The following is a 72089-nucleotide window of genomic DNA, read 5'->3' on the forward strand; positions in this document are numbered from 1 at the left end:
TAATTTCTGTTACTAAGTTATTTATAAAATTTTGTATAGATAAACCCAGTCAAAATTTTATCTTCAGTCCTTGCATCTATAGTAAATCATTAGTTCCCTTCTTATGACCTTTGTAAATTGTTTTACAACCTCTGGGAATATGCTCTAAGTAGCAGATGCCTTACTGTTATCTCAGAAACAATTAACTCTTGACACTTTAATAGCAGAGTTCTCATTGTAGTTTTGACACCAGAAAGGTCACTTCTCTATATAGGATCATTATAAGACAGTACATCACTGATCTGAAAAATTATGCTCAAAAGTGTGGGTTAATACCTAGTGATTTATATATATATATAATATATATATTATTATATATAATATATATTTATATATATATAATATTATTATATAATTTATTAATAATTTAATTATATAATATTAATAATATAATTATATAATAATATTATATAATAATTATATATATATATAATATATATACATATATTAGGAAATATATATTATAATAGAAAAAGTGAATTGGTAGCAAGAACCTTTCCTCAGATGAAATCTACTCCACCTTGCCTAAAGAAACATATCTGTCAACAATTTTACAGTCCATGGTAAAAACATCTCAGGTATGTAACCTACTAGCTCTTAGATGGCTTCTATGTGGCTCCAAACAGAAGAATATACAAACAATCTGAAAAGCGAAATTGGAATAGAGGGGAGGGGTTTAAAAAGTAGAGAGGTAGAGAAAAATATGGAAAAGGGAGGGCTGTAAAACATACATAAACAAATATGGATGTATCAACTTTTCTCTAATCAGACATAAGGCCCAGTCATCAATTCATTCATTTATCATCAATTATTTCTCAGCACATCTATATTCATATATATGTATGTACACATATATATGTACTAAAATCCAAAGAAAAACCAGCCTTGACCATGAAAGGGTACAAGGGGCCTGTCATAATGGGTAAGGTTGGAAGTATTAATATATTATACTCTCAAAAATAAAAATGCATAATTATTATTTCAGCAGGGCAGTTTGAACACAACAATCTTACATCTGATGATCAGAAGTACCATAATAAAGAATTTACCTACAGCAGTTATTTTTGTTGTAACAAGTTTTTTATTTTTTTTTTCTTTAATGCTCTCTGGCCACTTTCCTTCCCATCTGAAATGACACTATCTATAACCACACCCCCCACCATCCCCCAATTTCCCCTTAGCAGAGCCTCCTGTTTCTTCTTTTGGACAGAGCCCAACAGTAATTCCCTCAAAAATAAGGCTTCGAATTTCAGCATCAACATGGCTCCGGTGGTTTTATTTTCTCACTAAGCTTCATATGCATCATTTACTTCTTATTTTTTTAAATTCATGGTCTCTTTTATTTATAAATATATATAAATTCTTAAAATTTATGATATTATAACTTATAAAATATATACATTTAAATAAAATTTATAAATGAAAGGGTATTTATACAAAGATTTTTTTATTAATTTATATTTTAAAATGTCATGCAGTATATTGTTGTTTGAATATTCTTGGCCTAGTAAGTGAGTGTCACTTTAAAGAGATGTAGCCTTTCTTGAGTAGGTGTGTCTTTATTGGAGGAAGTGTGTCATTTTTGTGATGGGCTCTGAAGCCTCCCTTATCTGCTAGGGAGGCATTCTTCTCCTGTTTGCTTTCAGAACAAATGTAGAACTCTTAGTTCCTCTAGTGCCAGGCCTGCCTGGACACTGCCATGCTTCCTACCATGATGATAAGGGACTGAACCTCAGAACCCATAAGCCAGCCACAATACAATATTGTGATTTATAAGAGTTGCTGTAGTCATGGTGACTCTTCACTGCAGTGAAACACAAAATAAAGCACAAGTGATGCATTTCTATTATTTCTACCACTGTCTCTGTAATGATTCATCCATTATTCCATCATTTCCTCTCAAATGCATGAATTCTTATTATTTACATATTTAGTTACACAAACACACACACACACACACACACACACACACACACACACACACACATGAGTATATCCCCTTGAATCCATTTAAAGTTTTTTGTTTGCATGTTTTAAGGCTGAATGCTTGGCAATGGATAAACTGTCTTGACATTTAGATACCTCACTGAGGACTATATTTATCTACAGTCATAGATTGTATTCTTATAATCATAAACCACTGAGTTTTGGGGACCTAGGTTTGATGCAAAGTTAGGATGACAATGGAATCATAAGTTACCTGTTAGTTCATTTGAAAATAAAGTAAAAGTGGCTTATACAGGTGTTCTATGTTGGGAAAGTCAACTAGTTTAATCTTAGGAAATGTAGCATTGTTATGTGATGATGTTGCATGTTTGTGTGATTGTCATCTCTGTTTCCAGATTTTGTTCTTTGTTAAAATCTTGCCCCAAGAAATGTACTGAGCCTGGCCTGTAACAAAGATATACAAGTGTTGGGAGACTCAGTTTTGATTATTTTCCATGAGAGGGTATTTACTTATCAGAATATGCATGCTGGTTTCTATGGTCTGCATTTTCTGAAGGGAATATGAGAAAATAACTGTGTGGTACAAATTTTAAAAACTGACAAGTTTAGTTTTTATATATGTAGTGTGATTGCATTTATTGTAATTCTGTGGAGGGAATAAATTAAATAAAACCTCCTCAAAGAACACTTATTTGCTTTAGGCAGCTACTATCAAATTATGTTTTTTCTTTGAAATCATATTGCCACTATGAAAGTAGATATTGCTGTGTAAGCCACTCTTAAAATTAGTTAGGACCTGGAGAGACGACAATTAATAGCATTGACTCCTCTGGCAGTAGATTCAGATTCACACCCAGCACACTCAGTGGGGCTAATAGCCGTATAACTCAAGTTTCAGGGGTTTCATGGTCCTCTCTAATGCAATGAAATGACCTCTGGGCAACTGTCACACATGGAGCATAGACATACATGCAGGAAGCATATCCATACACATAAAATAAAAATAAATTCATTTGGAAAACTTAAGTAGTTAAGATAATAATAATGATAATACAGATAATAATTCCTGTATTCACATCTGTTGGGTTTGATGATTTCTTCATAAATATCCCCCAGACTCTGTCCAGAAACCAAGAAGAGGCAAGGGGTATGTACTTTTACTTCTTACTTCTCTAGAATCTTGAGCCAATGTAAGACTCTTTCGTTTACAAATGGGCTAGTTTTAGTTATTTTGTTACATCAACCCAAAAGAACAAATACCTTACACAAGTTATTGAAAACAATATTGCACTGTGTTAAAGTGCAATATACATAAGGTAGTTATAACATATTTATACCTATTTAAAATGAATACAAACCTAGATAATTATATCAACATACTGACATATGAAATGTTAGTATTCAACACTCAATAATATCGACATTAAATTTCAAAGTAGAATTTTGTATATATGTGCAAGCCCCATACTTTGCAATATAAGCCTCATAGACAATTTTATGATGCTGTTTTAGCACCCTAAGTCAAATATTATTATAAGAATAAAACACAATATCTGTCATTTTCTCATTTCCTAAAGTTACATTTAATTTTATTTTCTTTACTATTATACTTATTGGTAATTTGTAAAAGCCTACCTGTTCACATAATTCAGTTTTTCAATAAATCCTCTATCAGACTAAATTTACTTTATAGCCATTTTTAAAAATTCAGTCTGATTTAGTCTGATTTTATTTTATTCTTCCAAGTCAGACATATATAATTTTGTTACAGATCTTGAGCTTTTCCCACAGTATTACATTTGATAATATAATGTAGTTAAAAGATAATTTAAGATCTTATTTTTTATTCATTCAACTAGGTCACACCTTCTTCAATATGACCTTACCTTCTAATAGTATAATCCCTTTTGCCAAGCATACAAACATAGGGAGCTACAGGGGCAAAAACTATTCAAATCACATTCCACTCCCTGGCTCCCACAAACTTGTATTCATAACATAATACACGAAGCATTTAGTCCAGCATCAAACATTTCCATTGCCTATCATAGGCTTAGCACTATTTAAAAGGTCAAGGATCAGTCTCTTTTGAGATTCATGCAATCTTTTGCTCTGTAAATCAAAATAAAAAAGCAGGTCATATTCCTTCACCATCATAAAATATATATTACCAATCTAAACTCTCACTGTGAGAAAAAACTGCATAAAACAGACCTCAAAATGCAGCTGTGCAAACTCCAAATTCTTCAGCTACATGTCTGATGTTCAACTCATTTCATCTTTGTTGACTATAAAACCATTTTCTGTCTTGGGCTCTTTTTACTCTCCTTAGCAGCTTTTCTTCACTTTGGTATTCCATAAATCTCATTTCTCAAATGCCTTGGAGTTCCAAGGCAACTTCAGTTTCACAGCTTCTGTTTCAATAAGTGGGATCCATACATGATCCTTTGAGTTTCTTCAAAGGACTTGGTCTCTTCTCTAGCTCTGTCCTATGTGTCACCATAGGCTCTGGATGGCTCTACTGCACTTCAGCTGGGTGAGGTTTATGTATCACTAAGTTACACTGTCAGCTGTCTCTGAAACACAGCTTTTATGCTCTCAGAAAGCATTTCCAAGAATATTTCATCTCAGTGATACACATCTCTTTGAAATTACCTTTACCTTTTTAGCTCTAGCTAGACAGAGTCAGTTGTCCCAGTAACCTTTGATCCTGAAGCCAGAGAGCTATGTGAACCATGCATCCACATTTTCCTGCTTGCTGGGCTGGAACATCCTCCCATGTTCTATTATATCTTCACAAGTTCTGTGTTTTCAGTGACTTCCTTCACTGCCTAAGCTTGTCTGTCCTGGAACTTACTCTGCACACTGACCTTGATATCAGTGAGATGCATGCTTCTGTTTTCGGGGACCTGGGGTTAAAGTCTGTGCTGGTTTGAATATGCTTGGTTAATATCATGGGAAGTGACACAACAGTGAGTGGGCAGCCTTGTCTAGTACCTGATTTTAGTGGGATTATTTCCAGTTTCTCTCTGTTAAGATTGATGTTGGCTATGGGTTTGCTGTATATTGCTTTTATTATGTTTAGCTCTAGGCCTTGGATTCCTGTTCTTTCCAGGACTTTCAACATGAAGGGGTATTGGATTTTGTCGAATACATTCTCATCATCTAGTGGGATGACCATATGGTTTGTTTCTTTGAATTTGTTTATATGGTGCATTATGTTAATGGATTTCTGTATATTAAACCATTCCTGCATCCCAGGATTGAAGCCTACTTGATCATGATGAATGATTTATTTGTTGTGTTCTTGGATTCGGTTTGCAAGGAATTTGTTGAGTATTTTTGCATCAATATTCATAAGTGAGATTAGTCTGAAGTTCTCTATTCTTATAGGGTCTTTGTGTGGTTTAAGAATAAGTGTTATTGTGGCCTCGAAAAATGAGTTAGGTAGAGTTCTATCTATCTCTATTTTGTGGAATAGTTTGGAGAGTATTGGCTTTAGGTCATCAATAAATGTCTGATAGAATTCTGCACTGAAATTATCTTGTCCTGGGCTTTTTTTTTTTTTTTTGGGTGGGGAGGTTTTGGATGACTGCTTCTATTTATTTCAGTGTTATGGGATTATTTAGATGGTTCACGTGGTCCTGGTTTAACTTTAGGATCTTGTATCTGTCTAGGAATTCATCCATTTTGTCCAGATTTTCCAGCTTTGTAGAGTATAGGCATTTGTAGTAGGATCTGATGATTTCTTGAATTTCCTCAGTTTCAGTTATTTCTCCACTTTCCTTTCTGATTTTTTTAATTTGGATACTCTCTCTTTGTCCTCTAGTTAGTCTGGCTAAGGGTTTATCAATCTTATTAATTTTCTCAAAGAACCAGCTCTTGGTTTTGTTGATTCTTTAAATGATTTTTTTTTCTATTTGGTCAATTTCTGCTCTCAGTTTAATTATTTCTTGCCATCTACTCATTTTGGGTGTATCTGCTTCCTTTTGTTTTAGAGATTTCAACTGTGCAGTCAAGTTGCTAGTGTATGCTCTCTCCAGTTTCTTTTTGGAAGCACTCAGAAGTATGAATTTTCTTCTCAGTTATGCTTTCATTTCATCCCATAGGTTAGGGTTTGTTGTGTTTTCATTTTCATTAAATTCTAGAAAATCCTTAATTTTTTTATTTGTTCTTTAACTATGCTATTGTTTAATAGAGAACTGTATAGTTGACATTTGTATGTGGATTTTTTGTTGTCTTTGTTGTTATTAAAGACAAGCCTTTGATTGACAAGACAAGAACCATGGTGATCTGATAGGATGCATGGAAGTATTTCACTCTTCTTATGTCAATTAAGGCTTGTTTTTTGACAGATTATATGGTAAATTTTGTAGAATGTGCCATGAGGTGCTGAAAACTCTGGGTATTCTTTTGTTTTAGGATGAAATGTTCGGTACAAGTCTAGTAATTCCAATTGGTTCATAATCTCTGCTTCTTTCACTGTATCCTTGTTCAGGTTTTGTTTCCATGATCGGTTCATTGTTGAGAGTGGGGTGTTGAGGTCTCCCCCTATTATTGTGTAGTATACAATGTATTCTGTGAGCTTTAGTAGGGTTTCTTTTATGACTATGGGTGCTCTTGTATTTGGCCATATCTGTTAAGGATTGTGAGTTCCTCCTTACTAATTTTTCCTGTAATGAGTAAAGTCTTCTTTCTTATCTTTTTTTTTTTTTTTTTTTTTTTTTTTTTTTTTTTTTGCTAATTTTTGGTTGAAAAATCCTTATTCGAGATTAGAATGGCTCTTATAATCTTGTTTCTTGGGGCTGTTTGCTTGGAAGTTTTTTATTCCCAACTTTTTGATCTCAGATAGTGTCTGTCTTTGTCTCTGAGATGAGTTTTCTGTATGCAGCAAAATTCTGGATTCTGTTTATGTATCTAGTCTCATAGCCTATGTCTTTTAATTAGGGTATTGAGTCCATTTATGTTAACAGATATTAAGGGATAGTGGTTGCTCTTTCCTGCTATTTTTGCTTTTAGAGGTATAATTATGCCTTTATGTCTTCTTTTGGGTTTCTTGCTTAGAAGTTTTCTTGTTTATACTAGGATGTAGTTTTCCTCCTTGTATTGGGTTTTCCCCTTATTATTCATTGTAGTGCTGGGTTTGTGGTCAGATATTGTATAAATTTAGTTTTCTCTTGGAATATCTTGGTCTCTCTATCTATGGTGATTGAGAGTTTTGCTGGGTATAACAGTTTTGGCTGACACTTGTGTTCTCTTAGGGTCTGCATGATATCTGTCCAGGATCTTCTAGCTTTCATAGTCTCTGCAGAGGAGTCCAGTGTGATTCTGAATGGTCTGCCTTTATATGTTACATGACCTTTTCACTTACTGATTTTAGTAATCTTTCTTTGCTTGGGGCACTTGGCATTTTGACTAATATGTGTTGGGAGGAATTTCTTTTCTGGTCCACTCTATTTCGAGTTCTGTATGCTTCTTTTATGCTCATGGTCATCTCTTTCTTAAGGGTAGGGAAATTTTCTTCTAAGATTTTGTTGAAGATATTTCCTGTGCCTCTTAGTTGATATGTTTTGCCCTCTTCTATTCCTATTATCCTTAGGTTTGGTCTTCTCATTTTGTCCTCAATCTCCTATACACTTTGGGTTAGGACCTTTTTGGCCTTTGCAACTTCTCTGACTATTTTGTGTATGTTTTCCTTGTTGTCTTCAGCCCCTGAGATTCTCTCTTACATCTCTCGTAGTCTGTTGGAGATGCTTGCATCTGTGACTTCTGATTTCTTTTTTAGATTTTCTACCTTCAGGGTTGTCTCTTTTAGTGTTTTCTTTATTGTTTCCATTTCCATTTTAAATTCCTCCTTCAATTCCTTCATCACTTTGGTTCTGTTTTCCTCTAATTCTTTGATTTCTTTGAGTGTTTTTTTTTTTGTTTCCTCTTTAAAAGATTCTATTTATTTATAATTTTCCTCCCGTTCTTGTTTAATGATCTCTATCATCATCTTGAGGTATGATTTCAGGTCTGAGTCTTCTTTTTCTGGAGTGTTTGACATTTCGCTGTTTGCTGTGATGGAAGGGCTGGGTTCTGATGTTGCCAGGTTGTCCTGGTTTCCATTTGGTAAGTTCTTTACTTTCTTCTTTCATCTTGTTGTCTGTGATTATACATGGTCTTGTTGTCAGTGATTGGTTCCCGTTTCTCCCATGTACTTGGCCTGTGTCCCTGGATTGCTTCTGTTTTAGGTATCAAATGGCTTGAGACTTTGTTCCGCATACAAGGGCCTTCATGGTGGACCTGAGTTTCTAGGCAGAGTTGATGCTCCCCTGGACCAACCAGAGGGCTGCACCTACAGTGTGCTAGGCCTAGCCCTCTCTGTGCCCTGGCTTCTTGACGTGTAGTCTCACGAGGCCTGTGTCCCTGGATCTCCTCTGTTCCTGGTGGCAAATGGCCTCATAAAAATGTTTTATTTTTATTACAAGTGTTCATTTTTAATACCTTAAATCCTACTATGAATGTTTCTTTCATTATTTGATGCCATGGTTTAATGTGAAATATTAATCATAGACACATGTGAATTTAAACACCTGAATCCGAGCTGGTGCTGATGCTTTGACATTTTGTGGAACTTTCATGCTGGAAATAAAGACTTGATGAATAAAATGGATCACTCTGATCAGGGTTGAAAGTTTATAACCACTTCCTACCTGTTCTCTTCCTGTTGTGTGTAGATATGATGTAACCAGCCCCATTTACTACATGTTGTCAGGCATACCTCACCTTCGGCACCCTAATTGATTCTACGTTTTAACCAAAAGAACTCTTCTCCTCCTAAAGTTTTGTGTGTGTGTGCATGTGTTTGTGTGTGTGTGTGTGTGTGTGTGTGTGTGTGTCATGTATTTAGTTATAGCAGTTAAAGTGCAACCAATGTCATTGTATACTAAAATCCCTAACTCTCCAGTGTTTGGAATGCTGACTTTTATTAAAGATTTACTAGAAAATGAATTAAGATCTACTGATTTATTTATTCTTGCAGATATGATTATTTAAAAGCAATATAAATATCTAGGACACAGCTCCAGAGACCACAAACTAGTGGCAAACAATCCAGCTCTTCACTAAACAACAATTCCTGCCATGTAGTCTATTTCTTCTATTTACTAGGAGAAATAAGAATTTTGGCATCGACACCGATAGCATGGAGTATTCATCAGGTAACTTATGACTTGAAAATACTTACTTTTGAACAAGTATACTGCATCTTAACTATAGCAAATCTCAGAGTTAACAGGTTAAAGAAACTTTTTTGTCCTCTAGAGTTCCTAGAGAATAAGCTGGTATAAAGAACACCCTTCACTTGAAAAACAGGTTCAGTAGTGAGTAAAGCAAAATTCCTGTTCAGTTTTTATTTCTGATAGCCTTAAATATCTGAAGAGATGAGGCCTCATGAGGACTCTAGGAGACAAATATTTTAAATAGCACTGAAGGTAGTTTTGTCTCCTGTGTCAAAGAATGATACAATGAAAAATTGCAATAATCGCCTGTATACTCAGTTCCTGCAGAGAGGAGTCTCAAATAGAAACTCTCAACAACTTTTAATGAACGCCGAGACTATAGTGTTGAGAGAATGGGTTTCTGTGCTTTACCAGCATTGCTGGAAAAAAGTGACTTGAAATTATGATGTCATATTTGATAAGTGTCTCTCCAGCAGGCAGCAGAGAGTTCTGAATTACTTTGAAGAGGGGACATAGAAAACAGACCTGATCTGTGAGTATGTTTGAGGATCTCTACATTTTATTTTAGAAGCTTCCATGATAGTTTTAAAATATATTTGTCCATGATTCATTGTGCTTGTACTGAACTCAAGTTTTTTGTCAAAAGCCATGGTTCTGAAACTTGAGAACCATTTTTTTTTACAATTTTTTTTTTAAATTTCTGGTTCTCAATATACAGAATTCAAACTCTTGTACAGGAATACATTTTGTGTGTTTTAAAATTTTTCAGATTACTTGAAAATATATAGAATTAGTAGAATAAATATATAAATTCTTAACCTTAAGGAAATATCAATAGAACTTTCCAAATTTGTAGTAATTTCAATGTTACCAACTTTCTATTTTGATGACTACAAAGTTGGGATTTTCCTGGGCTTATAGATACTTTCATTCTGAACTGGTTCATTTCAACTGCTGTCCTCCTTCCCAGTTGCCCCTTTATAAGCCCCAACATTATCGCTCCTCCCCTTTGCCTCTAAGAGGATGCTCCCCTTTCCACTCACCCACTCCTGCATTACCCCTGTAGCATCCCCATAAAGAAGATAGAGGGAAAGTTGACCTGAGAGGTAGAGAGTAGGTAGAAGGAGAAAAGAGGGGGTATGGGAAGAGACAGGAGAAAAGACAAGAGTGACAGAAGAAATAATATAAATATGTAGCAGTGAGGGTGCAGAATGGGCAAGACCACTAGAAAGCCTCAGACTTCAGGTAAGCAAGAGGTTCCCAGGATTTAGTATGGATTGTATTACCTGAAATACACAACAGATGGAAGATAGAACCAGAAAAGCCTACCTCCAGTAGATAGGCATGGCCCCCAAATGAAGGATATGGCTACCCACCCATCTCAACAATTTTAACCCAAAATTGTTCATGTTTAAAGGACACCACAACTATTTTTATTACCAAGGTTCATTAAATATCCAGAGAGAGGGTCAAAAAAAATTTTAAGAGCCCTCTAATGGGAATTACAGGGCTTTTGTATTCATGAAGTTGCATCAACCATGGTCACCTATACAGTGTCTACAGAAGATCAAGACAACCAAAATTCTGAAATACTTTGGGAGATGATCCTGCTCTGGGAATGAGAATTAATTTTTTGTTTGTTTTTGAAACCACATGCACATATGCATAGCACTAATTGACACAGTCAGTTTTAAAAACAGGAAGACATGTAGATTGATGTTACAATGATAAATGATTGGGCAGTGGAGAGATAGACAGAGAAAAGGTAGAAAAACAAAAGAGGTGACAGAGAGTGAAAGGAAAATCCAAGATGAAACCCGAGAAGAATGAGCTGGATCCATGTGGACTTAGTTAGCATTAGGTAGCTATGAATATTTTAAGGGATTCTATAGGTCTTTTATCTCATATATAAGGGCAGTTTGTATCTTTGTTCATTGGATATAATCATGTTGTGTAGAGGGTTTGTCGATTGAAATTTCAATATATAAACACACCATGAAAAGCAATTGTGCTTTGCAGTAGTTGAAAGGAACATGCCAGGGTGGTCCTATCCACCTGAGACAGAATCAGCAGAGAGGGCAGAGTGACCTGAACTGCCTGGGACAGGAATCCTGTGAACAGTACATCTTCTGGACCCTGAGATAGAGTCTTTGCATTGGCTCCACAATAGACCAGCATCCACAGAGTGAGACTGTTGGGGCTGACAAAACCCTGGGTCCTCCATTTTAATATTTACTCCAACAGACATGAATATGAAAGGGAGGGATTTCAGAGAGACCTGCGAATATTTCACATACAAACAAGACAGGTAGACAGATTTATATTTCATTGTACACGTCTTGAAATTTTCAAAGACAAAGGAATATTAATATTAAAAGGCATATTAAAATTATATTTTAAATATTCTTAGCCCCAAAGTGTAAAGTATTTGCCAGTTGGCTTCATTTGTTCATCCTAAAATATAATGCACACATATATGTATTAATATATAAAACAAATTAAAATTTAAGAATTAAAATGTCATTTGTTGAGAAAATAGAAAAAAATAAAAGGAAAATGGTTTCTAAATGAAAAAATACATCTAGGTATTCTGTTTTCATATAAAATATGTAAACATAATACTGTCTTCAATAACATATCAAATATTTTCTATTTTTTCCTAAATATATTTGTGTGTATACAAATTAATTTACAAAGCTTATCTATTCCAAATGTCCTGTTTCCCAGTATTATATAAGAGGGATATAGATTTTCTTGCTGTAAAAAAAATTGCTTCTGCTCTTTGACTCAACTGAACCAAAGCATAAACTTATTAATAACAGTATTAGGCTATCTATAGGAGGTAGATATCATCCACAGAAAATTTAAAAAAAAATTAGTGGAAGTGTTTTCTTATTTGTTTGCTTGTTTTATTTTGTTTGTAGTTGTCTTATTTATTGTACTTGAGATTTTCAAATAGAAAAACATGTTTCTAAATATATTTGTTTTATATATATATATATATATATATGCATATATATGCAAATTATTAAACCTCTGGGCTTATCTCCTGTATCTTTCCACACCTGATCCTGTTCCTCCATTTTCCCTTGGCCTACTCTCTCCCTCTCTGGTTCCTCTCTCCCCCTAGCTCCTTTGGTGATGCTAGAGGGGTGAGATAAGCAGAAGTGTGTAAGTGGGTGGGGGAGCATCCCCTTAGAGGAAAAGAACGAGGAATGGGATAGGAGAATTGTGCAGGGGAGAATGGTAAAGGGAAACAACATTTAAACAATAAAGTGTCACTAACAGAATAATAGTGGTGGTGACAGATATTTGAGAAAGACACTCCATTTAGGACCTAGTACTCTCCTATTTTTCTTATTACTTTAAAACTGTAGCATTGCTATATATTAAAATGACCCTTTTGCACATTAGATGTGTAGCTGTAGTTTACTTTTGCATACTGTCAGTAATATGTCTACCTGTTGGTGTTGGACCACTCTCGGTGAATGGTAAAGAATCTGTAAAATAACATATAAAACCAAGGGAGAGTCTTTTTTTTCTTACTACATCATCACACGTTCTCACTAATGATTAGTTCTGATTTTGAGCAATAGGATCTCTTAAATTTTACCCTAATGTGTATCAATAGGGTTGGAGAAAACGAAAAAGAAAAACATTGGGAGACTACAGGATTCATCATAAAACTTGCTCAATGTGGTGAAGACTGACTATGAAAAGAGCAAAATCCACAGGCAGCCAGGATGATGTGGTCTCCCAACCACCTTGTATGCTTTTAAGTGTAATCCATGTTGATTTCCATACATAAAATTCTTTGGAACACTTCTGGTCTCTTTTTAGTACCTATGACAGTCGCTATCAACACATAAGTTACTCATCTTTATTCTTACCAAGCAGAAAAAAAATCAAGTCCACAGCTCAGCAGCCCAGGAGTCATTAACTCTTGCTGTAACCAATAATCAACTGCTGAGGTTCAGCTCTTGTTGTCATTCAGTGAGATTGGGACAGTACTGATACCTCTTTCTTGTATGTGGCATTTGTGATATAGAAGTCATCAGAAACTGTTTAAATGTAAAAATGTCTCCTAGCAAGTGGCTTATTCAGAATGATTCCTATATGTCCCAGGGAAATCTTCAAACAATTCAGGCAAAGTTATACCCAAACTGACTGCAAGGAACTATGGTTAAAAAAAAAAACACACACACACACACACACACACACAATTCACTGAACATGGAGAGATTGAGCTTTAAGTTTAACCCTTATGTTCTAGTGTCTTTGGTACAGAAAGGCACCTTTCAGGCAACAGCAACAACAACAACAACAACAACAACAACAAAACAAACAAAAACCAAAAGAAAAATAATAATAATAAAAAAATGATCACCAATATGGTTATAAAACCTTTGATCCACAATCTATCCTGCCTATAAAATATCCCAGGGCAAAGTTAGCAAACAGCTTTATGGGACTAATTAATAATGTCCAATTTGAGTTAAGGCCCACTCCATGAGATAAACCCACACCTGATATTACTTATTGTCTTAGTCTGGCTTGGTATTCCTGTAGAAAACACCACGACCAAGAAGCAAGTTGGGGAAGAAAGGGTTTATTCTGCTTACTTACATTGATGTTCATTATCAAAGGAAGTCAGGACAGAAACTCACACAGGAAGTTAGAGGCAGATCTGATGCAGAGACTATAAAGGCATGCTGCTTACTGGTTCATTACCCCTGGCTTGCTCATCCTACTTTCTTATAGAATCCAGGTGTACCAGCCCAGAGATGGCAACATCCACAATGGACTGGGCTCTATCACCCTTGATCACTAGTTGACAACATTCCTTACAACTGGATATCATGGAGACATTTTCTCAATAGAGACTCTTTTCTCTGTGTTAACTCCATCTTGTGTCAAGTTGACACACCAAACTATCCAGTACACTTGGATATCCAGGAACCAAAGTCTAGATAGCCCAGTGACCTAGGGTAAAACCAACCACTATGAACTTAAAACTGATAACAAATGGTCTGAAAAAAAAAAAAAAAAAAAAAAAAAAACAGTAGCAATAAAATGACTCCTAATGATATTCTTCTGTGCTCAAAGATCAGTGCCTTATACACACATCATTGCGGAAGCTTCCTACTGCAGCATATAGTAGAAAATGCAGAGACCTTCAGCCATACATTACACAGTAAGAGAATCAATCCTTGGCACACACAGCTCTAATTGGGATGTCTCCATCTAATCTATCCCGTGAGAGCTCTGGAAACCTAATGAGAGAGGAAGCAGAGTGTAAAACTCAGAGCAAATAAAGCACATCAAAAACACAAGGTCCTCTGAGTCAACTGAGCAAAGCTCATAGCGTCTCACAGAGACTGAAGCAGCAAGCATAGGGCTTACATAGGTCTGAACCCAGTTCTCGGTGTATACATATAGGTTTCAGTTTATCTTATAGAAGTGTCGAATGTGTGGCTGAGTGGGTCTTTGATTCTTGTACTTTTTCTGGATGCTCTTTGTCTTTTGTTTGCTGTCTGTCTTCAATATGATAGTTTTCAGTTTAGCTTGTTATATTTTATTTTGTTATATTTTATTTGTAGTTGTCTCTTAGAATCTTGTTAATTTCTAAGGAGAGACAGAAATGTAGTAGATCCAGATGGTATGGATGGTGAAGAGGAATGGGGAAGGGAAAAAATTAAAAGTAATCAGTATATACTGTATGAAATAACAATGTAATTTTAATAAAGGAGAAGATAAATTTTCAGTTAGTGACATAATACACACTATTTATTATAAGAAAACACTGTTATACTCATTGAAACACTTTATATACTTAATTAATAATTTCTATCATTACTAAAGTATTAATACACTTGTTAAACTAAAAATATTCTGATTCAGTAGTCACATAGTTATGAAAATGGATCTAATAAGCCAAATACAGCCTACAACAATTTTTTATTGTGTACTTTTAATTCTTTGAAAAATGGCAAAGAACAACATAATGGACATATGTAATTATTTCTCATTCACATTCTCTTTCTGTAAGCTAAAATCTAATAGAAAACAGCCATGTTCATTTATCAATTGCCTGAGTTATTTTTTGGTCATAGTGGCAAAATGGAGTAGTTGTTACAGAAAGTATTTTACCCACAAAACTTATTAACACAGTTTAATCTGAGCTGTAGCATACATGCATTTATCATCCTTAATGTTTACCAAGTGTTAAAAGTTCTGTATCTCTGTGATTTAGAATCTCTATATAATCAGGCAACATGCAGTAGTTGGACATGTTCATCAGTGTTCATTTAATACCACTCATTATTCTACTTGACTCTAATTGTGTTCTTGGGTTGATAAGTCAAAGATTAATGGTGAACTTAGCCTAAAACAAGCCTCACAAGGATGTGAAGATAAAACAGAATAGAAGGCATAGCAGTTAAATGACTCAGTCTTTTATATCTCTTGAGATATTCTGAGGATTATAAATGTAAGAAATGTTGGTAATTGTAGAAACTGCCTCCTACAGGATTTCTAGTTCTGCCATGTCTATGCAGTAAAGCTGACTCACTCCTATGCTGAGATACATGGCAAATATGGTGAGCGGGTGTGCAATGTCAGTCACACTGAACTTCAGTTGAGTTCTGTTTAATAGAGCAGCAACCATATGCAGTATTTGCATAACCCCAGATAAAAATAAAATAGAACATAAAACCCTTAAAACTAGTGATTGTCAAAAAGAATTAGGTCTATCCCTAAACCATAATATTATCTAGTAATGGGTATAAACTATTTAAGGACTCTCTGTACAGATGTAGCCACTAAGTAATCAACATTTGCAGTGGTCAATGTGCCATAGCATGATGAGAAAACATTTTCAATGATTATATGGACAGGAGTCAACCTGTTACCTATTAGGAAAGAAACAACAGTGGCAATTCTCTCAGTAATGGCAGCATAGAGAGTATTTGAGAGAGAGAGGATCCAAAATAGGAGCTCATACCATGTATTTGTCCTGAACAGTTCTAAGTACTTACAAATTATAATGATTTCTTATTGCACTTATTTCTCATTTAGCAGTGAGATGTTATTATACCTGAGTTTATATATTTATTGAAGGGATTTGTTACTTTCTTATGTTTTGCTGTTAACTATAAGACTTATTACATTGTGCTTAGATAGAACACAAAGATTTGCTTCAATATTTTGGATTTGTAAATGATTGTTTTGTGTCCAAAAATGTGGTCTATTTTAAACAAACTTCCATATGCTGTTGCATTAAATGTGTGTTCTTTAGCATTAAAACAAAAAACAAATAGATATTCTGTAGATATCTGTTAAGCTCACTTTTAGTATAGTATTGATTCTTATGTTTTTATGTATTTGTATCCAGATGACCTGTCTTTTGAATCATACAGCAGCACTATAAGTAGAAAGTTTGCACTGCAGTAGGAACACTGTACATTTTACTTTATTAATGAGAAAACATTACACTCAGATTTATGCTATTTAGCCAAGAACACATATTTCAGATATGGAACAATCTGATATAAACCTAAGCTATCTGGCTTTAATTTTCCATCTGACACAGTTCTCCTTCTTAATCAAATTGTAGTTCAAGTAAACAAAATAAATTTCACAAAATCATAGAAATAGGAGGAAAAAATCAAAATTAAGGATGTTTGAAAAGGCCTTGTCCTGTCATTGATGCCCAACAAGGATATCTTCTGCTACATATGCAGCTGGAGCCATAAGTCCGGCCACATGTACACTTTGAATAGTGGTTTAGCACCTGGGACTCTGGTTGGTTAAAATTGTTGTTCTTATGGAGATAGACATCCCTTCAGCTCCTTCAATCTTTCTCTAACTCCACCATTCAGGAACCTGTTCTCAGTTCAGTGGTTGCCTGTGAGCAACCACCTCTGTATTTGTCATGAACTGGAAAAGCCTCTCAGGGGACAGCTATATCAGGCTCCTGTCACCATGCACTTCTTTGCATCACCAATATTGTCTGGGTTTAATGGCTGTATATTGGCTGGATCTCCAGGTTGGGAAGTCTCTGGATAGCCTTTGCTTCAATCTCTGCTTCAATCTTTATGTCTGGATTTCTTCCTGTAAATATCTCTGTTCCTCCTTCTAAGAAGAACTGAAACATCTGCATTTTGATCTTTTTTCTTGAGCTTCATGGGATCTGTGAATTGTATCTTTGGTAATCCAAGCTTTTGGGCTAATATCTACCTATCAATGAGTGCATGCCATGTGGTGTGTGTGTGTGTGTGTGTGTGTGTGTGTGTGTGTGTTTGTGTGTGTGTGTGTGTGTGTGTGTGAGAGAGAGAGAGAGAGAGAGAGAGAGAGAGAGAGAGAGAGAGAGAGAGAGAGAGAGAGAGAGAGAGAGAGAGAGAGAGATTGGGATACCTCACTCAGGATGATATTTTCTACTTCCTTCCATTTGCCTAAGAATTTCATAGTCATTGTTTTTAATAGCTGAGTACTGCTCCATTGTGTAAATGTACCACATTTTTTTTTATCCATTTCTCTGTTGAAAGACATCTTGGTGCTTCCCAACTTCTGGCTATTATAAATAACAGTTCTATGAACATAGTGGAGCATGTGTCCTTAATATATTATGAAGAATATTTGGGTATATGCCCTGGAGTAGTATAGCTGGTTCCTCAGGTAGTCCTTTGTCCAATTCTCTGAGGAACCCCAAGACTATTTTTTCTAGTGGTTGTACCACTTGCAATCCCACCAACAGTAGAGGAGTGTTCCTTTTCCTACACTTACACTCCCAGCATCTGTGTCATCTGAGTTTTTAATCTTGGAAATTCTGACTGGTGTGAGGTGAAATTTCAGGGTTGTTTGTATTTTAATATCCCTGATGACTATGGATGTTGAACATTTCTTTAAGTGATTCTCAGTCATTCAATATTCCTCAGTTGAGAATTCTTTGTTTAGCTCTGCTCTCCATTTTTAATAGGATTATTTGATTTCCTGAAGTTTATCATCATTATATCTTTATATATATTGGATAATAGCCCTTTATCAGATGTAAGATTGGCAAAGATCTTTTCCGAGTCTATTGATTGCCATATTATCCTAATGACAGTGTTTGTTTCCTTACAGATGATTTTCAATTTTATGAGGTCCCATTTGTTGATTCTTGATCTTAGAACATAGACCACTGGCATCCTGTTCAAGAATTTTTCCCCAGTGCACAAGTGTTCAAGGCTCTTCCCTGCTTCAATTAGTTTGAGTGTATTTGGTTTTATGTGGAGTTATTTAAACCACATGAACTTCAGGTTTGTACAGAGTGATAACAATGAATTTATTTTCATTCATCTACATGGTGTTAACCAGTTAGATCAGTGTCATTTGTTGAAAATGCTGTCTTTTTTCCACTGGGGAGTTTTAGCTCCTTTGTCAAAGATCAAGTATCCCTTGATGTGTGGTTTCAATTTTGGGTCTTAAATTCTGTTACATTGATTTACCTGTCTGTCTCTGTACCAATAACATTCAGTTTTTATCAAGATTGTTCTGCATTAGATTGTATGTATTTAATCTGATAGTCTCTGTTGTTTTTTTCATTGGGGAATTGAGTCCATTGATGTTAAGAAATATTAAATAATAGTGATTGTTATTTCTTGTTATTTTTGTTGTTAGAGGGAGAATTTTGTTTGTATGCTTTTTTCTTTTGTTTTTTTGCAAGAATATTATTATTATTATTATTATTATTATTATTATTATTATTATTATTATTATTATTATTATTATTATTATTATTTTGCTTTCTCTAGGGTGTAGATTCCTTCCTTGTGTTGGAGTTTTCCATTTATTATTCTTTGTAGGGCTAGATTTATTGAGAGATATTGTGAAAATTTGTTTTTTCCCTGGAATATTTTGGTTTCTTCATTTATACTAACTGAGAGTTTTGCTGGATTTAGTAACCTGGGCTGGCATTTGTGTTCTCTTAGGGTGTTCTCTTAGGGTCTGCATGATGTTTGTCCAGGATCTTCTAGCTTTCACAGCATCTGATGAGAAGTCTGGTGTAATTCTCTGTTGAGAAGTCTGCCTTTATATGTTACTTGTCCTTTTCCCTTACTAATTTTAGTATTATTTCTTTGTTTTTACCATTTTGTGTTTTGACTGTTATTTGTCAGGAGGAATTTGTTTTCTAGTCCAATCTATTTGGAGATCTGTAGGCTTCTTTTATGTTCATGGTCAACTCTTTCTTTAGTTAGTTTGGGGAAGTTTTCTATGATTTTGTTGAAGACATTCACTGGGCCTATTAGTTGGGAGTCTTCACTCTCTTCTACACCTATTTACCTTAGGTCTGGTCTTCTCAATATGTCTTGGTTTGCATGGATATTTTGGGTTAGTAGCTTTTTGATTTTTGCATTTTTTCTGACAGATGTGTCAATGCTTTCTATGTTATCTTCTGCCCCGGAGATTCTGTCTTTCATCTCTTGTATTCTGTTGGTGATGCTTGCATCTATGACTCCTGATCTCTTTCCAAGGTTTTCTATTTTCAGGGTTTGATCATTTTGTGATTTCTTTATTATTTCTATTCCTCTTTTCAATTCCTTCACATTTTTGGTTGTGTTTTCCTGTAGGTCTTTAGGTGATTTTGTGTTTCCTCTTTAAGGGCTTGTTTATGTGTGTTCTCCTCCAATTTTTAAGGGAGTTATTCAAGTGATTCTCTCGAAAACCTCCATCATTATCATGTATTGTATTCTGTTGCTAATGCTTGCATCTATGACTCCTGATCTCTTTCCTACATTTTTTATCTCTGGGGTTGTCTCTCCTTGTGATTCTTGATTGTTTCTATTTCCAATTTTGCATTTCCTCTTTAAGGGCTTCTACTTGTTTACCTGTGTTGTCCTCTATTTCTTTATGGGAGTTATTTATGTCCTTTTAAATATCCTCTAACATCATCATGTGTTTGATTTTAAATCAGAATCTTTGTTTTCTAGTGTGTTGGGGTATCCTGGACTCGCTGTTGTAGGGTTACTGTGCTCTGATGATGTCAAGTTGTCTTATTTTCTGTAGCTTAGGTTACTGGACTTGCGACTTGACAACTGCTTATCTTGGGTGTTAGCTGGTCTTTCTGATTCTGACAGTTGCTTGACTCTCCTGTAATTCTGTCAGCTTTACTGGGGGACCAACTCTCTGCCAGTGTTGTCTAGGCACAGGGAGCTATGACACAGAGGTCATTTCCAGGCATGGAATAAAACCTTTTCTTCTTTTTCCCTTTCACTCCCTTTACTGAGAACTTCCTGACTGGCTGAGCTGGCTTGGTCACATCTGCCTCTGCATTTCTCAGTCTCTGAAAGGGCCTCTCACAGGAACTGTATTTCAGGCTCCTGTAAGCAAGCTCTGGGTGACCCAGGGTGGGAATGCTAGGACACTGAGGCATCAGTGGTTGGGCAGTTGGGAGCACCATCATAGATGCAGGGGAGGGGCAGGAAGAAGGTGATAGGAGTTTTGTGCAGGGGAACCTTGGAATCAGGATAACATTTGGCATCAAGAATAGTGTATGGTTTTGGAGTTTGCAGATGAGATGGATCCCTAGGTGGGGCATTCTTTCCTTCAGTCTCTGCTTTACTTTTTGTTCCTGCATGTCCTTTTGACAGAAGAAATTCTGAATTAATATTTTTGAGGTGGGTGAGTGGCTTAACAAAGTAATTATTTTGTTTCTAAATTAACATTACAGCAACCTGGTATAACCAATCTTTCCAATAATGACAAATTCTAATACCTTAGTCTTCTTACATTCTTTTATACCACCTACACATCGTATTGTCCTACCTTAGTCATGCTGGGGTTGGTGTTGAGTTCTTACAGGAGATCAGTTTGTATGATCTTGTATCTTGTAGGTGACAATTCTGAGAAATTCTAAATATACTGTAAAAGGAGCCTTGTTATTTAAATTGCTTGTCAGCATCCTCTGAGTTCAACCTAGTCTAATTATTTTGTTTCATATATTTCCTTAGGGGCAGGTAACACTTTCCAAAGCACAGAGAATACTCCCAAGTAGGGTCAATAAAGTTTAATTCCTTGACAGCAATAGATAGAATATTCATGATTTTCTCAGGGTAATACAGAAACAAATTTGTTGGAGACTATATGGGTGAATAATTACACTAATAGCCCCTCAATAGTGAAACAGACAGAGACTCAAAGAGGAAGTAGAGGACATCAGGCAGCCGCATGTAGCTCAGCTTTGCTTTACTTTCTCAAAATAGCTCTGCTTCCATACTTACACTGTTTTCAAAGGAAATGGCTGTGCCAAGATACATTCTTTTATGAATATGTATATATACATATAAACTCTCTCTATACATACACACACATAAATCTATATCTATCTATATACATGTATACATACATACATATATATACATACATACATATATATATATATAATGTATGTATCAATAACAATTCCAGTACCAGGCAGAGGAATCTCCCATTTTAGTTGTTGGTCATGTGAGTTTCAAAACTTCCAAAATATAACACACACACACACACACACACACACACACACACACACACACATATATATATATATATATATATATATATATATATATATATATATACATGTGAGTTAATGTGTATTTATATGTGTAAGTATGTGTATATTTCTGTGTTGGTATGTTTATTTTAAAGCTTAATACTACTTTCTCATAAGAAGAAATAATGTTCTCCCCAAGGATTATAGATCAATAACAATCCCTGTCCCAGGCAGAGGAAAGAAAGCAGGGTGATAATGAAGACATTGGAGGGAGGTGAGAAAAGGGAAAAATGTTATTATACTGTATTATATCCTTAAAAAATAATACCCCCTCATAATCTATATGTACACATTATATACATATATATATATATGTATTAGACATTATACTAGATGCTGAAAGCTGTGTTACATATTAGTAGCATTGTTGAGAGTTTTATATTACAGAAATTCACATGTTAATAATAAACTAAAAATTTATATATTAATTTGTAAGTTTATTCATGAGTATATAGCTAGAATATTATATCCGAAGACTACTAATGGCCAGAAAAATTAATGTAAACAAGTTTTTATTAAAATGTGATGAACTTATTTAGTTTCATGATCTGTAGCATTTCATAAATAATCTTGCAATGTATGCTTTGTAAATGCACATTTTATGACCTAATTAAAGTAGCTTTTGTATAAAAAAACAAAACAATAACAACAAAAAGAACATCATGATTTTTTGTTCTTTCTCAAATTGTCAAAGGCTTGAGTACCAAACAATGCATTTTTTTGTCTTTAGGGAAACAACAGAAATGGCCAGGATATAGTAGCTACCATCTAAAGTAAAATCTGTTTTTTTTTTTTTTTTTTCCTTGAGTGATTAGAGACTGAAGTAACATTCTTGAACATAATAAAGGCAGTTTGTGGCAAGAACCTAGATATAGGTAACATCAACTTAAATGCCAAGAAATTCAAAGCAATTTCACTAAAATCAAGAACAGTACAAAGTTATCCACTCTCTCCATACCTATTCAATATAGAATTTGAAGTATTAGAGAACCATGGCCTTTGTAAAATGAATCAGGCAACGGTCTTTTTTTTTTCTCTAGTTTTGTGGAATGACATAAATAAGACTGTCATCACCTTTTATTTGAAATTTTTGTAGAATTTTTTTGGTAAAACTGTTTGGTCCTGATATTTCATGACTACTTCCATTTCAGTAGGAGTTATAGGTAAGTTCAAATTGACTATTTGATGCTGATTTAATTTTGGTAAGCATTATATATTGACAAAATTATGTATTGACTTTTTTTCCTTTTTGTAGATTTTCAAATTTGGTAGAGTTATGCATTTAAAGTATGTCCTTATGATTCTCTGGATTTTCTTAGTTTTTGCTGCTATGTCCCATTTTTTATCTCTAAATTTCTTACTCTGGATCTTGGTTCTCAGAAACAACTCACAGACTGTGTGAAGTTCAACAGAAAAAAAAATAAAGAATATATTTTAATTAACATAAAACTGTATCACATCCCCCTTTCCTCCCTACAGCCCCTCCTAGTCTCTCTCCTATCCCCTCACATTAATAGCCTCTTTTCCTATATTATTGTTACGTATATATGTATGTGTGTGTATATGTACCCACAAATACTTGATTACAACCTTAAAAATGTATTTGTATACTTTTATGCAAAAATGCTGAAACTTTATACATTTAACTTTTTTTTTTTTAAATAAAGTAAAAAAAAAAGGCTGGGTAAATACAATTGGGAACAGGTTGGAGCAGGAGTTGGGGGTGAGGGCGTGATCAAAATCCTATGTACACATGTTTGAAATTCCTTATAAAATTAATTTTTAAAATTAAAAAAGATTATAAATCATGTTGATAACCTCAAAGAACCAAGTGTCTATTTCATTCATGCATTTTAAAAATGTATTCATTTAAGCTTGAGATTGTTTACTTTTTACAATAAATATACACTTTGGGTAAAATTTCTTAATTTTGTTTTAGAGATTTTAGGTGTGCTGTTACATTACTAGTGTAATATTTTTGTAATTATTTATATTATAAATGTGTATTTATATACACATTTAATGGTATGAACATAATTATTAGACATAACTTCAATATGTCCCATAATTTTGGGTATGTTGTGACTTCATTTTCATTCAGTTTCATTAAGCCTTTAATTTTTTAAATAGAAACATTAAACTCAAACCACTGCTTTCATTAGCCTTACATATTAGGGTTATGTAAAAAAAAATAGAAAAAAATTTTTTGTGTGTTAGATCCCTACCAATGATAAATGATGACATGTAAGTAAGAATGGTCTGGAAATAGTGTTTGTATGTGAACATACATGTGAACTATATGTGTGTGTCCGTGTGTGCATGCAATTTAAAAATTTACAAGTAGAAGTACTTCTGAGAAGTTGACTACTTGTGATTAAGATAAATTCAAATAAAAGGTAATAGAAAAGGAATTTATCTACGCTGAAGTTTTATTTAATTTACTCAGAGAAGTTCTAAAATACTTGATTGTTGTTAAAATATTACTGACTGCTGCTTTCATTGTTCTTGTTTGAAAGATCCACAATTTATTTTATTTTATGTCAACTTACACAATCTCTGTTTGACACTGAGAATTAGGGGTTGTTACTGCTGATTATAACATGGATTCTGAAGAGGCAGAGGCAAGTCCAGGGCTTTATGTTCATGCACTCAGCTATTTAGAAGTCTCTAGGCCAATGATAGATAGAACTTGTCTCATTAAATAATGCAGGTGGCTTTTGGGAGCAGTTCTTGAGGTTGATCTCTGGCCTCCTCACCCATATGAATACATTTATATATAGGCAAAGATTAATACATACATCCATAAACACACATTCACACATACACAAATTGAAAGCAAGCAAGGGGATATACATGGAAGGGTCTTGAGTGAAGAAGACATGTTATAATTACAATTTTAAAAATATAATAATTGGCACAAATAAATATACCACAAAAATAAATAAAAAGACAAAAAGGAAACACTGAAGCATTGAGGACAAGTTATCTTTTCTTCTGGAAAAGTTTTCTGATTCAAGTTCACTCATTCATTTTTCACATTTTTGAAACACATATAACCCTATAAGTTCCATTGTATTTGTTCAAGAAAGACTGTAATACATAAATGGATTATTTATATTTCTAGATCTTTATAAAAAGTAGAGATGTAATATAACTAAACTTCTTTTGCCTTCATTTTCATTTTATCTTTCTAGTCTTAACAAACACTTTGATTGTGAATTCATACTAAATATGTTACTATTCTATTTTCATTTCATGCCAGGCTAATGTAAGAAAAACAGGATGCTGACTGTTTGGCAGCTTATTCTGTTTCAATTCAACCATTGGGTTTTTCTCTCATTGGTTTCATAGTAGCAGAATTAGAATTATTAAAAACTAATTGCTAATTTGAAAATATGGTGTTCCTAGAGAAGATATCCTGAATGAGATAACACGGTCACAATAGAACACACATTGTATGCACTCACTGATAAGTAGTTATTAATAAAATATCTTTAATACAACTTATGGATCATATGAAGATCAAGAAAAAAAAAGATCAAAGTATGGGTGCCTCAGTCCTACTTAAAAGGGGGAACAAAATAATTATGGGAGCTTGAGGGTGGAAGGAACTTGGGAGGAAGAGAGGATGGGGGAGGGAAAAAAGGGGAGAGGATTAGGTCTTGGAGGAGACTGGATGATATACCGAGGGTCAGGAAATTGAACAGAGATGTGTATCAATGGGAGATGGGGGAGTTGTTGTACCCACTAGAAAGTCCCAGGTGCTGAAAAGCAATATCATGACGATCAATCTGGACCACTCTAGACTGTGTCAAACAAGCACAAATATGAATAAGCAAAAAGACATAATACTGAGGAATACTAGTGATTAAAAACTAGTCAAATAAAGGCATAAAACCATCTCTTCTAATATTATTCATAAAAGTATCTTAGAAGTGAAGAAAGAAATTAGAGTACAAATATATAAATTTTGGAAGAGATACCAGTACAAACAGGAATTAGATAAAAGATAATATATGAGCTCTAATATGCATTAATTCTAGATGAAAATGGAAACACCAAGTATAATGTGTTTCATTACTATTTATAAAAATGCCATCAAAATTCTTGTCATTTTGACAGATCATTTGAAATCATAAGCAAAAACATGCCAAAACTGCTTAAGAACACCTTGCCAACCTGGCAACATAAAAACTAATTAAAAATTTAAAAATAGAATGTTTCTCTCTAACTACAGAGTGCATAAATTTTAAAAATATTAGAATAAATAGGAGGGCAATATTATAAGTATGTAAATATACCTTCAGTGATACAGGATATGATAGTATCTTAAATTTAAACTGTAAATTTACCTGAAATGGATAAAATATGTAGTTGTTAAACTATAAAATTGAAGATTCAGTGCTCACAAAAAATGTGTATATTAGTTGATTTTAACTGTGGAGGTCTCAGAATCTTAGAGGAACAGATTTTCAGAGCCCATTGCAGACAAGATATGACAGAAGAGTAGTTCTTATCATGGTGGTCCAAAAGGTAGAAAAGATTGGAATACCAGCACTTAACCCCCCTCCTTATTTTTGTCCCATTTACTCTGCCTGGATCTCAGCCCCTGGCACTGTGCCACATGCATACTTACTAGATATTATCCTTTCAGGAAATATTCCCTGGAAGCATCACAGAGACATGTGACAAGTGTATCTCTCTAAGTGAATCTGTGCCCAAAGAAGTAGATAATGAACATTAACTTGGAGTACAACCACTTTAAGCTTATACCCAACTAATTTGCAAATGAATGAGACTCAGGCTATGATTGTTTTATTTGGCTTTGACATTTACTGGGGGTTGATCTTTAATCTACTCTTCTAACTGCTGGTCTGGCTACCTCTTCTGTGGTGTTCCTAGATACTTGATGTTTATCACCACATGCTCCTGTTTCATTGCATGGCATCTTTCTGCTCTCTCTCATTCTCCCACCTTCTCCACCCAGTCTCTCCTCAATTCTTTTTTTTTCTCCACCTCAACCAGGTAGCACAAAGTCCACTTAACTCTAATTCTTCCAGTAATTGGTTGTAGCTTATTTTATTTAACCAATAGTTTTAAATCAAAGAACAAGATGTGCCAGGGAAAGAGAGGATGGAATAGGGGATTTTCAGAGGTGAAACCAGGAAGGGGAATAACATTTGAAATGTATATAAATAAAATAACCAATAAAGAAAGACATGATGTATGTAAGCATGATAAGTTACTTATAGGCACAGAACCTTGACATATAGAATTTAGCATTGCAATATATAGCAACGGACCAAACCTCAATGTTTTCTTTTTCCCCCTAAAATTAAAAATGCTCTTTGTCTTATAAACAACACACCTTAGGAACAATAATTCATTTATTATAAAAATTTTAAGTAAGAGTTATATTTTTAAAATTCCAGTTGTCTTTGGGATCTCAGCACAAAACATTCTATTATTTATCGTCTCAATGAGTTCCAAGTTCTGTATTTAAGTAAATTTCTATCCTAACTTGTATTACACTTCTAAAATTACCTGGCAAATCTAGAACATCATTTTCAATTTTAAACAATGTAAGCTTATAGTAATATTACGACATTTAGTCTTCAACACAATCAAAGGCCTGAGAAGAAAATAAATATTACCTGGATATGCACAAAGCACAAAGACTTTGCTTCCCAAAATATAGAACTGACAGAGATAGCTGACAATCCAAATAGTCCTCAATATTCTCTACAAAGTTGGAGCATCTGTCTTCAGCCTTTTGGCCTAGAATGTCTGACAGACATTTTCCGAGGTAAGAATTATAAAAGACTTTCTTACCCTCTCTTGGCAGAGTTTGGCAGTCAGATTTCTTGCATCTATTCAACAGTTTGTCCTTTCTGGACAGTATTCTATCTGCAGATAAAGTTAAGGCATTTTTTTTTTTGCCATAGTTGAAGAAATTCTCATCTTCTTCCAGTCTGAATAGGATACTACCAAGAGTTGATATGTCTCCATGTCTAAAAGGCCTTAAATTAATAAAAAGAATCTTCAAATGCCATATTCTGTGATTTTCTGAGATTTTTAAAGACCATCTATCTACTCAGAGCATATGTGAATAAGCAAATGTTTCCTGTCTCCAGCTACCTATTATCTATACAACCCAGGATGTATAGTTGTGTCATAATCTATACAAGTATCTGACAAAACCATGAGTTTGACTGTTTGACTGATAATATGCATTACTTTTGAAAACCTTAATTCTGTATCAATATACAAAATTCTCAATGAGTGTAACAAAATATAGCCTTTGTTTTGTATCAGTATAGAATATTATGTGTCAATGTAATATTATGACTACAAAATCTATTTTTTAAGAGTAGATTCAGGAATATACTTCTATTTGTCTAATTTCTTATAATATTTCTCTATCCTTTTTTTTTTCTTTTCAAAACTTACCTAGGAAAGAAAGAACAAGAGATAGAAACTCCCAAGTCTAAGCTCCTTATTTTGGTTCTTCCCTCTTGAAAAGCATGATTATTTGTAATCATTCTTTAAAATGACAACATATATGTTTATTAATAATAATAATATAATTCATAGTGTCCAAAAACCATCCACCCCAACTTAAGGGGTTTGGATAATGTTTTTCTGGTAATTGCTTCCTGGTGATTTCTTTTAGCAGGGTGTGATTATAAAAATGGTTAGTCTTAAGAAAGCTAGCTACAGCATTTGGTGTCTAGTCTGTGTCAGCTGAGAAAATGCAGTTATACATAAATTCCTGATTGGAACTGTCTGAAAGCCTGGAACAAGTGAGCTAGCTAGCTGTTCTGAAATTGTCCCAAAAGCAAGTCTTTTAGAGAAAACAGCTTCAATGTAGTTGAGGTAAGATCAAGCAGGGAACTGGAACAGTAGCTCATCTCATCATCCCCATGGGTGAATTCTGCCAGTACTGCCCTCATGAACTCCCATTCTGAAACGTACAAACCTTACAAGCAATACATAGTTTTATAAACACACTTGTATGGAATGTGCAGAATGAACATATCAATTAAGGATGATTTCCTGCTCTTATTTTTTGCAGTTGAAAGTCAACTGTCATACTATAAAAGTTAGTTTAGATTGTCTAAGATTATAACATCAATTCTTATCTATATCCTTTAAAAGAATGGTATAAAAAGTTGTGAGAGTTTCATATTAAACAAGATCTATTGTCTGTATAAAGACTTTTTTTGTAATGTCTTGGAACTGTTCTCAGGTAGAAGAATCAGTATATATATTATCTGTCTTGTTGTTCCAGCCAATTACCCTGCCAGTCTGTAGCAAAAAAAAAAAAAAAAAAAAAAAAAAAAAAAAAAAAAACCTATAATGATAGGATTTTTAGGTTGTTTTCTTAGAAATATTGTCTATTAATCAAATATTAAGGTTGTTTTATTAGACTACATTATACATAAGGTATTTATTTAGAATATAAAGTTCTAGTTTTATGATTCTTATAATTGTTGGTAATGTATTTAGTCAGTTAATGATAGAAGATAAAAACAATTTATCAAACAATGATCTCTGCTTCATTGAGAAAGGCAAAGTAGAGAACTTTTCCTCATGTCTCAGCTAGAACTCGTTGTTACCTCTGACTCTTGCTGATTTCGTGTCACCCTAAATGTTTCTGGAAGATCGTCCCACTGTTATTGTTTCATGTTTGCTATCCTGACACTACTGGGATGAACTGCTGGTATCCTAACAGATTGGAATTGCCCCAAGAAACTACTTCTAAATAGTTCTACATTCCGTTGTCCTATTTACCATCTTTCACTTCTACGTTTGGACAAAGGGCTAAGAGGAGGTGGGAGTCAACGCATTTGAGAATCCTTCTTAAATGTTGGTTTCTGGCCAAGAAGTGCATGCTGACACCAACCTGATACAGCTGTCTCCTGAGAGGCTTGGCCAGAGCATAACAAATACAGAGGCAGATGATCACAGCCAACCATAGAATGGAGAATGTGGTCCTTAATAGATGAGTTAGAGAAAGAATGGAAGAGTTGAAGGGTTTTGCATCCCCATAATAACATCAATACCAACCAACCAGAATTCCCAGGTAATAAACCACTATCTAAAGAGTACACATAGGGACACATGGCTCCAGTTGCACATGTAGCAGAGGATGGCCTTGGGTTTCAATGAGAGAAGAAGCCCTTCATCTTGTCAGTGCTTGATGCTGCAGTGTAGAGCAATGTCATGGTGGGGAGGCATGAAAAGGTGGGTGGGTGTACACCCTCATAGAATCAGGGGAGGCATGATAGTGTATGGAGGGAAATCAGGGAAAGGGGATAACATTTGAAATGTAAAAAATATATATCCAATAAAAAAGTAGGTTTCTGTATAGCCTTCCATTCAGTCTCTGCTTCATTTCTTTTGTCTGATCCAGACATTACCCTACCTTTGGATTCACTCCAACTGCAGACACCAAACCCCAACACTATGCCAAGAAGTGCTCAGGTACAGGAGCTGTGTATGGCTGTTTTCTAAGTCTCTGCTAGAATCTGACAATTGCAGATTCAGCAAAACTAATGGATTGAGCCCCAGAACCCCAATGGAAGAGTTATGGGAAGGACTGAAGGAGCTGAAAGGGGTTTGCAACCACAAAGGAGGAACAATATCAACTTATCACACACCCCAGAGCTCACAGGGACTAAACTGTCAACCAAAGTGTATGGTCCATGATACATATGTATCAGAGGATTGCCTCATCTGGCATTGATGGGAGGGGCAGCTCTTGGGTCTATAAAGGCTTGTTGTTGTAGTATAGGGGTATGCTAGAGGGGTGTGGATGGGGTGAACACTCACAAAGCCAAAGAGGATGGGTGCATGGGATGGAGAGTTTGCATAGGGGAGACTGGGGAGGAGACATTTGAATTATAAATGAGTAAATTAACCAATTAAAAAAAAGGGGGATGTTTAAACAAACCTAAGCCTATAGTCTGCACATATGTTATGGTTGCATAGCTTGATCTTCTGGGATTCCAAACAGTGGGAGTGGGGCTGACTCAATTTTGTCTGCTTCTGTGACCATTTCCTTCAGACTGGATTGCCTTACTTATTCTTACTTGACATACCATGTTTGATTATTATGGGAAATGGAGGTGGAATGAATGGTGGCAGAGAAGAGAGGAGACTGCAGAGGGGCTTGGGAGAGGAGAGAGAGGGGAAAATGACTGGGATGTACTTTGTAATATATGAGAGAAGCCTAAATTAAAAAAAATAATGTCCAGTGTGCAGGCAAATAGATGGAACCGAAAAAATCATCCCAAGTGAAGTAACTCAGACCCAAAATGATAAATATTGCATGTATTTACATTTAAGTGTACATTATTCATTAAATAAATGAAAACCAAGCTACAATATGTAAACCCACATATAAGAGGAAAAGCATTGGCTCAGGACTCCAAAGGGTAGGTTCTTAGCACAAGGAAGATTGATTCACTCCAGAGATGAAGGAGGCAGGGAATTAGAAACAAATGGAAGAGAATGAGGATGAGGAAGAAGGGGGTAAACATAAAGGAAAGGTGCAGGGTAATTGTTCTGGAGTAAGGAAGGAGTTCCTCTGGAAAAAGAACAATATGAACCATAGGAAAATGATGCTTTTTAAAGGTAAGGGGAGAAACATTTTGTTAGAATAAAAGTTTAACTTTACTTTGGCATGCTAATTAGGTGAGCCAAATTGGCTTTGACTTGCTAAATTTCAATAACTTGATAACTGGATTTTGGCAGTCAGTCTCAGGAAAAGGAAGTGGCCAGATAAGGAGAAAGACCTTGGTGGCTAACTTTAGGAATGGAATTAAATGACTTTTAGCAAGGCAGAAGTGTGGACAAGAAGGAAAAGGCCTGCCAGAGTCATACTCACCCAAAGTCTCTTCAGAGATGTTAGGTAAAGAGGAGAGGTATGTGGGGACATGTTGACCTACCTGGGAAGGGAAAAGGTTTTGCATGTAGACAGGGGGTAGATAGGGCCAGGAGTGGGAGGCATCAGGGTAAGGAGGAGATGGAATGTAAGAAGAGTATGGGGAGATATGGCTTAAAATTGGGTAGGTAGAGTTTGGAGAACTGTTGGAAATCTAGTGTATTGGAATCAGCCTGAAATCTGTGAAGGTGACCATAATGAGGACTGTAGTTTTAGGGTACATGGAGTCTCAACTGGCCATCTCTTGTAAACAGGAACATCTTCCAGTGAAGAGATGATGTGACTTGAATTAACATGTTGACCAAGAGGTTCCAATAAAATTTTCCAGACAAGCCAGACTGGTGATAAGATAAAGGGTTTCTCTCAGCACACTGACAGAGGAGCTCCATTGTCAACTCTAACATCCACACAAATTAATGAACATGGGGAAATTAAGCTGGTTCCTACAAAGACTCTTTAAGCCTATGTTCTAGTCTCCTTGGTGCAAGGAGCTACTCTGCAGGCTACCAAAAGGGAAACTGGATACCATTTCGGTCACAAAATCCTTGACCTCTCTCCAAAATATTTTAGAGCATTGGTGGCATAGAACTTGTCTGAGTATCCAGAAAATATATGAATTGATTTAAGACTTAAGTTTAGCTGAAGAAAACGCTTGCAGAATAGCTGTATGTAAATATTCTTTATTATGTGCTTACTCATGGACCTATTTCTCTTCTTGGTTTTTGGGCACCAAGGGTGTCAGGCTCTCAGGACTGTCTGTGGAGATGCTTACTATGATCACACTAATGTATGTTGAGATGCCCTTGTCCTTCACAACAGATTTTGATGAGAAAATAAAGATAACCTTTATCTGTATTATCATAGTAATTTTCCTTAACATTTGACAAACTTGGGATCTTGTAGACACTAAATGCAACTGCCTAGCGAAAGTTAGCTACTTCCTAGAGTTAGTACATATGTCATCACATATTGTATATAAAATAATGAATCCACAACACATGAAGAATATCAGGATACCACAGGACATTATTCCTCTATTTTATTTTCTTTGTGGCCAGGTACCAGGCAATTCGGGGCAGATATGCAGCCCGCTCAAATGATGATTCTGCAAAGGAGTAGGTGCCTGCTTTTGATAATAACCAATGACCATAAGCATCTCTAGTGAAATATATTTCTTGTCTCCATGGCTTATCATATTTAATTAATATGTGTCAAAATAGAGTCTTAAATACTACCTACTATACTTATGAATAGATCAATTTAATAATACATTAAATTATTATTCAATTGATATTTCAAGCACTTATATTCTCCTAAAACACATATTGCTATGTGTTTTCATTTAGTCAATCAGTTAGTTCAGGTTTCTCAAATGACTATATCTTAACAGTCTATGAACATGACCAAGAAAAATATATCACCCTAAAACTTAATTTGTCAAAATAACACAACAGAAATCAGCAAAGAAAGAGTATCTATCCATGGTAACAGGAAATTGGTGTTGTATTAATTTTATTAAATTTGAAATTGAAATTTGATATAAGAATGCCGAAAAACTTAAGAGAAAATGTATAAATTTGGAGCTAGATAGAAAGTTTACTGTATTCCCTGAATTTCAATTTTAGCGCAGATCCCTCTTTTCATACTTAAGGCAATAGGGATCGATTTTAATGAGCCAGATGATAATTTTATAGAAAAGACAGCAGCTAATTACATGTTATGATATTTCATATTTGCAATCGTAAAGATAAGAAAATTATCAATAGTAACAGAAATCCTGGGATGAATCATAGGCAATATTTTGAGTATCTTCCTCAAAACTCATTGAAATTTAAACATTTTTAGTAGAATGAAAACATAAGTTCTTTAGTAGTTGCAGGTGTTTGGAATAAGATGACAGTACTTACACAAGTGGATTGTTATCACAAGGATAAATTAGATTTAGATAAAATTATCTTTCTGTCTCTTTATCTCTGGCCCTCTCTTATTTTTTTCCTCCTTTGTGTTGTTTTCATTTATGGCTTACTTAGAAAAATACTAAAAAATAAATCACATCAGTCACAGAGTCCTAAGTTTCAATGTACTAGCTCCCAGAAGTGTGACATACTGTTTATAGTATATCCTGATTTTTTTGAAGGGAAAAACAAAAGACTTAGTAATGTTAGAAATGATTAGATGGTATCTGGATTGGCTACCCTTAGAAGATGAGCCATGGATCCTTACAGTGAAGAGCTTTAACAAAATGGACAGCACCTTGAGACAATGGGAACATGTAAGATATCTATAATTTTCAAAATTTAGGCACTTTGAATTTTTATGGAAATTTGAAAATTACTAAATCATTTTTCTAAAGTAGGATATTATATTAAATCAAATCAGAGCAATGACTATTTGCCAAAAATCTTGTGAGATTAAAAAAAAAAAGTTTGTTTCTCAGAATCATCCAATTTTGTACTATCAGTTTTCTTGTCACATCTGTTAAATGTGCTCTCTGGGGGAGTATAAATATAAACCTATAAAGGATATACATGGGAGACAATCACTGCGCGGCAAAGGTTAAATGAAGATGATTGTCAATGTAGTGAACCAGCTCCAGGGCTTTGTTCTGTGTCTCCTAGACTCTGCTTCTCAAAACTCCATGGATACCTTAACAAACGAGATGAAGATGCCCAAGGAAAGGCCTTACTCAGTGGACCCCCTGACACTGTGAAGAACCCATGAAAATAAACGTTCTTCTATGCACTCTATAACAAAGTAGATACCCAGGAAAAGGCATAAGTATTCAGTTGGCACCATTGTGGTGGGGCGTACCCTTGTCCTTGGGATCATTCCAGGAGAGTTTTCAGCAAGCCAACACAACAGAAGCAGCGTTGGCAGATCACACTGAAAATCCACAGAAGCTGTGCCAAACCCAGCAGCTGAGGTAAAGACTGCTGCAATAATTAAGCAGGAGTCCAGCTCTACAATCTTTCCCAGACAAAGTGAGCTTGGCAGCTATCGGCCCTTACAGGAAGCTAATTGAAGGAATGCTGTCATTGCCCACCCACTTCATTCATCAGGCCCCACACCCAGCAACATTCACAGGTAGCCTGTGATTGCTGGTGAACCCGGCCACTGTCAACCACACACACAGAGGCTTTGTAGCAATTACAAACTTTTTAGGTCTGTAGCACAGGTGGAAACTGGACCTGGTTCTTTTGAAGGTTGTTCTAAAATTAGTTTGCTCCTGCATGAGTTTTGATTCTTCTGGAATGCTAATTTCTTCTCAGCTGACTTCTGCTGCAAAAATCCAGTTACTGTTGCTGTTTTCGGATGCAGGTGTCCTGCCTTCTAAGTACATGATTGCCCAGTTCATACAAGGAAGGTAGACATAAATAGAACTTTCTAGTTTATTCTGTTACCTTGGCTCCCATGTAGAAATTGTTGGGTATCCCAATCTGAGATTCTAGGGACCTTTTTAGTTTATATCCTTAGAGAACCTCTATTCTTTCATAACTTCTTTAAATACATTCATATGATAGAAAAATACCACATGAATATAAAAACCTACAGTCCTTAAGAGACATTAGAATAGAGGCTTTTTATATTAAATGTATAGATGCATGTATATATCTCTTCCTCCCCTCCGTGGGTGTGTATCTGTGTTTGAAATTTTGAAAACTCATTTCTTTTCCTGCAACCCCGTGAAACACTTCAGAATATTCCCGATATGCTGTATTTGAAAAGTAAAATATATTAACTTTGGGAGAGAAAAGAAACAATAAACTAACAAACAGCATATTTAAATATCATGAACACATCATGAAAGATCAGATTTAAGATCAAGTTTATGGATGATATGGATTTAAGTAAATTCCTTCGAGATAAATAGTGGTAGCAGTTTAATATTTAATTAGCATTAAGTAATACTAGTCTTCATTCTTTTATAGATAAATGTTTTCTTGGTAATACACAGAAATTTTACATAAATGTATAATATTGTATTTGATTTCATGATTTGATGATATAGTGCTGCATGTATAACAAGACACATCAAAGGACAAATAAAGGTCAATAAAACAGCAGTCTTGAGATTTTTTTTTTTCAGAGATCAGTAGTCAGTTACCTGAAACCATTTACATGGATGTTTTCCTATAAATTTACTTTCCAATCATAACATTTCCATCTTGAAATTGTTATGAGAATATTGGATGATTTCATTTTTTTCTGAAAAGTAAGTGAACTGACTACAAGAATAAATATAAACAGATTTCTTGCGGTTTTCAAAATTTCCTAGAACCATTATGTGTGCTTCTTTAGGAGGCTAAAAGTTGAGAAAATTTTGAGTCCCAGCACCTGTTAAAAAGAAATGATTTATTGAAAAATAGTCTGAAGTGGGCTACAAGAGAGCCTGTGCCTCCTAGGGAAGCCATTTTTGCTTTTCTTGGATGCATAGATGTTCTGGTACCTGTTGTGCCAATTGGACAGTTTGCTGCTTTAACCTTGACTTAAGTCCAGAAGTCCTGGCAGTCTTCCAGACATCAGCCAAGCCTATCAGGCTGAGATAATCTGTAACAACCCTGTCATGCTCTTGTGTCATTTAGTGATTAGCGAATTGATCTTCAGTTATCACAATAACAAGGAAGGTTGGGTCCTAATTAGTTTGTGTTAACTTCAAAGATAATTATACATGACAATTTAGGAAAAAAATGCCCTTGCATTATCATAAACCATTTATCAATACCTGTGCTACTGGGGGAAATCACTGCACTAAAAAAAAATTAATCTTTAAGATACTAAGCTAAATGAGCCAACACATATTGCCACAGCCTTTAATGAAAGTATAACAAGACCCACAAAAGTCGATACATGCCATGATACCAGAAAAGTAGAAGCATGCCAAGGAAAAAAGGATATCTGAGAGTTTTTGACAGATTCCAGCAGACAATTATTTAACAAGGTACAAATACAGGTGACCCAATGGTCAGTACTGGCTAGTGAGCTTTAGAAAATAATCACCTTGGAGGGAATTGATGAAATGTGAGTGCAGTGATTCTTCATTGTAATCTTTATATTTATTATTATAGAAATCAATCAAATGGGACTTCTGAGATATTCAGTGTTGAGCAGCAACAAGATTTTCATCCTTTCTAGACCATATCATGTGAGTGAATCTAATAATCTTTTTAATAACACACACACATACACACACACACACACACATACACAACACACACACAATTCTTCTATCAATTCTGTTCTATTAGATAACCATGATTAACAGAGCATCCTCTATGCAATTATGGAAGTATTATACAGAACCCCATAATATGCATACTAATATGATAGTATTTTGAAAGCAGGTTTCAAATATTGAAAGGTAAACTAAAAACATTGATCTTAGAGAAAATAAAATTGCTTTTTTTTTGGGGGGGGAAACAAAATTCCAAGTCTATATACTTTTGAATGGGTAAGTTCATCAACTCTGCAGAGATCCATATACAATATATATCAATAATATTTTTATAGATAGATGACTTGTTTAAAATAGTCTTCTACAATGAGGATTCTGAATATAGATTTTATTGTCAATTACTGTAAAGCAAATGCTAATACAGAATGGAATTTAAGTGAATACACTGATCTAAAGGCCTGATTTGATATGTTAGTTGCCAGCACCGACTTCTACATCTATGTGGAATATTGCATCATCGAAATAATTTATCTTACAATTTATTAAGCATAAAACAAGTACTGTTTTATAAAATAAATGAAAGTATTTTGTACTAGAGTTGAAATGATTTACTATTGCATGATGATATGTATTTACAACAAAAGCTTCTATTCCAATACAATTGATCTTTCATTCCTCAAGTGTTAAGAGATAGGTCATACCTTAGTTTAGTGTGCAGTGTATATTAATCCTCATATCTGAAACATCTCTATTATGCAACAGCTCACAACACTGCCATCACAAATTAACAATAATGCCTTACAATTTCAAAGCTGTATCTTTGGAAAAGTATAGTTGCATTATATATTATCAAGCAACCTTGTCTGATTTTAATGAATTATAAAATCAAGCATTAATCATAACTGAATTCCTTTAATCAATGTAGTGTGTATTATTATACAGTATCGGCTGACTTGACAAACATTAATACACATCTCCATTATTACACTGAAGTTTTAGGACTTCTGTTTAAATCAGAAACAAAAAGTAAAATTAAAGATAAAAGTATAAGCATAATTTTTATGTAGACCATACTACAACAATGGGAAAAATAACAGAACATTTTAAACTATATTGAATTTGTAAATAATAAATATTATAAACAAAGCTATTAAGCTATATAATATTAAAACAAGGACATTCACTTTACTTGCATGAATTTATAATGTATTTTTAAATTCTTTTCTTCTGCGTTTTAGTGTTTTAAAATTAAGTTAATAAATATGGTCTCAAACATTTATAAATATATATGTATGTTCATATATATATTTGAATGCAGGAACAACTATTAAAAAAAATGCCACTATGCAGGTTAAGGAGAACAGGACTGTAGGGACAGGTTTGAAGGAATAAAAATAAATAGAGAAATGTAGTTATTATCAAAAGTAAAATCAAAACATTAAAAAGTTTAAGATTACTTCCATTTCATCCATTGCAACTCTTCTTCATCTTCCTCTTGTCTATTCTTTTCTGAATTCATAGTTTCTACTCCATACTCACAGTACACTTTGCACCTTCTTTGTGTGTGTTCAGGACTTGTTTTGAGTGCATAGATAGACTTTGTGGGGCTTTACCCTTGAAGAAAAGTGATTCATTCTCTGAAAGTAGCCATCAATTGCCAATAGCTCCTCAGATAGACATGAGATGTTTGCCCATCTTCCAGATGTATGCAGCCATAGCAGCTGCACATTCATATCTTTAATTGTTGTTTTACTTTCATATACACTATTTTATTGTGGTCACCCAGTGCCTCCGGCTTTTAAATTTTTTCTGAAATTCTTTATTGTAAAATGATTTACTCAATTGTCATTGTACTAGGATGGTAGTGTAGTATATTTAAGTAGTCAGTATAAATAAGACAGAATAAAAAATTCTAATGTATCTGAGAATTAGAAATCTCTGATAGCCTTCATAGAAGACAAGAAAAAGTAATGTTTCTAGAAGGAGAAAATTTGTGAACAGTGTTACATTACTTAATGAACAGATAAATAAAGGTAAATAAAATCATTGCTTCAGCTCATTGACCGTGGAGCCAGCTCTTGGACATTTGTGTGGTCTTGTCGTCAGTGCAGCAGGTCCTACACACAAGCAACCATATCTAAGGGACATGTAGTTGGCATTAATCTTGCACCACCTACTCCTGTGTGGGTGTCTTCCAGCATGGAAAAGTGGAAATTGGAAATAATTATCAATGACAAGGGTAACCACACCATGCTGAGCTATGTTACTTTCACTGACACAGAATGATTGATTGGGGATGTGACCATAAATCAGGTTGCAATGAACCACGCCAGCACAGTTTTTGATGCCAAATGTCTAATCAGACTTGGTTTTATGATACTGTTGTTCAGTCTGATATGAAGCACTGGACATTTATGGTGGTGAATGATGCAGGTAAGCCTAATGTCCTAGTCACATACAAGGGGGAGACAAAACCTTTCTACCCAGAGGAAGTATCCTCAATGGTTGTGACAAAGATGAAGGAAATTGTAGAAGCTTACCTTTGAAAGACTGTTACCAATGCTGTGGTCACAGTGCCAACTTACTTCAATGGCTCTCAGAGGCAGCAAGAGAAGTTGCTGGAACTATACTAGCTTCAATGTACTTTGAAATATCAGTGGACTGACTGGTACTGTTATTGCTTAAGGCTTAAATAAGAAGGTTGGAGCTGAAAAGTATGTGTTGATTTTTGACTTGGGAGGTGGCACTTTTGATGTGTCAATCCCCACTATTGAGGATGGAATTTTTGTAGTCAGATCAACAGCTGGAGACACCCACTTTGGTGGAGAAGAATTTGACAACCAAATGGTCAACTGTTTTATTGATGAGTTTAAGCAAAAGCACAAGAAAGACATCAGTTAGAACAAGTCAGTTGTCTGTCTTTTCCATACTGTCTGTGAGTGGGCCATGCACAGCCTCTTCTGCACTCAGGCCAGTATTGAGATTGATTCTCTCTATGAGGGAATTGACTTCAATACCTCGATTACCATTGCTCAATTTGAGGAGTTGAATGGTAACCTGTTCCTTGGCACCCTGGACTCTATAAAGAATAACCTTCAAGATGTCAAACTAGAAAAGTCACAGATCCATGATTTTGTCTTGTTGGGTGATTCTACCAGAATCCCCAAGATCCAGAAACTTCTGCAAGATTTCCTCAATGGAAAAGAACTGAAGATGAACATTAACCGTTCTAAAGTTGTTGCCTACAGTACAGCTGTCCAGGCAGCCATTCTATCTTGATACAAGTCTGAGAATGTTCAGGATCGGCTGCTCTTGGATGTCACCCTTCTTTCCCTTGGTATTGAAACTTCTGGTGGAGTTATGACTGCCCACATCAAGCACAATGCCATCAAGCAGACACAAACTTCAACCACCTGCTCTGCCAACCATTCAGGTGTACTCATCCAACTGTATGAAGGTGAAAGTGTCACGATCATGCACAACAACCTGCTTGCAGGCATACCTGCAGCACCCTGTGGGGTTCTTGAGATTGAGGTTACTTTTGACATTGATGCCAATAGTGTCCTCAATGTTTTGCTGTAGATAAGAGCACAAGAAAGAAGAACAAAAAACACCATCACCAATGACAAGGGTCAGTTGTGTAAGGAGGATATTGAGCACATGTTTGAAAATGTTGAGAAATACAAGGCTGAGGATGAGAAGCAGAGATATAAGGTTTCTTCCAAGAATTCACTGGAGTCATATGCCTTCAACATGAAAGCAACTGTTGAAGATGAGAAACATCAAGGTGAAATTAATGATGAAGTCAAATAGAAGATTGTTGACATGTGCAATGAAATCATCAGCTGGCTGGCTAAGAACCAGACTGCAGAGAAGAAAAAAATTGAGCACCAGCAGCAAGAACTAGAGAAAGTCTGCAACCATATCATTACCAAGCTGTACCAGAGTGCTTTTGGCATGCCTGAGGGAATCCCTAGTTGCTTCCATGGTGGAAGGGCTCCTCCATCTGGTGGTGTGTCTTCAAGCCTCACCAGTGAAGAGGTGGATCAACTCAGTCTAAATAGAGGCTATAGCATTTTTCCACAGCATTTTTCCAAATCAAGCAACATAGAATAATAAAACTGTTTAAAATTTGCACCAAAAATCATTGTTTCAAAAACAACCATCACTGAACGTTTTAGAAAGGTTGTAGAAGATTATAAGGGTAAAAGCCAAATTGTACTGTTCAGATCTAAAAAAAAAGGAAGACATGTTTTACAAACATGTTGAGTTGGAGATAGAGAGGATAAGTGTGTCACTGAGGGTAGCAGATACAGTCTACTTAATTTGTGATGCACCATTATATGGGAAGAGATAGTAGAAGACAGAAAATATTATGAATTAACCTTGTGAAATAATAGAAGAGAGATCCGATTAACCTTGTGTTGATTGCTGCTGGTGATACAAGGAAACATGGGAAGGAAAGCAGGGTTTGTTTTGATTTGTTTATTTTTCTTGAGTTAAACTGCTGACAGTATTTCTTTCATCTTGGAATTTTTTTTTTTTAATTCTTGTAACAACAAGAAGTTATCCAGGGTGATAAATAGGCAGGGCTGTTGAATAGCCAGATATAGTGGATTCTGGAAAAATAAAAGGAAAGAAGGAAGGAGAAATGAAGGAAGAAATAAAAGAGAAGGGAAGGAAGGGAAGGAGGGATGGAAGAAATGAGAGAGAGAGAGGAGGAGGAAAGCTGACGTAAAAGATGGGACCTAGATGATTTAACTGTAGGAAAATAGCTGTTTGCTTGGTTTCTGGTTCCCCCAGAGTATGCTACAAGCTTGTCAACAAACTGAAGACTGTGTGGGGGAAGAAGACTGGATTCTGAAGCACTGTCTAAATGACACAGAAGTGTGAATTGTGATATTTCACTAAAGCACATTTATGATCTGAGATACTATATGCGATAGAAAATAACCCTGAAAATCTGTCTAGAGGATAAATACTTTCCTTTGCGTGTGTTTGGTAACTGGGTACTAAATGGCCATCTGAGAACTGGGGGCACTTATTGGCTAGTCCAGGAGCAAATATGCCATTCGATCATGTGTATTGTTTTCAAACTATATCTGTCCTGAGCAGATTAATTGTTGCTCACTTTGAAGTCAAGGAAAGAGCCAAATGGAATGAAGTGAGACAATAACCTTCTGAGTAGGTTCTGGATTTCACTGAGTGCTGGAAGTCAGATCAGCTCATCCTGATTCCTGGTCAGAGACATGATGCCGAACATCGTCCTGTGAAATTAGTCTGATAGAAATTTTGAAAGCAATTTGGAAGTGCAAAAGTCAGGAATTGAGAATACCAGGAAGGATCATACATCTAAAAAACAATCATGGTCAGAAAGAGGTGGGAGAACATAAGGTGGGAAACATATCTAAATAAAAAGGCCAAGTTCCTCTTAATGCTTCTATCCATTTTTATGTGCTCATTCCATTCTAGCTTTGGCATTAGGTGTACTGACATAATTCTGTTGTTTGCCCTTTGGGTCTGTTGTGAGATTCAGGTGTGAGATAACCTTCAGTAGGATGTATAATCAACAAATGTTTTCTACTACGATGTTGTTTACTTTAGGTCTACTTAATTAAAATGATGTTGGATCTAATTATTCCTACTTGGCCGAGTTGTATGTTACTATATAAAGTAAGCCTACAGTACAATGATAAGTTGTATTTTATTTTCATATTTACTAGATAAGTAGTATTAGACACATTTTAAAGAAAATTAATGTGCTTGCCTTAGGAAAGCAAAAATAACAAAATTTTTGATTAGTTTTATTTTCTCCTTATAGATAAAGCTTGTGAAATTCATATAGTTATATATGTTATTCCTATGATCATATCACTATAGAAAAATTATTTCAGGGTAATTACATAAAAGTAAGGCTTTTAAAAAACAGACTATATTTTCTCTTTGTAATATTTACTTTGATGCATGCTACTTCTTGAAAATTGTTGTTTGAGAACCCTCTGATAAGAAAATAAAGAATCTCTATTAAATTACCTATAATATCTCTCATAGTTCTTAGAGAATATATGTTAGTGTATTTATCATAGTCATCATGTTTATTTTACAATTTTTAAAATGTTGTCTCTCCTATATTATATACTGACTGCCATTTTCCATCTATCATCTCCCCACAGACCCTCCCCACACTTAAACTCTCTACCCATACACTACTTTCCTATTTCTTTAAAAGGGCAGGCCTCCATGGGATAGCAACTAAACATGGCATATCAAGTCACAAGAAGACTGGGTACCTTCCTTCATATAAAGGCTAGGAAAGGCAACCTAATAGGAGGAAATGGGTCGTCAAAGCAGGCAAAGAGGTCAGAGACATCCCCTCCACTCACTGTCAGCAAAAAATCAACTTAAACAACCGTAGCAATCATAAATGTAGAGGGCCTGGTTAAGTCTTGCACGCTTCCTGGTTGTCAATTCGATCTCTATGAGCCCATATGAGCCCTGCTTAGTTGATTCTGTGTATTTTTTATGGTATGCTTGACATTTGGGTTCTATAATCCTTCCTTCCTGTCTTCCTCAAGATTTTCTAAACTCTGCCTAGGGTGTGACTTTGCCTAGTTTTTGGCTCTGACTGTCTGCAGCTCTCTCCCTACCACACTCCAGTTGTGCTTCAATCTATCTTAGGTTTCTTGACTATCAAGATTCTGGGTCCTGGCCCTCCACGCAGAGTCAGAGATGAGTCGCATCTATCTGGACCAGACATTGATTATCCACATCCTCAATTTCTGTGCCACCTTTATCCTTGCATATCTTGTAGGTACAACAGATTGTAGGTTAAAGGTTTTAAGGCTGGATTGATGTCTAATTCCACTATTGGAAGTCTTGCTTGATTACAGGAGATGACCAGTTCAGATCACACTAGGTTTTTAACCTTGCTCCTCAGATGTCTCTCTCAGTGGTCTCTTCCTCCATCCGTATTCAACTTGAGCTTTTCAGTTCCTGTTCACAACCAACTCCAATATGAGCAATGTCTATCCTCTTTTCTCTCCCAGAGGTATTCATGAGTTCTGTCTTGCACTTAGCCTCTCTGTGTCTGTATATTATAGCATGGTCATCCTTTAGTTTCCAATAATAACCATTTATAAGTGAGTAAAGAACATGTTTGTCTTTCCAGGTCTGGGTAATCTCATTTAGGATGATTTTATTTTCTAGTTCTATCAATTTGTTGGCAATTTTCATGATGCTGTTTTTAACAGCTAAGTAATACACTTTTTGGTGAATGTACCACATTTTCTTTATCCGTTTTTCAGTTGATGGACATTATGGTTGCTATCTATTATAAATAAAGTTGATATGTATATAATTGAGCAAGGGTTCTATTCATTTAAATATTTCAAAGTAAATTTAGTAGGAGAGATGAAATTATAAACAAATTCAAAAGATTCTAAAATATTTTATGAGTAAATTTTTTAGTTATTGGACTCTGTTTACACTATTGAAAAAGGTGTTCACAAATTGTAAGATATAGTTTTTCTAATTTTTAGAAAATGCTCTTTATCAGTAAAAAGTACAAATTTAAATCATTAAAATTATCATTAAAATCAATTCTTAAAGAAACATAATTTAATAAGTTTGTTTATAAACATTCCTATGTCTACTTTAAGAACATTCTCTACCTGCAGTAAAGAGTTCACAGCTAACAAGTTGAGAATTGAAGGACTGCGGATACAGAGCTTGAGTGGAGGCAATTTTGGATTAGCAGAGATGAGTACTGAAGAAGTGCTTCTTCAGCAATGGAGCAAGATAGAGGGAGGGAAGAACTAGAGAACAAAAGTGCTTGCTAATGCTCTCTGTGTATAAGGAGTAGAACCTTGTTTTAGTTAGGGTTTTACTGCTTTGAATAAAAACTCTGACGAAGGCAGCTCTTATAAAAGACATTTAATTGAGACTGGTTTACAGGTTCAGAGGTTAACTTCATTATCATCAAGGTGGGAGCATGGCAGCATCGAGAAAGACATGGTGAAGGTGGAACAGAAAGTCTTCATCTGAAAGCTGCTATAAAGAGACTGACTTCCAGATAATTAGGGTCAATGTCCTAATCCCATGCCGATAGTGACATACAAACTCCAACAATACTACTCCTAGGATCAAGCATACACAAAACACCAGAAACCTGAAGAACAAACAGTTATGAATGTCTTCTGGATTAACAAGCACACATTATTTCTGGAGTTGATTAAGCAGATTCTGTGAATGGAGAGATATTGCTAAGTTCTGAGTGCTGGGCTTTCCTCCACATGGAAATTCAGCTTTTATGTGAACATTGAAGTTCTAACATCTTTGTTTGATTGTATTAAGTATCATTGTCACATGTTAGGTGGTTACTTCATGAGGACAGAGACTTCCTCATTGGGTTATTGTGGTTCTATAGTAGATTCATTTTAGTAGGGAAAGAGAAATTTCAGTTTTCCCGTCTATGAGGACATAGTACAGACTGATACATATGAAATGGAGAAAATGAATTGTCTTATGTCATATTTATTGCCATGTAACAAACATATGTATGAATGTATAAGTTTCCAATTGTCTTAATATCATGAAAATTATGTTTAGCATATTTTGTTTCATTTGAAGTAAAAAAACAGAAATCTAATTCATATGTTTTCATATCCATTCTAGGGAAAAACATAGATATTGAAAATTTTATGGTGGTTAACTTGTCATATTTTAATGTGACATGAAAATGAATGTATAGTTTTAATTTTATTAAAAGTATTTTAGTAACATATTTCTGTTTATATTTAAAATTTTTGTTTTTACTCATCATTTTGTATAACTATTTACTTACTCAATATTCTCCTTCCCTTATTTGATTCTTTGTAGTTCTTAGGGATTTTTCCTAATATATTGGATATTACTTTTTGATGAAATGTTTGCCTCTGGTATCACAAATTTTGATTTATATACTTCTGAAAGCCTGGTACTTGTACCAATATATTGAACATCCTGATAACTAAATAATTATTATAAGGTAAATTTATGAATGATATTACACTAAATATTTATAGGAATTATATATATGACAGATTTAATATGTTATACTTAGGTTATTTATTTTTGTTTAATTTAATGATTATAAAAGACTATAGGCATAATTTTAAATGCATGTCTATCTAAGATGTTTTACATAAAACACTAAGGACAAACTATACCCATTGAAATAAATAAGCTCAGCATGTTCTTGTTTCCTAACCCTTTGAAGCTAATTTAAGAAGATCATAGGATAACACAATATGACAGACATAGGAGAGGAATGTGCAAAGAAATCCCTTACTTTCTCTATTTAGGAAATGTACAATCAAATTAAGTATTCTTGTATTAGATCTCATAAGATAAATGACAAATTTATCTGCAGTTTTCCTCACATCATTTAAACAAAGGAGTCAATTAAGTGGAACATTAAAAACTGATGGATCAAAGGGAGGCATAAAACAGCAATTAGATATAATGAACTCCAGCAGTAAAGCGACAGTGAGAAGTCATAGAGTGACAGTGACATAATCAGTGTATTAATGAGAAATGACAAGGAGGAGCAGAACTGCAGAATCTTGAGCCTGTTACTGAGTTTGTGGGGCCAACTCTTGAGGATGGAAACATCTCCGATGACAGGGAGTAAAATATCAGTGTTGATACCATATATTTGGAGAATAATTTTCACTATTACAGCACCTCAGAAGATCATCATGTAAGTGAATTCATCTGGTGAATGATCATTTTAAGTTTGTATTTGAAATTTAGTTAGTTTTATAAAAAATGACAGTGTTTTAGTTTTCTTAAAAGGGTCTAAAGTGTCTTGGCTTTGCTTTTTCAGAGTCATAACAAATGTCTACTCATTCCAGATGGGACCTCAAAGACAGACTAAAAGAGGGAGTCATATGTAATTCAAACTTGGCCAACCAATTGAGTGGGCTTATATAAAGCATCATGAATGAGGAACAAAAGAAATATGAGTGGTAAGAGCAGCTGTATCACCAAGAAAGTTTAGCATATCCCTGTGATGCACCCATGTCAGTCAACAACGATGTGTCTCTTCTGTTAACTTTCCACTTCCTGTATACTTTGTCACCATCAAAGATAACAGCTATCTTGGGGCAGGAAAGCTATGCTTCCCTCTCTGAGTGAGAGTAAGCTGACTGTCCTGCTACTACTACAATAGTTCTAGGTATTAATGTATTTCATTGCTTCAGACCAACCATGTTCAAAATGGAAGACTCATCAAATTGTCCATGTATTATATTATTATTATAAGTAGCATATTAGGGGATGGCATAGTAATTCAGAGTGAGTATTGCTTTTGCAACTCAAGTGTGGTTCTCACATTGGGCAGCTTACAACCATCTGTAACTCCAGCTTCAGGCAACCCCAAGTTCCTTTCCTGACAAACAGACAGTTATATCCATGTGTATACACATCCATCTAGACGGACAAAAACACACATAATTAGAAGAACATTTAATTAAATTCAATTCTATAATTGTTTTGTGCTTGATACTTTTGATTAATTTCAGTGGCTAACAATGCCGTAGAACACATTTTCACCTTGTATCAATAATACATTATGAATTAATGATGGCACCGACATGTTAGTGGTTTTCCTTCCTCCCTTAAAATGATTTGTATCTAATGAAACCCATTTTTTTAGAAAGCTGATTTTAATGAAAGGAAGAGATCAAGAAGATCCTGATGACCACTCTTCTGGTACATTCCTAAAGGAAAATCAAATAATATTAAAAATAGGACTGAGAAAATGAAACTTAGTTATAAAAAAAGTTAAAGAGAATAACAAATCATGGCAAAGTTCAGACTCTCAATACAGTTTAATTTTTTTTTTAAATCTGTGAAATATGTATTTGAGGTAATTGCTTACTAAAGAGTAAACATGTAGGGAATCATGACAGCAGACACATATGCAGCAGAGAATTGCCCCTTTTGGGCATCAATTTGGAAAAGAGGCAGCAGGAGGAGGGTAGGGATAGGGAAATACCAGAGAAGAAACTTAGAAAGGGCATAAAATATAAATAAATCAATTACATTTTATGTCCTTTCTAAGTTTCTTCTTTTAATTACACTTAAAATGTAAATAAAAATATCCAATAAAATGAAAAAAAATATGCTTAATTGGTTAGTCCTGTACTCAGAATCTTGAATATTCACTGCCTCAGGTTCTCTTATAAGCACTGAAAATTTGAGTAACTCAATTATTTTTATAAAAGCCATTTTGGTCTGACCATTAGTGATATTTTTTGAGCTAAATTATTTTTATATTTAATTTTTAATATGTCTCCATACCATCATTTATCTTTCTTCCCGGTTCTAAGTTCACTGTTTCTGTATTTTTTCAACAAATTACTACCAATGAAAACGATTTGTGTTTGATTATTTGATTTTATCTCTGTTGTATATATGGTCTGAAAACAATTCTATCACTGAAAAAGTAAAGTTAGTACTTTTAGAGAAGAAATACTTTTCCTGCTATAAAATTGTATTCTTTTCCTACTATAAGAACCTTCAATACAACAACACAAGTAAACTATAATGGTGAAGAATTTTTTAACAGTCAAAATGTTTATTTATTTATTTATTTATTTTTATGTCTAAGGCTCAGTTTGAGTTCTCTTCCTCTGTGCTGGAGCCATAGTTAGTTAGTTACACAGGGAAAGAAAATAACAGAGAAAATCTGCTGCTAAGGCACTAAAGCTGGTCAAAACCTGACACAGTAACTCACCTTGAATTTAGATGGCTCAAATTTACATTACCATAGCTAGGAAGTTCCAGAAAGCATGCAAACAAAGCATACTTAATCTTACCTTATCGGTATGCAATAATTTACCAATATACTGTAAAGCACACTTTGATATTCATTTTTATGTTTTTTATCTTTATAGTCTGAGAATTCTGTGAGTCATATAAAGTATTTTTGGTAGACTACATAACAGCACTCTCTAACTCCAAATGTCTCTCTACCACTTTCCAGTCCATGTGCACTTCCTTTGGTAAACCCATTGACTGTTTAGTACTGCCTGTAACTGCATGTGTAAAGGACCATGCACTACAGCTTGTATAGCAGTCTCTGAAGAAGACTAACTCTTATTGAGAGTTCTATTCTCAGTTCTGCTTACCAGTATCTTTATAGGAACGCTGTGGTGAATTCCATTACTTTTGCTTTTAGCCAAAGGAAATTTTATTTTCTAGATTTCTTTTTGTTTCTTTAAATTTTATCAATTTCTTTTTGTGCAAGGATGATAATTTCTTTTACATATTAAGTATATTTTTACATATCATTTCCAAATTTTTTGAAGTATACAATTTGTTTTGACTAGATCCATGTTACTTCTTTTTCTCTATTCTCTCCCTCACCCCTAACCCTTTTTCTTCTTCCTCCTAATAACACAAATTCTTTCTTGCTTGCTAGCTTACCTGGCTCTTGCTTCCTTCCTTCCTCTTTTCTTTCCTCTTTTTTAAAACCTTTCTTCCTTTATTTTTTTTTCTTTCATCTCACTGAATCAGTTTAGTGCTGCCATTATACAAAGGGGTGGTATCCTCTGAAGAATGAAGAAGAGAGAGAGAGAGAGAGAGAGAGAGAGAGAGAGAGAGAGAGAGAGAGAGAGAGAGAGAGAGAGAGGTCAGTTTAGTCAGTCAGTGTGGGATGAAGATCAGTGATGTTGAATTCAGTTCCATTCACATCATGTAGCAGAGGTGAATCCAGAGAAAAGAATGGAGCCAGAAGGCCGGAACATATTTCTAGAGTTAGGTTGAGATCAAGCAGAACAATACAGCAAGAAGTTCAGAAAATCCAGAGTGAATCAGTCAGCTTGGGGAGCAGTGTGAGCCAGAACAACTGAGTTATACAAGGCAGGCAGAGTTGAAAAATATGTGGGAAGGGTAAGACTAACCAGATGTAACTCTCAGAGGCTGAAAATACTACAGTTTTTCATTAGACTGTACAGAGGCTAGAAACTTCAAGAACTAGGCCTTTATTCAATCTCACATTCATATATAAACAAGTGCTCACCCTGGGACATGTACAAATTAAAACAAATATATGTACACCCAAATATTTTTTTTTATTTTTTTCAGTGCCTTGCACTGAAAAGGAAAAACAATGTCATTACATAATCATGCAGAAGTGTTAAACCTGATAACAAATGAAAGGGATTGGGTGAACATTCAATAAAGATAATGTTACTTTTTAAAAGGCTGAGAAATAATTTATTGCATAAATGTACTATATATAAGTTTTAATCTAGTCTTCTGTTGAAGGAGATCTAGCTTGTCTTCTATTGTGAACCGAGTTGCACTGAACACAGTGGAATAAGTTTTCTTATGGTAGGATTTGTGCATATGCCCAAGAGTGGTATAAGTGAATGTTGAGGTAGATTGACTTCCAATGTAGGAACTGCCTACTGATTTCCATAATTACTATGTAAGTTTTCCCTCCCAGCAGCAATGGAGTGCTCTTCTTCTTGGTCCTGATCGGTGTAAGATGGAAGCTCAGAGTAATGCTGGTTTGCATTTCTATGATGGGTAAGGAAGGTGAATGTTTCCTCACATGTTTGACAGATATATGAGTTTTCTCTATTGAGAATTTTGTGTTTAAATCTCTCCCTGATTTTTAGATTAAATTGTTTGTTTGTTTGTTGTATGTGGATTTTTAAAGTCTCTAGGTATTTCAGGTATAAGCCCTCTATTGTATGGGAAGTTGCCAACCTCTCCACTAAAAAAAATCAAGGATCCATTCAGACCAGGAAACAAACCATTACAAGAACCATATGTGGTGAATGATTCCAAAAAAAAATCTTCTAGACATATCAGGAATAATACACATGTGAACTCACAGAAACTTATACAGAACTACTCAGTTTCAAACTAGTCAAATAATTATTTTTTTCATAAACACATATTTGCCTCTTAATTTTTCGATACAAACTGCATTATGCATGCAGCAGTGTGTGATTATACACAAAGCAATATTACAGAACTTAAAACATCCCCAATGAGACTAACAGAATGTAGTTGCCATTTAAATACAAACAGAAATAATAAATTTAGATGTAGACTTAGTTTATTTATGTTTGTGTGCAAGCATGTTTGTATGTGTGCAGTTGTGTAAGCATATCTTGCATGTGGGTGTCAAAGAACAACTTGTGTGGATTGATTCTTTCCTTATATCATGTTTGTCTGAGGAGTTATATGGTGATTGTCTTGCTTGGTAGCAAATGCCATTCCTCATTGAGTCATCTCACTGTCCTAAAATATACTTGTTTAAAGAGTTACCTGCAATTTATGTACATGGTTGTGCACGGCAGAAATTCTGATTCTAAACAGACACGTCTTAGGCATTGCCACTGATGAATATAATAGTTGTGAGTTTCTGGTAACTAGACAGTAATGCTTTGAACATCTTAAACTAGATAGCTATTTGTAACCTATATAATGGCATTTATAATTATTATAGTTACATTTTAAAGAACTGATTAAAGTTGATATATAAATAAATCAAAATTATTATTTCTGTAAGTAAATGGGTAATAACTTATCTACTCACCGTCAGTTCTCAAAAGCAAATTACTGAAAGTGAATGATTTATATTATACATTATAAATCAATATTCTGATATAATAAAATTGAACAATTCATCATTTTATACTAGTTATTAAGTTTGAAATGATGTGTAAAGGAATATCACATATTACAATAGTTTGTAAATGTGAAGTATTCACATATAAGTTTAAGAATTAATAATGATTTTGTATTTACAGATGTCTTAATCACCTCCATGCATAAAAATTCTTAATGTGTTACAGTTCTAATTATATGCCATCAAAATATAATGGAAATGAATATTTGCTTATAATTTCTCATAATAATAAAATTACTAACCAAATACACTTATGGAGAACTTTAATTATTTTCAGGTTTGGGCTTAAATGATATATAAAGATTGTAGATGTCTAAAAGATATAATGTGATAAATCAATATATATGTACATGATAAGATGACTATACATCTTAGTCACTGCTCTTTGCAGTAAAAAATGACTATGGTAAATTCTATATAATAAGGCATTTATTTAATTGTGTCTTACAGGTTCAGAACTTTAGTCTGTGTTCATCATGGTGGGAGCAAAGTACCGCTCTGCTAGTACTAGAACAATACCTTACAGGTACTTCCTGATTCGTAATCAGAAGGGCAAGATGTGGCCTGCATATTCTTATAGCATCTCAAAGCTCTCCCCTAATAACACATTTCTTTTAACAAAGCAACATCTTCCAGTCTTATCATTTCAGTCCCTGGTGAACAAGCATTGAAATATATCAAAGTCTATGGGGCCATTCTTATTGCAATCTCCTCATAATAGTGCTACTGGCTATCACTTTGCCTAGTTACAATTCATTTTGGGAATAAGTGAAACACTAACAACACAAAATCTTATTTTGTGTAGTTATCCCTCTGTATAGTGTGCTTGTATTTTAATATGCTCAATATACAATATATGTATATATAGTTACACATAGACATAAATTAATTAGCATATATATAAAGGTAAACAAAATCAGTATATAATGAGACTAAAGGATGAGGTTTTATAAGTTGCAGAATAAATGATATTGTTCTCTATTGTGTAGTTTGTGTTAATTTTTCTGTACTCAACCCAGGTGGTAAGCCTGGCAGCTCTCTTGAACATTGTACTCATACATATTAAAATACATTCGTTCTTGTCCTTTCTTTCATATGCCCTTGAGGACTCAGCTGGACAAAAAAAAAAAACTTGTTAAAATAATGAGTAGGTTTTCTGTGGGTTTTTTTTTTTCATTTTATTTTATATCCCTGGAAAAGCTAAATCATTATCTTTAATGGTACTTGTGTTACCTTCTACTCAAGCTGTTTAAAAAATACTGTTTTCTGCTCAATAACACAGGCCAGGTTGTGGCTATTTGTCACTCAGACACCATTTGCAGTCCATTAGCAAAGCAGTTTCCCTTGGCAAGACTTCCTTTCTTTTTGTCTTTTCTCCCAAAGAAAAAGACATAGTTTATTCTGAGCCAAAAGAGGAACAATGGCTCAGGAGTACAGGCTGAAGTGGCCAAAATGGCATAGTCCATCATGAAGAACTTCTGAAGTCAAGGAAAATGAGATTTTTTTTGTTTGTTTGTATTTTATAGTCCAGTCAAAATCCTATTCTCTGTCCACTCTCTGTCTGTCCCTCATACCCTACCTCCTCACCTCTCTCCAAGATGATGTCTCCATTACCCAACTGGAAACTGACAACCTCAGAAGGTAGGAGGTGGGGGGCCCTCTAGAATGTACCAGAGACCTGGGAGGTGATAGTCTCTCCGGGTTCAAAGTGCCATACAGTGGGGTGAGGGAACTTGTACAGTCCACATCCAGTATAAAGACAGCACATCAAACCGTGGGTTGAGGTTGCCACCATTCCACAGTCAAAAACTCTGGAAAAATAAGCAATCATGTACAAATTTACAAATATCTTACACCTGTCGATCTTTGGAAGGTTTAGTAATTTAAGAAGGATATATACAGAAAGAGAATAATTGCCATCATGACACAGAACTATATAGGGAAGGACTGAGGGAGGTGAAGGGGTTTGCTACCGCAAAGGAAGAACAACAATATTAACCAAGCAGAACCCCCAGAACTTCCAGGGACTAAACCACCAACTAATAAGCACACATGGAGGGACCCATGGCTCCAGCTTCATATGTAGCAGAGGATGGCCTTGTCAAGCATCAATGGGGGCTTAGGAGGTTTGGTTCAATGTAGAGGAATGCTAGGGTAGGGACTGGGTGGGTAGGTAGGTGAGTACCCTCATAGAAGCAGGTTTTTGGAGGAGAAACCAGGAAGGGGATAACATTTGAAATGTAAATAAAGTAACCAATAAAAGTAAAACAAAACCAAAATGCATTGGTTTATGGAATAAATAGAATGGTGATCCTTTGACTTTCATTATCCTCTCTCTGTTCAGGGACATAATAGGAGGTTAGAGGCATCATTATTGTGTAACTTTGAATAGCAGTTTTCAAAGTTACCTGAGTGAGTAAACCTACTTCCCTTTTCAGGTTTATTTTAACAAATTTTGTCAAGATAAGTGTTTGGTGGAAATGATGGTGTTCTAAGTTATCCCTAGAAGTTCACCAGCAAAGCCACAGGGGGATTTCCTGACCAATAATGAGGTGCTAAGTCTTACTAGCTTAGATTTATATCTACAAATATTTGAAAATGCCACTAGCTCAAAGTAAAGTGGTTAAAAATATTAATGTCTCTTTTTGTCTCTAGAAATATGCCCAGAGATCTACTCTTTGCTGGATTTTCACTATGGTGGTAATGACTGTCACGTCAGTCCGGATAGCAATTGTTAAGCCTTTTTAATTTAATTTTCACCCTGCTGGCTAGAATTAACTCAGTCTCATGAGTTTCTTCACCTGCACTGAAACCCAGTAGGAAATGAGTGCTATCTTGCATGCTGCAGTTTAGCAAAATCCTCAGTACAATCATTGACTGTCTCATCATGTTAATTATTTCAGTCTCTGTTCCATTCTGTAATCCACTCTATTCCCCAACTAACAATTAAATAGCATGATCTATTCATTGTTCACATCATAAAACACACTTTCTGATCACACACATTTCTCTTTTATATATTTATCTAATTGTATGTGTGTACAAATTATAACTGCATCTATGCTTATATAGACCAATCGCCTGATGCTTCCAGAGGTCAGAATTGAACAGATCCTCTGGAATTTGAACTATGACAGGTTGTGATAGATTTTTGGGGGCTTGTAACAGAACCAACATTTTCTGCAGGAACAGCAAATGCTCTCGATGCTCAGCCTTTCACCCCAGGTCCCACAGGAGTTTCTCACTTGAATCAATTCAGTGACAGAAAATAATTGGTAATATGGGTTCCTCAATTATCAACAACCAGCTGAATGATTCCATCAACAATTTCTGCCAAGAAGCAAATGTTTTGGGAGATGGTAAGATTTTGAGCTAAAATTATGATTTAGTCTTCAGTATTATTTATTAATGAATAATTGAGACTATCCCCCCTGAAGTGCATTTGTGCACACACACACACACACAAACACACACACACACACATTCTTAGTGAAAACTTACAATATACAGTGTTAATTATTTCTCTCAGATACCAATTTACAAAGAGCAAAACAAATGAAAGTACCTAGTGTGCTCTAGCTGCCAATGTTTTCTGTGAAAAAGCTTCAGTCCAGATGATAATTCCTGCTTAGAAATGAGGCAGATGGACAGTTGGTGTTGATATCTTCTTAAAAAATCAGTTATCAGCTTCAACTTGTAATATTTTGCTTCATGCAGGTGTAAGGAACATTTTTTTTTTTTATATCTGTCTCTGTCCCTGGGTTACCTTGGCTGTAGTTGAAGTGTACTATATCTCCAGAAATCATAGTATCCCTGATGCAGTTTGCTATAATAAAATGTTATAGGCTAGGTGACTAATAACAAAAGTATTTTATTTCTTTTAGTCCTGGAGGCTATAGAACTCAAGGTCAAGGATTTTGGATGAGCTGTGTCTGGTGAGAATTTCATTTCTTGTTTCAGAGATAAAGGCTCTTGTCCTCTTTCAGCATACACACACACACACACACACACACACACAGAGAGAGAGAGAGAGAGAGAGAGAGAGAGAGAGAGAGAGAGAGAGAGAGAGAGAATGAGAGAGAGAGAGAGAGAGAGAGAGAGAGAGAAGAAAGGCAAGAGGACACTCTGGGGGGGTCTCTTTCTTAGGAAAATAACACTATTAATAAGGGACCTTTACTTTGTCCTGAAGCTGTTAGATTTTAATGTTAATTCCACTTCCCAAGGGAGGACTGATTAGTGAGGTGACTCCAACTGAACATTGTCATTTTAATTAGTAAAATAAACAAAAAGCTAGTGACTGGGTGGGGCAAGGGAAGTAGAGGAGTAGAGGAGGTCAGACTACTGAGGGGAAGATCAGAAACATGGAACTTCCCAAAGATCAGCTAGACCCAGGTTATATTTATTGGTGTTAAAAGCTATGGACATTAAATATTTCATAGGTCTAGCATCTTATATGTAGGGCCATTTGTATCTTTGCCTATTTAATGTAATCTTGTTGTGTAAAGGGTTTGTGGATTGAGAGTTGAATATATAAACCTGTATGAAAAGCTATCAGGCTGTAGAGTTTTGTTTGTGTGGAATTTTGGGGTACAGAAATACCCTGGGTAAAAAACCACCAAGGGAAGGGAGTTTCCAGCACACTTTGGGTCCTGTTGGCAGCTCAGATCTGGCACCAGAGAAACGTTCAACTCTGAAGTAAAACTGTGTCTGAGTGAGACCTCAATGCCAGTAAAGAGGTAAACCAGAACCAGTTTTTAATATTTACTGCAACAGGAACCCATATTTTTATGCCTTGTTATGCCTTAGGTCCAACATTCCAGTATTCTCTGAATGTTACATTTTTACATATTGATTTGGGCCTGATGCAAGCACTGAGTGATAATGAAAATCTATAGATAACCTAAACTCTTTCAAAAATTAGTTTCTCCTGCATTAAAATGCATTGAATGTGAATTCTTACAAGTGTGCAAAATTTTATCTTTTATTTTTCAAATCTGGACTTATTCATTAATTTTAGACAGTTTCACCATTATCTTACTATCAGATTTGCAAGAAATAATCACAAATCCTTGACATAAATGACCATAATCCTACCAGATGGAATTTGTAACTCTGTCAGCAATATTAAAACCCCACCTAATACATTAGGAGCACTCAGAATAACAAGGGTAACAAAATGACAAGAACTCTGGATTCTAACTGCTGATACTATCATTTTAGATATTCACATACATAATAATTTATTTTCATTCACTGAGGCACATCATATATGTTTTCTTAGCAAAAAGTTATTTTATGAATATTTGACAAGTCAGATTTTATTTATAATTCTCATGTCCGGTCTCCAAACAGAATACTCCAAGTTATTTCAGAGTGAAACTAGACTGTGATTTCATTGGTTGATGTGTCTAAATAACTAAAGTTAGCTCCATACATTGGAATGTAATGTCCTTCATAGGCTTTTGTTCCGATGGTCCTGTGAAGGTTGCTGTGCTATTTTGAAGTATGAGATGCCTTCAAGAGATGAGCCCTGACAGGAAAAAATATGTCATTAAGGTAAGATCATTACAATCTACCCCTCCTGATTTTGTCTTTTTCCTACACTAACACTATGTGAAGTATATTCTAGAGACTTCCAACACCATTATATCTCTTTCACACATATGCTCTGCTTTCATATCACCTCATAATGAGATCTCTTGGCTGAAGCTTTCACATGTCTATTACTTACTGTTAGTCATATTGGTTGCCATGACATAAAATTTACGACTACAGTTCTAAAACTGCATGCAAAATATGTCCAGGCAATGGATTGGCAAAAAAGATAACTTCGAAGCTGTTTAGAAAATCTTGCATAATTTATAGCAACAAAAAGGTGTGTCGCAAATACACTTATCTAAATAGTTAATAAAGGTCAATGGGAATTTAAATAGCTCAAAATTTGAAAATAGATGTGTTACCTTTTGAGTTAGTCATTCATTTATCAAAAACAGGCAGCATATGGTGTAATAAAAGTAGATAATGACATTCTACTAGTATGGTAATATGGTGTGGTAGTAATCCTCCTTGTACTTTATACCACAATGCTGTAGATTTTAGTTTTGATATATTTGTCATTTTCTTTTTTTTAAACAACTTTATTTTACAAAACAAAGATAAATGTAGAGATTTTAAACATATTTTGCTTAAAATTATACATTTTTGTCAGTACTGTTTTTTCAGATATTAAAATAATTTTTACATAAAACTATGTGAATATATTTTTTAGTCAGTACTTGATTTTTTCAATGGCTTGACAGTATGCATTGAAAACCTAATAGTTACAATGAGTGTAAAGTACATGCAAAACAAAACGCAACATGGAAATTGTCAAAGTCTTCTTGTTTTGAAAATATATATATATTTTTGTTTTCTTTATTTCCTGGACTTCATACAGTCTGTGAGTTGTTTCTGGGGGAGTGCTAGCCTCTGGGGTTAGCATCCCAATATCAGTGACTGCATATTATGTCTGTTCTTTTGTGACTGGGTTATCTCACTCAGGATGATATTCTCTAGATGCAGCCATTTTCTTAAGAATTTGGTTAAGTCATTGTTTCTGGTGGCTGAGTAGTATTCCATTGTGTAAATGTACCACAATTTTTGTATCCATTCATCTTCTGAAGGACATCTGGGTTCTTTCCAGCTTCTGGCTATTATAAATAGAGCCTCTATGAACATTGTGGTGCATATATCTTTGTTGTGTGTTAAAGTGTCTCTGGGGTATATGCCCAGAAGTGGAATAGCTAGGTCTTCAGGTAGTACTATATCCAATTTTCTGAGGTATCACCAGACAAATTTCCAGAGTGGTTGTATTAGTTTGCAACCCCACCAACAGTGGAGAAGTGTTCCTCTTTCTGCGCAGCCTCGCTACGTTCTGCTGTCATCTGATTTTTGGATCTTGGCCACTCTGACTGGTGTGAGGTGGAATCTCAGGGTTGTTTTGATTTGCATTTTCCTGATGGCTAAGGATGTGAAGCACTTCCTCAGATGGTTCTCGGCCATTCAGTGTTCCTCAACTGAGAACATTTTGTTTAGCTCTGTACACCATTTTTAATAGGGTTATTTGATTCTCTGGTGTCTAGCTTTTTGAGTTCCTTGTATACCTTGGATATTATGCCTCTATCTGATGTGGTGTTGGTAAATATCTTTTCCCATTCTGTTGGTTGCTGTTTTGTTTTCTTGATGATGTCCTTAGCCTTACAGAAACTTTGCAATCTCATTAAGTCCCATTTGTTAATCTTTGACCTTAGAGCTTGAGCCATTTGTGTTTTGTTCAGAAAATTTTCTCCTGTGTTTATGTGTTCTAAGGTTTTCCCTACTTTCTCATCTAATAGTTTCAGTGTATCTGGTTTAATGTGGAGATCTTTGATCCACTTACACTTGAGCTTTGTACAAGGAGATAAGAATGGGTCTATTTTCATTCTTTTGCATGCTGAGTGCCAGTTGGACCAGCACCATTTGTTGAATAGGCTGTCCTTTTTCCATTGAATGTTTACTGCTCCTTTGTCAAAAATCAGGTGACCATATACATGAGGGCTCATTTCTGGATCTTCTATTCTATTCCACTGATCCACTGCCTATTTCTGTACCAGTACCATGCAGTTTTCAACACAATTGCCTTGTAATATAGCTTGAGTTCAGGGATAGTGATTCCCACAGATTTTTTTTTGTTGTTGAGGATGGATTTAGCTATTCTAGGTCTTTTGTTATTCCATATGAAATTGCACATTGATCTTTCCAATGCCATGATGAACTGGGTTGGAATTTTGATGGGGATTGCGTTAAATCTGTAGATTGCTTTTGGTAGGATGGCCATTTTAAAGATATTGATCTTTCCAATCCATGAGCATGGGAGATCTTTCCATTTTCTGAGATCCTCCTCAATCTCTTTCTTTAGACGATTGAAGTTCTTGTCTTACAGGTCCTTCACTTGCTTAGTTAGAGTCACACCAATGTATTTCATAGTTTTTGTGGCGATTGTGAAGGGTACATTTACCCTAATTTCTTTCTCCACATATTTGTCTTTTGAGTATAGGAAGGCTACTGACTTTTTCGAGTTAATATCTTATCCAGCCACTTTGCTGAACTTGTTTATCAGCTGTAGGAGTTCTCTGGTGGAATTTTCTGGGTCACTCAAGTACACTATCATGTCATCGGCAAAGAGTAATATTTTTAACTCTTCCTTTCAGATTTGTATCCCCTTGAGCTCCTTTTGCTGTCTAATTGCTCCAGCCTGGACTTCCAGCACTATGTTGAAAAGGTAGGGGAGAGTGGGCAGCCTTGTCCAGTCCCTGATTTTAGTGGGATTGCTTCAAGTTTCCCACCATTAAATTTGATGTTGGCTGTTGGTTTGCTGTATATTGCTTTTATTATGTTTAGGTATGGACCTTGGATTCCTGTTCTTTCCAGGACTTTTAACATGAAAGGGTGTTGGATTTTGTCAAATGCTTTCTCAGCATCTAGTAAGATGACCATGTGATTTTGATCTTTGAGTTTGTTTATATGGTGGATTGCATTGATGGATTTCTTTATATTAAACCATCCCTGCATCCCAGGGATGAAGCCAACTTGGTCATGACGAATGATCGTTTTAATGTATTCTTGGATTCGGTTTGCAAGGAATTTGTTGAGTATTTTTGCATCAATGTTCATAAGTGAGATTGGTCTGAAGTTCTCTTTCTTTGTAGGGTCTTTGTGTGGTTTAGGTACGAGGGTTATTGTAGCCTCACAAAATGAGTTAGGTAGTATTCCATCTGATTCTATCTTTTGGAATATTTTGGAGAGTATTGGTGTTATATCCCCAATATGTGTCTGATGGAATTCTGCACTGAACCCGACTGGACATGGGCTGTTTTTGGTTGGGAGACTTTTATGACTTCTTCTATTTCTTTAGGTGTTATAGGGTTATTTAGATGGTTTACTTGGTCCTGGTTTTACTTTGGGATCTTGTATCTGTCTAGGAATTCATGCATTTCCTCCAGATTTTCCAATTTTGTGGAGTATAAGTTTTTGTAGTAGGATCTGATGATTTCTTGAATTTCCTAAATTGCAGTTGTTATGTCCCCACTTTCCTTTCTGTTGTTGTTAATTTGCATACTCTTTCTTTGCCATCTAGTTAGTCTGGCTATGGGTTTATCAATATTTTTGATTTTCCCAAAGAAACAGCTTTTGGTTTTGTTGATTTTTTCAATGGTTCTTTTTGATTCTATTTGGTCTATTTCTGCCCTAATATTGATTATTTCTTGCCATCTATTCTTTTTTGGTATATCTTCTTCCTTCTTTTCTAGGCTTTTAGCTGTGCTGTCAGGTTGCTTATGTAAGCTCTCTCCAGTTTCTTTTTGGAAGCACTTAGGGCTATGAGTTTTCCTCTCAGTACTGCTTTCATTGCATTCCATAGGTTTGGGTATGTTGTGTTTTCGTTTTCATTGAATTCTAGAAAATCCTTTATTCCTCTTTTTATTTCTTCTTTGACCCCACTATAGTTTAACAGAGCATTGTTTAGTTTCGATGTGTATATGGGTTTTTGTTGTCTTTGTTGTTGTTAAAGATCAGCTGTAGACCATGGTGATGTGAGAGGATGCACGGGAGTATTTCAATCTTCTTATATCGATTGAGGCTTGCTCTGTGTCCAATTATGTGGTCAATTTTCGAGAAGGTGCCATGTTGTATTGAGAAGAAGGTGTATTCTTTTACTTTAGGATAATATATTCTGTATATATCTATTAATTCTAGTTTGTTCAAAGTCTCTGCTAGTTTTTCAGTGTCCTTGTTCAGTTTCTGTTTCCAGGATCTGTCCATTGGTGAGAGTGGGGTATTAAAGTCTCCCACTATTAATGTGTGGGGTGAAATGTATTTTTTGAGCTTTAGTAGGATTTCTTTTATGAATGTGCGTTCTTTTTTATTTGGAGCATATATGTTAAGGATTGAGAGATCCTCCTGACAGATTTCCCCGGTAATGAGTAAAAAGTGTCCTTCCTTATCTTTTTTTGATAACTTTTGGTAGGAAATTTACTTTATTCGATATTAGAATAGCCACTCCAGCATGCTTCTTGGAGCTATTTGCTTGGAAGTTTTTTTCCCACCCTTTAACTCCGAGATAGTGTCTGTCTTTGTCTCTGAGATGAGTTTCCTGTATGCAGCAAAAGGCTGGATTTTGTTTATGTATCCAGTCTGATAGCCTAAGTCTCTTTATTGGGGTGTTGAGTCCATTTATGTTAATAGATATCAAGGAATAGTTGTTTCTGTTTCCTACCATTATTGCTTTTGTGGGTTGAGTTGTGTCTGTGTCTTTTTCTTCTTTTAGTTTTCTTGTTTAGGAGTATTTTTGTTTTTACTAGGCTGTATTTTCCCTCATTGTATTGGGTTTTCCACCTATAATTCGTTGTAGTGCTGTGTTTGTGGTCAGATATTGTGCAAATTTTGATTTGCCTTGAAATATCTTCATCTCTCCATCGATGGTGATTGATAGTTTTTCTGGGTATAGCAGCTTGGGCTGGCACTTGTGTTCTCTTAGGGTGTGCATGATGTCTGTCGAGGCTCTTCTAGCTTTCATAGTCTCTGTTGAGAAATCGGGTGTGAATCTGATTGGCCTGTCTTTATATGTTACCTGACCTTTTTCCCTTACTACTTTTAGTATTCTTTCTTTGCTTTGGGCACTTGATGTTTTTACTATTATTTGTCGGGAGGTATTTCTTTTCTGGTCCAACCTATTTGGAGTTCTGAAGGCTTCTTTTATGCTCGTGGTCATCTAATTCTTGAGGGTAGGAAAGTTTTCTTCTACGATTTTTTGAAGATATTTACTATGCCTCTTAGTTGATACTCTTCTCCCTCTTCTATTCCTATTATCCTTAGTTTTGGTCTTCTCTTTGTGTCCTGGATTTCCTGGACATTTTGGGTTAGGAACTTTTTGTTTTTTGCATCTTCTCTGGCTGTTTTGTCTATGTTTACAATATTGTCTTCTGCCCCCGAGATTCTCTCTTCCATCTCTTGTAATCTATTGGAAATGCTTGATTCTGTGTTTCCTGATTTCTTTTTTAGGTGTTCTACCTCTAGAGTTATCTCTTTTTGTGTTTTCTTTATTGTGTCAATTTTCGTTTTAAATTCCCTCTTCCATTCCTTCTTCTCTTTGATTCTGTTTTTTTCTAGTTCTTTGAGTTCTTTGAGTGTTTTTCTTGTTTCCTCTTTAAAAGCTTCTGAATCTTTTTGCTTTTCCTCCCGTTCTTGTTTAAGTATCTCTATCAGCATCCTGAGGTATGATTTCAGGTCTGTGTCTTCCTTTTCTGCAGTATTTGGAATTCCGATGTTTGCTGTTATGGGAGAGCTGGGTTCTGGTGTTGCCAGGTTGTCTTGGTTTCCTTGGGATATACTCGTTCGCTTTCTTCTTGCCATTTTGTTGTCAGCGATATGTTCTTGCCTTTCCCTTGTATCTGGTCTGTGTCCCTGGATCTCCACTGGTCCAGGTGGCAGATGGGTCAAGCCCTGTTCTATGAGTCAGAGTCGTTGGGTGGGAACAGAAGTTCCAAAGTTCTATTCCTGGTCGCTGGATCAGACAGGGCGGCTCAGGGCAAGGCAGGGGGTGCACTTTCCGTGTGCACTCCGCAGAGGTCTCTCTGCTCCCTGGCAGCCCAGGTCTCCCACCCACCAGTTGCTCAGCTTCTAGGAGCCGCCGTTCAGGGTGGCAGATGGGCCAGGCTTTGCTCTGTGTCCTGAAGTCGCCTCCGGGTGGAAACAGAAGTTCCTAAGTTCTGTTCCAGGTCACTGGATCTGGCAGGACAGTGCAGGTCAAGGCAGGCGGTGCACTTTCTGCGTGCACTCTGCAGAGATCCCTCCGTTCCCCAGCAGCTTAGTTCCCCAACTCACCAGCTGTTCAGCCTTTTTGAGCTGCCGTTCCGGGTGGCAGATGGGCCAGTCTCCACTCTGCGTCCTAAAGTTGCCACTGGGTGGAAACAAGATCGAAATTTCTCTTCCTTGTAGCTGGATCGGGCAGGGCAGGGCAAAGTAGGGGGTGCACTTTCCATGTGCACTCCGCAGAGATCTCTCTGCTCCCTGGCAGTCCAGGTCTCCCACCCACCGGTTGCTCAGCCTCTAAGAGCTGCCTTTCTGGGTGTCAGATGAGCCAGGCTCCTCTCTGTGTCCTGAAGTCGCCTCTGGGTGAAACAGAAGTTCCTAAGTTCTGTTCCAGGTCACAGATTTTCAGCCTTTACGAGCTGCCGTTCCAGGTGGCAGATGGGCCAGTCTCCGCTCTGCACGTCCTGAAGTCGCCACCGGGTGAAAACAAGTTCGAAATTTCTGTTCCTGGTAGCTGGATCGGTCAGGGCAGGGCAGGGCAAGGTAGGGGGTAAAATTTCCATGTGCACTCCGCAGATATCTCTCGGCTCCCTGGCAGCCCATGTCTCCCACCTACCGGTTGCTCTTGTCATTTTCTTTTAATGTCCAATTTTGCTTTCCTTTGCCTAGACACATGAAACTCAGTGCATGAATTAATCCGGAAAAAAAAAAAAATAGTACCGGAGTTTTGATTTCAAAAACAATCTTAAAGCATAATTATTATTCTCAAATGTTTGTGGTGCATTCTTCTTTGATTTTACACTTTTGTAACTGTGAGGAATGAATCTTCTGTATGCAGCCTAGGAAATCACTAATTGGCTGATATGGTAGAAACACAACATGTGGATGTAACTAATTTGATTTTTTCCATAAAGTAACTTATAGAATTAGTATTGTTTACTTCTTGTGATTTTTAAGGTCTACTTTTTCTATCCTCTAAGAAAATTTGATAAGACTACAAGTAAAATTAAACTCATATGGCTGTCTGTGTCAACAGTTACTTCCTTGTGAAATTATCCATTGTGAAAGTAGTTAGTTAATTAAATTAGGCCCAAAGAACCGCCTCTGAGCCTGGATATTTACAGAAAGCCTTTCTATAAAGGTAGGTGTAAGTCACACAGATATGCACAATCTCCAAGTCAACTGAACTGAGGAAATGGGAGAAATTCTCCTAATCTAGCTACTGAATCACAAGGTACATTACTAACTAAGGCAGAATAATTAAAACAATATTCAACAAACCATAGCGAGAGAAATTAAGTGTGCTTTAGTGGATATTTCTAAATTTTGTATTTACCAAAAGAGTTGAAAATACACAGAAAGAGGAACACAGTTGTATGGGTACAAAATGCTACAGGAGTAGACACACATTTGTGAAATATATGAGCCTAGAGTAAAACATACATAAGGATTTTCCAGCATATATGTATACTAGCCAAAATATTGTGCTGAGATCATTTATTTGTATGTGCTTTTTATAAAAATAAAACCAGCTATTTCATAGACTAACATACCGCACTGTAATTACTATCTAAAACCTATTTAAATTTTGGCATATAGTTATCTATATGAGCATATATATTTATTTATGACCTATGAACTATGTCTCATTTGAACTATTCATAATGTTTCACATATGAATACTTAATGTTTACCATGATTTTTACCATGGTATAATTTTGTAACTGTATTTGAGAAACAAATACTCTGTGTTTAGAGTATTAAATGAGTTTCTTAAAAATTACAAACTAAATTTAATTTTGTCTTATTCAGAACATGATTTTTACAAATTGCTTAAGTATCCTTCCCATTAATGAACCTTGTCAAAGTAATAGCCTATTCTTTTGTTTCATGATTATTCTACTAATATGAAAGAGACCAGTAGTTTGTCACCTAATCAGAGATAGGAGAAACTACATAACACTGAGATAGTAAGACGTAAATACATTTCATAATTCTTCACTGAGGTCCTTCTTAGAGGGAAAAGAAAATACTCAAGGGAGGAAATGTGGAGACAAAGTATACAGCAGAGACTGAAGTAAAGGCCATTCAGAGACTTCCCCATCTGGGGTTCTATCCCACATACAGACACAAAACCCAAACACTTTTAAGGATAATAGAAGTACTACGGGAGACAGATGTAGGGGTACCCTGAGTGGATCTGCCAGAGTCTGACAAATACAGAGGCAGTTTGCAGCCAAACATTTGACTGAGCATGGGGTCCACAATGGAGGATTCAGAGAAGGGACTGAAAAAACTACAGTGGTTTACAACCCATAGGAAGAAACAATATCAGCCAACCAGAACCTCAGAGCTTCCAGGGACTAAACCACCAACCAAAAACTACACATGGAAGGACCCATGGCTCCAGATAAATATGTAGCAGAGAATGGCCTTGTCAGACATCAATGGGAGAAGAGACTCTTGGTCCTGGGAACCCTAGATGCCCCAATGTAGAAGAATAATAGGGAAGGAAGGCAGGAGTGTGTGGGTGGTTGGGGCTGCACCTTCATAAAATCAGGGGGAGGGAAGATGGAATAGGGGGTTTCCAGAGGAGAAACTGAAGAAGGGGATAACATTTGAAATGATAAATAAAATATTCAATAGAAGCAAAGTAAATATGTTAAAAGCCTTCTTACAAACTGCCTTGGTCCTGTGAAGGTTTGATGTACCAGCACAGTGGGATGCTGAGGTAGTAGGGTGGGGGAAGGTGCCTGGATAGTGGGGCACCCTCATAGAGTAAAAGGGGAGAGGAAAGAGATGGATGTGGGATGGAGAGGTTGTGGATTTGTAAGGTATGGGATGATTAATTTAAAAAAAGGAATAAGATGCGTTATCAATTAAAGGACTAAGTAATTGATGGTTTCTTTAATGTGTGTGATTTATGTGTTCAAGGCCATTTTAGTCAAAATTGACCAGAGTCTTTATGTTTTCACAATATATTTTCTTTTTTCAATACATTTCAATGTTGATTTCAATCACTAGAATCTATAGTGTGTATATTGGCAGGCATCATTTTTTGATACACTGAAAGCAATCTACCTCCATTGGGGAAAAAGAAAAAAGAACTCAAAGCACCACAATTTTCCCATGCCAAGGAATGACTTAATCTCTCAAGGGAAGCTATAAATCTGTCAAAATAAATGTGGAGGTCCAATACCACTGCTCCTTAATTCTAAGTGCTTTTGGTAGTAATGCCTTTCTCAAAATTAAATTAAGCACTGTCTTTGAATTCAGGTTCCAAAAATAAACCAATGAAGTCATAGTTCATGACTTACTTTGTTTCACTGTATTAGTTGATATAAGGCAAAGTTTAGAAAGTAAACCAATGAACTTGAACAATTAGTTAAGATCAAGTAATTTAATTTGACTATTGTTTTTAGGGTATAATCACTGACATTTTTCTCATCCTGTATTTTTTTCTTTTCAGTAAATTATGGCTTGTGCCAGACTGATAAAAGCTGGGAGAAGGAGGAACAAGCCTTAAAATTACCTGGAAGTTTTAGCATCAGGATGCTCTTTTGTTAGGGCACTTGTATCTCTGATTGGCAGGTGAGACTCTTGTCAGCTTCCCACCTATAGTCCAAATTTTCTAAGGATCCTGAGATGATAGAGGTTGTATGATTAAAACCATTTCAGGTTACTTATATTTTAGGATTGATTTCAGAAGCCATATTTTCTCTTTTGGTCTACTTGACAAATAATAGGATTTCCAAAAACACATATCTACTAATTTTGGTACTCATGATGAATGAATAATAATGACTAGCTATTGTGTATCTGCTTGATTTAGAAAAAAAATTAAACTCAAGTTATCTCAAACTTTACACAATAACTTCATTGTCTTTCAATGATAACAATGACATTGAGTTTTTTCCCTTTTAGTAAGAAGTACAATAAATAAATATCAAACTCTAAAACACCATGTAGATTTTCTTAAACAAAATGGTACACTGTGTTATAGCTACTCATAAAAATAAAACAAGGGGAGTCAAGTTAATTCTACACTCAAATGTGAGGCTCAGATTTTCTAATGGCAATTAAGAATTTACAGCCTTTACTCTCTAAGCTTTTCAAATGATGTTATCATTAAATGTTGAACCATGCTTTAATTCACATAAATTCAAATCATCTGTGATTGTCTCTATATCCAGGATAAAACATTTCCTTTCATTCATAGTATTTTAATGCACAACTATAGTTTTATTTGTACCCCAATTTACAGTTTATCATGAAGGTTTATTGGTAGAGTTTAGACTTACAATAACCCCATGATTTAAGGTGTTTGTTAACATTTTATTTATCACTGAAGTCATCATTCTACCCAGCATGTTAGTATCACTATTTTCAGTTAATCCAGCCTCTGCACTCTGTCCATGTCTCTTGGTCTGTCTTATCCACACATACTTTCCTTTCTTCAACTCCATGGTGCAATGTCATGATCATCTTGCAGACTTTTTATCTCCAGCTTTTGCTTGAATTTGTCATTTCCCTAAAACCAAAAAAACCAAAACAACACAAAACAAGTGCCAATTTATTTGCTTTCATGTTACTTGTTTAAAGAAGCCATCACCATGCACAACATCCTTGTTGGAACACTCGAGGCAGTGTTCTGTCAATGTTTGCAAAACGATTCAATTATATCTGACAAACTTTTCTCATATTTCTACGTTTGAAAGACTATGAACTAAGACAATAATTTTTATTGATATTCTCTGTATTTACATTTCAAATGTTATCCTTTTATCCCCCCTACTCCCACCTCCCCTCTCCTTACTCTTGATTTCATGAAGGTACTCCCACTTCAACCACACACTCTCTCCTCAGCCTCTTGTTTTCCCCTTCTCTGGAAAAATGTTCCTTCACTGGACCCAAGGCCTCTCATTCCATTGATGTCCAACAGTGCTATCCTCTGCTATATATACAGCTTGTGCCATGGGTCTTTCCATGTGTACTCATTGGTTGGTGTAAATGATTCAATAACTATCTCATTAACATTACTGTTAACCTCATAGTTATTTCTTATGAACTTCTACTCTGGTTAAAATTATCATAAATTTTTTTCTTTTCTTTCTTAAATTGTATATTCTCTGCATTTACATATGAGATGTTATTTCCTTTCCCCAATCATTTTCACCCCTTCCTCTCTCTTTGCCTTCATGAAAGTGCTCCCTCCCCCAGCCACCCTCTCCCAACTCAACATCTTGGCATTCCCATACACTGTGAAAATGAGCTTTCATTGGACCAATGACCTCTCTTCCCATTGATGCCAGAAAATTCTATCCTCCCATGCATATGCAGCTCGGGCCATGGGTCTCTCTATGCTAACTCATTGGTTGGTGTTTTAATCCCTGGGATATGTGGTGAGTTTGGTTAGTTGATCATTTTGTTCTTTCCATGTGGTTTCAGACCCTTTCATCTCCTTCAGTCCTTTCTCTAGATTCTTCATTGGCATCCTCATGTTCAGTCTGATGTTTAGCTGCAAGCATCCTTCTCTGTATGAGTATGGCATAAATTATTTTTTTAGAGAAAAGTTTGTCTTAAATGATATTTCAATCTTGTACTTAGACGTGATTACTGTAAATAAATATTATTAAAACATGCAACACCAAATTTAACATCACAGTAGAGAGATCACATAGGAAAGTATCTCAAAACTGTGTTGTAGAATTCTGTTTTGCTTATCATCATTATTACACTGGATCTTAGCCAAAAGGCCAAGAAGCATTATGAACAGCAGAGTGGAAGAAAGAAACGGAAATGAAACTCTAGTATTCCATGTGTAAAAGTATAAAGCAAACATTTCAAGGATTAAAATGTGGTGAATTAACTTCAGAATCACTAGTATTTTCTCTGTGTGGGTAAGAATCAAAGTGCTCAGGAAAAAGAATAATTTGCATCATACTCATTCAGGAATGAGGGACACAAGAGAGGCTTTCTTGCATTTCGTGCTCCCTTATTGCTTACTATTCAATTGACCCAAAAACTATAATTTGTAAAATTTACATTTTCTTCCTCCAAAACCGAATTATACTGCTCTACTTGAAATAAAATATACATTCATATCTAGCTTTTCAATAAGAACTAGTGTTTATTAGATCTCAGAATCAATTCTCAGCAATTTTACTATCTACGTTTACAATCTTCTATTGACTATGACCTCGACAAAGAGGCATTTTCCAATCACATTTCTAAAGTAATCATGTATCACTATAATATACAGCTCTCTTTCTTCTTTTTTATACATACACACACACACACACACACACACACACACACACACACACATTGTTAGCAGGGTTTTGCACAAAATATCCAAATATCAGAGACACTGATTCAGTGTTAAGACTCATCAACTTATCACAGTGTCTACAAAGAAAATTGGTTCAAGAAATTTGATAAATGGAGATCCCATGTCAAGTCAAATCCTTGTTGAAATCACTCTTACATAAAATGGTGGCAGGCCATTTGGCAGGTACAGAAACTATAGCAATGGAAACACATTATTGTAAATTCTATTCTAGAAAGAAAATTGTTGCTTACCTTTGTTTACTTCAACAATATGTGAGGAAGATGTCAGAGAAAAGAGCCATTTAGTTTGTAAATTCTCCATCAGTTGATAGAGCTTTAAATAGTTTGAACTTTGGCTCTCTAGGCTCTAGAATGCTTAACACTACTCCTCTGCTGTTTAGTTACACAAGTTACAGTATTTAGGTTACAGCAGCCAATTGACGAAAAATAATTTGTTTGTCTTGATTAAGCTTAGTGATTGAGTCCACTCTAGAGTCACAGTTGTTTGTCTTCATGACAGTGTTGCTGATTCCAGACTAGTTTCACCTTTGTCTCTCAGCAGAAGAATATTAAACCATACATACCTTGCTCCAGAAATAGTCAATGGAAAATATTCAAAGTGTACTTTCTGCCAAATGAGCACAAAAAATTTAATTTTGGTTGAACTATGGACCATCTTGAGAGGACACCATCCAAATGGTTTATATTCTGTTCTGTGATAATTCAATAGCCCAACTAAAATAATATCACTGATGCTATAAGGTCTCTCATGAAGGCAAAGAAGCAAGGGCCTTCTATGAACTCCTCTTTATAAAGTGCCTTCTCTTCACTTTATAAACTTGCTTGACTCACTTGACTAATTAGATTTCCTTACTAGTTCTCAAACAAATGTTAAACATTTCTGTTTTAGGATATTTAACTGTATTTTTTAACAAGTATGTATTATGTTAAATATTAATTATTTTGTCTCCTGTTCTATATAAGATTTAAAAATCTATATGTTGATATTCATTCTTCTTAAGCTGCATATGGTTTGTGGATTTTATTATGTATATTCTGAGCTTTTGGACTAAAATCCACTTACCAGTGAGTACATACATTGCGTGTTCTTTTGTGTCTGGCTTACCTCACTCAGGATGATATTTTCTAGTTCCGTCTATTTGACTTTAAATTTAATAAAGTTTTTGTTTCAATAGCTGAGTAGTACTCTATTGTATAAATCTACTATTTTTCTGTTGAGGGACTTCTGGGTTGTTTTCAGCCTCTGGTTAATATATATATAAGGCTGCTACAAACATAGTGGAGAATGTGCTTTTGTTATACATTGGAGAGTCTTTTGTGTATATGCCCAGTAATAGAATACCTGGGTTTTTGGGTAAAATTATTTCCGTTTTTCTGAAGAACCACCAGAATAATTTCCAGAATGATTGCCCCAGCTTGCAGTTCTGTCAGCAATGTAGAAGTGTTGTTCTTTCCTCACAGCATTTATTATCATCATAGGTTTTGATTTTTTTGTGATTTTGACTGGTGTGAAAGTAGAATCATTTTGAATTGCATTTCCCTGAGGACTAAAGACATTTAATATTTCTTTATGCACTACTCAGCCATTTGATATTCCTTAGTTGAGAAGTGTTTGTTTAGCTCTGAACACTATTTTAATAAAGTTATTTGGTTTTCTGGAGACTAACTTCTTGAGTTATTAATAATAATCTGAAGATCTATAGAGAAGAAGGGGACAGAGAGGGAAAAGTGAGGGAGAGTGTAAAAAGAAGGCCAGGAACAGATATTAGAAGCAACAGAGAGAAGTACAGAGGATCAGGAAATTGAATAAAATTATGTAGCAGAGAGGAATGGGGAATTGGTATACCCATTAGAACCATTAGAATGTCCCAGACAATAGGGAAGTGAGAGGCTCTCAGGAGTCAATGACAATGACTTTAGCCAAAATACTCAGCAAAGGGAAGATACAATTTGTAGAGACCACCTCCAATAGATAGGTACATTTCCCAATTGATAGATCGTGTTATCTTTGTATCTCAGATTTTTAAACCCAGTAATGTTCTGTTCAAATGAAAGACAAGGGTAAAAATGGAACAGATGCTGAGGATAGGCCAACCAGAAATCACCTCACCTAATGATTCATCAATCTGCAGTCAAAAAATGCTGACACTATTGCTGATGCCAAGAAGAAATTGCAGACAGGAACCTGATATGGCTGTTTCCTGAGAGTTTCTACCAGCACCTGACCAATATAGATGCAGATACTCACAGACAACCATTAGACTGAGACCAGGGACCTCAATGGAAGAGATAGGGTACTGATTGGAAGAGGTTAG

At 35.3% G+C, this 72089-nt stretch overlaps 1 pseudogene across 1 annotated transcript; it reads left to right on the forward strand.

The window, feature by feature from the left end:
- Positions 1-31289: 31289 nt before the first annotated feature.
- Positions 31290-40718, forward strand: LOC308422600 (heat shock cognate 71 kDa protein-like; annotated as a pseudogene). Its single transcript has 3 exons — positions 31290-31422; positions 36799-36875; positions 38961-40718. The product of its transcript is annotated as a heat shock cognate 71 kDa protein-like (transcript).
- The last annotated feature ends 31371 nt before the right edge of the window (positions 40719-72089 follow it).

The sequence above is a fragment of the Micromys minutus genome (genome assembly GCF_963924665.1).
Source record: "Micromys minutus genome assembly, chromosome: 7".
In the NCBI taxonomy this organism is placed as follows: Eukaryota; Metazoa; Chordata; class Mammalia; order Rodentia; family Muridae; genus Micromys; species Micromys minutus.